The sequence below is a fragment of the Lepisma saccharinum genome, chromosome 2 (genome assembly GCF_977018435.1).
Source record: "Lepisma saccharinum chromosome 2, izLepSacc3.1, whole genome shotgun sequence".
Lineage (NCBI taxonomy): Eukaryota > Metazoa > Arthropoda > Insecta > Zygentoma > Lepismatidae > Lepisma > Lepisma saccharinum.
This window is the reverse complement of record NC_139230.1, coordinates 78,690,309-78,762,397: the sequence shown is the minus strand read 5'-3', so window position 1 is coordinate 78,762,397 and position 72,089 is coordinate 78,690,309. Positions and strand designations below refer to the sequence as shown.

At 38.0% G+C, this 72,089-nt stretch overlaps 1 protein-coding gene across 1 annotated transcript; it reads left to right on the top strand.

Annotated features, from left to right (window-relative positions):
- The first annotated feature begins 38,242 nt into the window (after nt 1-38,242).
- Nucleotides 38,243-55,133, top strand: LOC145984452 (uncharacterized). The gene is made up of 5 exons (XM_083118111.1): nt 38,243-38,375; nt 39,585-39,716; nt 43,487-43,600; nt 45,484-45,617; nt 54,680-55,133. Exons 1-5 carry the CDS (start codon nt 38,247-38,249, stop codon nt 54,714-54,716), a joined length of 546 nt encoding a protein of 181 aa, XP_082974237.1. The 5' UTR covers nt 38,243-38,246; the 3' UTR covers nt 54,717-55,133.
- Nucleotides 55,134-72,089: the final 16,956 nt, after the last annotated feature.

Below are 72,089 nucleotides of genomic sequence, written 5' to 3'. Positions count from 1 at the left end.
ACTGACCTTGCTCTACTGATTTTAAATTGCTTCCATCCGCTTTTTTTTTTCTGTGTTATTTCCGCATGCACGCAACATTCGCTTTCAATAGACAGAAGGAGTTTTAGTATAGCAGGCTCCGAGTTTTACAATTTATTAAATTAAACAATAATTTATGTAAGAATATACTTGTACTTACCGAACACAAAATAATAAAAAGCACATGTGAATATTTGCGTGTGTTCATGTTATATGACGGCTGAGTAAAAAATAATGTTGACGCCCCGAAAGATAAAAGTTCCTGGTTCGACATCAGATGCATGCAAATTTTATGTTTTGCTCTCCAAAATCTTGATTTTTATGTTTGTGCTATTTGTCATACAGCAGAGGAGAAGAGGGGAGAGGGGAGGGGAGGGGGGTACTATCAGCGCCATCTATTAGCAAACAATAGAAATAAAAAGTAGGGTCAAACTTTTTCAACACCCAAACATTTTAAACGTCTTCACGTAGTAATACGATCAGCAGAAGACGTTTAAAAGAGTACTCTTTGTCGAGAAAGCTAATTGCTAGGGCCCATATATTGCTAAAATGTTCTTTAATTTACATATTTCTCATACCGCCATATGTTGTTCTAGTTGACTTCTTCCAAAAAAATGCTAATTAGCGAGAGTTAATTAAGCCAGGCAAGTAAAAGAAGCAAATAGGACAATATGTGGCGGCGTGGAAATATGTAAAAATTCGACTCGATTCGAATTAAAATTGGGGGATATTTTGCATTTTTTCCTATAATGTACAAAAAATTTACCGTACATAATCTTTTCCATTTACAACAGTATAAAATAAGAGGAATGTGTGACAATATCCATATTAATTAGGAAGGTATGTCGTATGCTAGGTTAGCTAATTGTGTCTTCTACAGCTTCACTGTTTAGAGGAAAGATGGAAAAAGAGAGCTCTACGGAAACTAACGCTCTTAACAATATTGTACGCCCCGTGAAAATTACATATAAATAAGGCATAAGCGTATTATCTACTTTCATGTCAGATTTTCCCAACCTGTGAGCTGTAGTGTTTAGGTGACAACCGACCTGCTCAAATATAATACTGTTGACAATATTGAACGCCCCGTGAAAATTATATATAAATAAGGCATAAGCGTATTATCTACTTTCATGTCAGATTTTCCCAACCTGTGACCTGTAGTGTTTAGGTGACAACCGACCTGCTCAAATATAATAATGTTGACAATATTGAACGCCCCGTGAAAATTATATATAAATAAGGCATAAGCGTATTATCTACTTTCATGTCAGATTTTCCCAACCTGTGAGCTGTAGTGTTTAGGCGACAACCGACCTGCTCAAATATAATACTGTTGACAATATTGTACGCCCCGTGAAAATTATATATAAATAAGGCATAAGCGTATTATCTGCTTTCATGTCAGATTTTCCCGACCTGTGAGCTGTAGTGTTTAGGCGACAAGCGACCTGCTCAAATATAATACTGTTGACAATATTGTACGCCCCGTGAAAATTATATATAAATAAGGCATAAGCGTATTATCTGCTTTCATGTCAGATTTTCCCGACCTGTGAGCTGTAGTGTTTAGGTGACAAGCGACCTGCTGAAATATAATACTGTTGACAATATTGCACGCCCCGTGAAAATTATATATAAATAAGGCATAAGCGTATTATCTGCTTTCATGTCAGATTTTTCCGACCTGTGAGCTGTAGTGTTTAGGGGACAAGCGACCTGCTGAAATATAATACTGTTGACAATATTGTACGCCCCGTGAAAATTATATATAAATAAGGCATAAGCGTATTATCTGCTTTCATGTCAGATTTTCCCGACCTGTGAGCTGTAGTGTTTAGGTGACAAGCGACCTGCTGAAATATAATACTGTTGACAATATTGTACGCCCCGTGAAAATTATATATAAATAAGGCATAAGCGTATTATCTGCTTTCATGTCAGATTTTCCCGACCTGTGAGCTGTAGTGTTTAGGCGACAAGCGACCTGCTGAAATATAATACTGTTGACAATATTGTACGCCCCGTGAAAATTATATATAAATAAGGCATAAGCGTATTATCTGCTTTCATGTCAGATTTTCCCGACCTGTGAGCTGTAGTGTTTAGGGGACAAGCGACCTGCTGAAATATAATACTGTTGACAATATTGTACGCCCCGTGAAAATTATATATAAATAAGGCATAAACGTATTATCTGCTTTCATGTCAGATTTTCCCGACCTGTGAGCTGTAGTGTTTAGGTGACAAGCGACCTGCTGAAATATAATACTGTTGACAATATTGTACGCCCCGTGAAAATTATATATAAATAAGGCATAAGCGTATTATCTGCTTTCATGTCAGATTTTCCCGACCTGTGAGCTGTAGTGTTTAGGTGACAAGCGACCTGCTGAAATATAATACTGTTGACAATATTGTACGCCCCGTGAAAATTATATATAAATAAGGCATAAGCGTATTATCTGCTTTCATGTCAGATTTTCCCGACCTGTGAGCTGTAGTGTTTAGGCGACAAGCGACCTGCTGAAATATAATACTGTTGACAATATTGTACGTATATTGTATTGTATAGGAGACTAGAAGCATATAATTTGGCGAAAAAAAAAAACCCAAATAAGGTCATAGAAAATAGTTAAAAAAAAAGTGAGCAATTATATTTTGCATTGCACAGCATTTGGTATTAAATAACATACCCCCAAAAAATCTCTGCATTATGCGTTCTGAAAAAAATTGCCCTACGTGCCAAATTACTGTGTCAAGTAAACATTTTCAAAGGCACTGTCGTACTTGTGTGCCGGGAAAGCGAATATGTGCAACCAAACTGTGCTCTAAGTGTGGAAAAAATTTTTCTATTGACTACTTCAAGCGACACCAGCTTACTTGCAAGAGCACTGGAACATCTCTACCGCAACCTTCCAAGCGAAAGGTAGAAGTAACCTCCCTCGATGCATCGCCACCTACCAAACGCGTCAAGCTGACGAAGAAAGCAGACCGAATTGCGTTTGAGCATTTATTAGAAGACTTTAACATAACATCAGACAACTTCTGCGATGTGCGTAGTTTTCTGGAGAGCGAACGAGCTAAGATAATATCCATCCTCAACGATGCATTGGCTACATACTCCACTAAATTCTATGCTGTGCTATGCTGCAAGTATAAGAAACCGTCTGATGAAATATATAAATTCTTCCATGCGACAAAAGCAAAAACACTGCATCAGGCAGATATCACTGACCTCGACAGCATCTACGACAAGTTTGTCGAGGAGTTTGTGGCAAAGCACGAGGAGCATCAGGCTAAAGGCTCGGGCGGTTCGCTGTGTGGCGACCCCCACGAACTTTGTCTGACACTTAGCAAGTTCCTGCCACTGGCAGGGTCTAGCTATATTGCCCTGCCACCCGAGGTTGAAGCAAGAAAAGCTGTTCTCAATATTCAGAACAAAGACACCAAATGCTTCCTCTGGTCGGTGCTGGCAGCATTGCACCCTGTTCACTGGAAAAACAGTCCACGCCGTGTTAACCACTACACGCAGTATGAGTCGGAACTGGAGGATGCAATGGCCGGGATTGCCTACCCTGTAGAAGTCTCGCATATTCGCAAGTTTGAGGTTCGTGCTCGTGACTTGTTGGGCCTGCAATTAGCCATCAATGTTTACGGTCTCACCGAGAACGAAAATGAGGTCCACCCCATCCGGGTGAGCAACGTGAGCAACAACAACGAGGTACGAGAAATCAACCTCCTGCTCATCAAGGACGAGACCCATCACCATTACACCCTTATCCGTTCCCTCTCTCGGCTTGTTTCGAGCCAACGGAGCAAAGACAAAACCCACGTCGAGGTGTGTCGCAGGTGCTTGGCTATATTTTATAATCGAGAACAGCAAAATTACCGGTACATCAGAGGACCCAACATTGCTGCTGAGAAGCTAGCTCGCTACATGTTCTACTGTGGTACCAACGAGCCTGCACGAATTATCCTGCCCGAACCTGGTGCAGTAGAGTGCTTTCGCATGCACAGTGCTATGGTGAAGCATCCTGCCTATATTGTAGCAGACTTCGAGGCCTTTCTTCAACCTCTGTCTAACTGCGAGCCCAACCCCGAAACATCCTCTACCATTCCTTTCCAAATCCACGAGGCCTCGAGTTACTCCTATGTTGTGGTGTGGCGAGACCAACATATTGCCTCCGAGCCCTATGTGTATCGCGGTCCCGACCCGGTCAAACACTTCCTGGAGAGAATGCAACAGGAAGCCATCAAGATAGGGAAGGTGCTGTTGGCCCCCAAGCCCATGCTGCCTCTGTCTCCGGAAGACAAGCATCAGCACGAAATGGCTCTAAATTGTCCTGTTTGCAACTCGGTCTTCACTGACGATAACAAAAAGGTCCACCACCATGACCATTATGGGACCGGAAGCTACATTGGCCCGTGGTGCAACAGATGTAACTTGAGAGCCAGGGACCCGCGCTTCATACCGGTCTTTTTTCACAATGGCTCGGGATATGATTTCCATCACTTGGTTACACATCTAGGGTACGACAATGCGAGAATCAATGTCCTGGCGCAGAACGAGGAGCGTTATATTAGCATCAGCAAGTGGGTGCCGATCCCCAACTCAAGCAAGAGCATCGAGCTTCGGTTCCTCGACTCTCTGAGGTTCCTCCAGGCAAGCCTCGATGCTCTTGCTGGGAAGCTCAGAGACGACCAACTAGCCATTACCACATCAAGTTTCCCGAACTTAGATGTCGCACTCATCAGACGTAAAGGGGTCTACCCCTACGAATACGTCACAGACCCTTCCAAGTTCGAAGAAGAGTTGCTGCCTCCCCAGGATAAGTTCTACAGCCAGCTGAGAGGTTCAGGTATTACCGACGAGGAGTACAAGCATGCTCAGTCTATGTGGGTCGAGTTGGGTTGCCGAACTTTCGGTGATTACCACGATGCATACCTGAAGCTTGATGTGACGCTTCTTGCCGATGTGTTCCAGGCGTTTCGGGCGACTGCGATAAACATTTACAACCTGGACCCTGTATATTTTTACAGCCTTCCTGGACTGGCATGGTCGGCCATGCTCCTGCTGACTAAAGTTAAACTTTCACTTATCTCCGATAATGATATCATGCTTTTCATCGAGAGAGCTATCCGGGGCGGCATGGTCCAAGTGTCGCAACGCTTCGCACACGCCAACAATCACCACATGGCCACTGGTTACGACCCCTCCCAACCATCAAGCTACATCATGTACACTGACGTGAATAATCTTTACGGGCACTCCATGATGCAGCCACTCCCAACAGGACAGTTTAAGTGGGCTGACCCCTCCAACTTCGACATCGAAAAAGAGTGCGACGAGTTTGGGTTTTTTGCCGAGGTGGACCTTGACTTCCCCGAGAAGCTGCAGGATACATTCTGTGACCTTTCGCCTGCTCCGGAATTGAAGTGCCCACCTGGCTCGGATCAACCGAAGCTCGTCATGGACTTGGAGCCCAAAAAGCATTATGTGCTACACTACCGGAACCTCCAGTGGTTAATGCAGCAAGGGGTCTCGGTCAAAGCAGTTTACCACGTGCTCTTGTTCAGGCAGTCTCCATGGTTGAAGCCGTACATCGAACTGAACACCAACCATCGCACTGCTGCCACTTCGTAACTTGATCGCGATTTTTTCAAATTAATGAACAATGCGGTATTTGGGAAGACCATGGAGAATGTGCGAAATCGCGTTGATGTGAGGTTGGTGACGAAGAAAACACAGTGTCGTCGACTTGTTGCAAGCCCACTGTTCAGGTCTCGAACAATTTACAACGAACAGATGTCTCTGATTCACATGAACCGGGGCAAGGTGCTACTCAACAAGCCCATCTATGTGGGAGCTGCAGTTTTGGATCTGAGCAAGTTGTGCATGTTCGAGACATATTACGGCATACTACGTGCACACTACAACCACAATATCTCGCTCCTCTACACAGACACGGACAGCTTGGTATACCATGTTCGCACGGCCGATGCATATGGTGATATAGCCAAAGTTCCAGCTCTTGTCAAGCTCTTCGACACATCGGGCTATCCCCAGCTAAACCGGTATGGAATTCTGCCCCGGAACAAAAAAATACCCGGCAAACTCAAGGACGAGAAAGACGGGGATGTGATTGTGGAGTTTGCTGGACTTCGTGCCAAAGCCTATGCGATCCGGGCTGAGGGTTCTGTAACAAAAAAGGCAAAGGGTGTAAGCAGGCAAGTGGTTCGGGAGCACCTCAAGTTTGAGGATTACCTCGAGTGCCTCAGAACAAAATCGCCCATTCTACAAAAAGAGCATCGTATCCAAAGCGTCGATCATGTGCTTACAACTAATATTGTCAGGAAAGTTGCTCTGGATGCACACGACGACAAGAGGTGTATTCTTGAATGTGGGGTCCATACACTTCCGTGGGGCCACTATCGCCTCCAAACTAGTAAGGCCTGCCCAGAGTGCAACAAAAAGTAATAGGCAATGCGAAAAAAAAAACAATTTTAATTTACTTCCACTTCCTCGATTACATGCATGCATGGCACAGCAAAATTAAACTTCTGGAAACTGCTAATTACAATTTGTACTTATATATATAAAATTCCACATTTCTTATTGTGTGCTATTTTTTTTTTATTTATTTAAAACTGTTCAGTCACTCTTTCATTCTTGACGTCATACACAAATGTTTTCTCTGCAATAAGAATGACACTGCACAGAGTATCTGCAGGCAAGGCATCGTGAAACTCGCATACAATCTTGATGTTGGTACGATCGTTGACCACCACTTGCTTCCTCTTAGATGTGTTGATGACGGTCATGGGTCTCCGTGCTTTGAATTCGCTGGGCGCGTAGTACACGTCCACGCTTCCCTCGGTCACGCGTTTGTAAGCCGTGTAAGCTTCGTAAAGTTTGAGGTAATCGTCTTTGGTCATGTCGAGGTTGTAATTCTCGCGCGGGAACACTTCGTTTCTACCGTTCTTCAGATAAACGTTCTTGATCTTGCAGTCGTCGAACTTGCTGGAATCTTTTTCCTGATCGTTATCGCGTCCGGTCTGAAAAAGCACTACGACGAAATCTGGCATGTCGAACTGTATGTTGTTGAACTGCGTCGTCACGTCGAATTCCATGTGACTTCCCGACGCCATCTTCTGCACGCACTGGTAACCGTGAAAGTGAATCGGCACCTGCGGACTTTTCAAGATCTCCGCTTTGTACTTGAGGGCGTAGTTCGTTTCGTATTCCACCACCGGCATTCTCAATTCCATGCTCCGGATGACGCATTTCGCCGCTTCGGGTAAAGTGTTGGCTATCGGCGTGGTGCCGTCCGGACCCAAAGTAGCGTATCGCATCAGTGCGTCGTTGTCGTTGGCCGCTCTTCGAAACGTGATCCTCAGTCCTCCCTTCCACATGATCTCCTTGTAGTCCGAGAAGAAACCAGGCAGCAGACGCATGGGAAAGAGCACCGTGTGACTTTTCGTCGATATTTTGGTTCCGGCTTCGAATCCCCCGGCCTGGTAGTACGCTGCGTCCGTTTTGGATAATTTCAACGTTCCCACCGCCGTCGACGTGATGCCTGGATAATCTATTCTGTCGATGACGGTGTTGTGTTTCCTCACCTCCACCTGCGAGAACAGGTGAGGCACGAAGTTGTCCACGAGTATCAAGTTTGTTGCTGCAGGAAACGCGTCTCCGCTTTCCTTCTTCACCACGTCGAATTGAAGATAAAGGTCCGCTCTGTGAGGATGAATGAACCCGTCGCCTACGTCCACGTCGTATTCGATCTCCCTGTTCGCTTCGTTCAGATTGGCGAACGTGCGACGGTTGGGAGGGAAAGACTGCAATTCGTAACTTTCGATTTGCTCCATTTTACATGTATGGTTATTTATTATACGTTGATCTCCACGATGGCCGTCGTAGTGGCACCTGCGAAATCCACCACGTCTCCTTTCTCGTTCGTCACCACCAACTCTATGTCGTCTATGCGGTTGCGACATACTGGAAAATAGATCGGCGAAGAGGGCGTGTAGATGATCGGTTCCATGAACTCGGAACTTGGTTTGAAAGTGGCTATGATTCCCGTCTGCTTGTGACTTCCTAATAATCCGTCCGAAGATTTCGTGATCATGCCTTCCGCCACGTTGCAGTGTACGTTCAGAGTCTCTATGGCCAAGAATTTAGGAATGTTGGTTGCTACGTGCTTGATGCCAGCTTCGAGTTTGGTGTCGTTCTCGAAACCTAAAAGTTCTCCCATGGTGCCCAGGTCCACGGTCTCCGTCGCGGATAGGATTTCCACTCTGTGCGTGACCGAATTTTGAGAAAGGTATGTGCCTTTGGGTAATTGAGCTTGCAAAGTGGAAAGATTGTATTGTCCTGGCGTGACGACGATGTGTTCGCTTCCGACGCTAATTTTGTTGTTGTGCTGGGTGACGTTAGGTATGAGGTACATGCTGTAGAATGCACGCAGAGCCACGGATTTAGGATAGACGATGTCGTCGTGCAGCGTGAGTTTCAAGATTGAAGATTCGCTCGTGAGATGGAACACGCCCATCCTAGTGATGCTGTTTCAGGTTCCACAGTACTTTCTGGAAATCCTCGATCGTAGGGTTATTTATTTTAGAGAGAAACGCGAGCACAGAGAGGCAGAGATGACCGCAGTTCACGTCTCCGAAATTTTGAATGCGTTCGTCGTTGTAGTATATAGAGGTTTTGCTCGTTTTCAGATAATAAATTAAATTTGTAGGTGGAACACCTCCGAAAGAATCGAAAACAAATGCTTTATCATCATTTTTGTGGTAACATATCCAATGCGTGCCTGGATTTTCTTGACCGTCCAAGTTGACTACTCCGCATTCTCTTCTTTTGACGGTTGAAGGTAACGAGTCGGACATGAAAACTCCTCTGAAGTGTTTGATTCGTAACGGTTCGATCAGAGATTCAATGTCTCGGTTGGTGAGTGCTTCTGTTTCTTTTTTTTAAACTTTTTCATCACGCCCTTTCCTCCTTTCTTCTCCATGGCCAGGTTGTGACGTTTCTGTTCTTCCAATTCCGCCTTGTTCTTCTTCGAGTCGATGACGGTTTTCGCGATGGCGGCACTTCCACCGGCCAAACTTCCAACGGCCCCCAATGCTGCTAGGATGGCCGGGATGCTGAATATGAAACCTCCGACCTTTTGCTGTTTCCGCGAACGCTGCAATCTTTTCAATTGAGGTGTGCTGAGCAGCAATTTCATTCCGTGTCCTTTCGACAAGCAAGAACGTTTCTTCTCGCGTTGTTTCTTGGTGAGTAACCCATCGAGGGCACCTAGATTTTTCAGATTGGAGTATGGTATCTGGTACACGACACCCTTGGGCTTCATGTTGACGCTCTATGTGTTATTTTCACGGTATGTTATTTATATATATATTCTGAGATTTTTTTCTTGTGTAGTTTTTTTTACGGTATGTTATTTATATATTTTCAAGGCCTCGCAGTCGTTACACAAATTCTATTACGTGCTTCGTTTTCTTGCCAAGAAGTTCCTTTGTCCCCTTGTACACGATTCGAGTTTTGTTCTCGATTAAAATAGATAGCTTCTCGTCGGATAACATGTTAGCGTATCGATCTGGTAAAAATAGACTGTATTGTGCGTTGAGCAACAGGCGTACCTTGGGACCATACTGGGTAGAAACGATTGAACCGGAAGTTATCGTGTAAGGTTTGTCGACTTCCAATTCCTGAATTTTTACATACTCGACTGACAAATTTAGCATTTGTTTTAATGCTTGGAGATCGCTCATTTTTTCAGTTGTCAGAGTGTTAGAGAGAAATTTAATTGTTTTTTTTTTCACGATGTGTGTTATTTATATATACCGAAGATTATTTTTTTACGATGTGTGTTATTTATATATCAAGTTTTTTTTTACGGTATGTTATTTATATACCCCACCCCAATTTTTGTTTCGTGTTCATGGCGATGGTGGTACCCAGTGCGGCGACCCGTTCACCCAACGATGCGTCTCTGCTCACGAACCTTTCGAAAGCTGCATGCTCCAATTTTCTGTCTGCTTCGTGACGTGCGTCCAGATCCGTCTGCGTGGTGTTGTAGGCGATGTCGTGATCTTTGCATGCGGCGTCCAACAGATTCACACCCTTGTCTCCTCTCTCCAATCTTTTCTCGAGTTTGGTACCCGGTCCGCAGTACTGGTAGCCAGGTAAATGCATCTCGAAAGGTAACTTGTTGATGATGTCGTTCACGAGTCCCTTTCCTTCAGCCACGTTCCAGAATCTCGGAGGCAGCGTGTTGATGATTTTGATCAGGTAACCTATGCCCTTGTCGTCGTTCACGATGAAGTTGGAAAGTTTCGTGCTGATCATGTCCACGATGCCAACCTTCTCGTTGTAGAAATTACGGTTGCCTGCATTCTCTTCGCCGGCTATCACCAACAATCGGTCCACGAGTTTCCTAACGTCGTCCACCCAAACGAATTCTTTGGGTAACGTGTTGTAGCGTTTGACGCCGCTGCCTGTTTTGACCTGGTTCCAAATCGGTTTGATGAGATTCCTGTACTTCTCGCCGCTGCTCGATTTCACCCTATTCTGCGAGGCGTCGTTGTTCTGGTACAAGGCATCCGTCATGATCAGAATTTCCTTGTAACTTTGGTAATCTTCGTCGGTGTAATCTTTCGGCTGCTTTTTGGCGACGAGTTCCCACAGTCCCACCGTACCCGGATACCTGTTCCAACTATCCTTGTCGCCTAAATTAACTTTAATGTCGTTGCCTTCGAAGGTCACCTTCGATTTCCCAATCTTCCACACCACACCACCGCCTTCGCTGGTTTCCATGCTGGGATACAATCCGAACACTTCATCCTTATCGAATTTCCCCGTACTCAGGTAGTCTCGTGCCAAAGGTCCCAACTCGATTTTATCCGAAGACGACGTGCTGCCTATGGCTCGACGTCGTGCCGGTGCATCCTTCAGTTCGAACGGCGTCGAAGGAATGCTCGAAATAGGCGTGGGTACGGCGTAACTTTTAGCTGCGAGCGGTACGAGTTCATTAATCAAATTTTTATTTTGTTCCGTGACACTTTTAATTTCTTTACCTAGACTGCTGATGGCATCGATCACAGGTTGATCCTGACGTTTCTTCTCTTCGTAGAATCCGCGATTCTCGGATTTCCAACCTTTGAAGCGTTTCGCGAGGTAATCGTGAAGCTTGAGATTTTCGTTCTCGATTTTTCGTTTCGTCATGACGTTATTTATACACGTTGTTTCTCACAACGTTGCAACGTTTAGAAAGTCGTTGATTTTGTTTCTGTATTTTCCGTCGTTGGGTTTCCTCGTCATGTCGATCGTCGCGAATCCGAAATCGTCACCGTTCCAGCAAGTAGAGCAGCAGCGTTCCGAAAATTGATTGTAGTTCATGTCTCCGCCTACGTAGTCATCGTACGCGTGCTTGAGGTTGGTGTGATCTTGACGAAACAAACATATGAAATTAGCGTTGTCGCGCACTAACTGTTTTGGAATTTTGGAAAACGTTTGAGCTAGGTAAAAACAATCCATTCCTTTGTGACGACCTTGCGTGAAAAAGTTGCGAATTTCATTTTGATTTTCCAGGATGGCGTCGTCGAACACGACGACTGAATTTTCACGACAATCGTCGAGTGGTTTTATTTCCGAAGCGAACGTTGCAATGTCCAGACCATCGTACAGTTTCATCAGTTGCTGGTATTTGGATTGCTCCAAACTTTTCGAGAACACGTACAGGTGCCTGTTCTTCCAATCTAACCAATTCGGTGCGAGGAGAAAATTGTCCACGAGCAGTGTCGTTTTCCCACACCCCGATGGACCTACGATCAGACAGCGGATGCTGTCGGGAAGCAACTCGCCGTTCTTTTTCTTCGTTTGACTTTCCGGATCCGGTAGACGCTTCACCACGTTCCACGTACTCACAAGATCACTTCGTCCGCGTCGATCCAACTCTTTTCCGGAAGTCCCAGCCATTTGACAAACAGTTTGTCACCTTTCCTACGCAATACTTTCTCGATGAGGTACGTGTCGGGGTGTTTCGTTTTAGAGAGTTCCTCTTCGTAAAATCTCCCTTTCAAAATCTCGCCGCTACTATCTTTTATTATATACGTGTGTCGGTTTCCAGGTAAAACTCGAACCACCGTAAAGAGTTCCGTGCTCCAATTTTTTGTGAACCCCTTCTCGAAGGTGCGTTTGAATTTGCTGATCCTCACCCGGTCTCCAATTTTGTATTTAGCTTTTTTTGTCGTGGGTGTGTACTTTGGACAGTAAACGGTAGAAATTAAACGCTGCTCGTCGGACTTGGTAACGTCAGCTGGCTTCATGCCTATCGTTCTGTGTACCGTTTCATTATAGGTGTCGACGAGTTCCGGCAGGATGTCGACCCATTTGTAATTTCCCCGAAGCGTGAATCGTTTCCACATGTGTGTTTTCAAGGTTCGATTGAATCTTTCCACGATGCTGGCTTTGATGTGACTGAAGGTCGAATAATGTCGAATCTTGTGTTTTTGAATAAATTTTTGGAATACGGCGTTGTAAAATTCCTTACCCTTGTCTGTTTGCAGAAACCGTGGTCGTCTGCCGCCGCTTTCGCGAAAAATTAATTTGAATGCTTCCGTGACGCATGTTCCCGTTTTGGCTTTCAAAGGTAGAGCCCATACGAATTTCGAAAACGTGTCTATGACGGTGAGAAGATACTTGTTGCCCTTGTTCAATTTATGTACGTTTTTCAAATTGCCGCTGCTCATCTCCACGAGATCGCTTTGCCAGAGGTCGTCGATGCCCTTGGTTACCACAGCCAAACGTTCGTAGTTGCGGCGTGCAGGTTTATGCAATTCTTCGACGATGGCTTGCCTAGACATTTTTTGTTTAGAGATTACGTTTCAAGAGAAGCACAAGCGTGATGGGATTCAAAGAGGGCGGCACTTCGCTCGTGTTTTGAATGATCAGCTTATCGCCAGCACTCACGTCGAAAACGGTGAGATCTTCGTCTTCGTGTATTTCATATATGTTGCGCGTTTCGTTCCAACGTGCCAGAGGAATGTTTCCCGCTTTCTGGACACCACGATTCGATATCAAGGTCATGGTGGGAACGCTAGCTTTTCTGCCGTGAGACCAGTACGAAAATTCGTTTATCTGAATCGTGCCATCGAGGAGAAACTTGTAGTACGGATGATAAGGATGTAACATGTACAGTTTGTTACCTTCGACGAACGTGGAGATTCTCTGTTGATTGGGTACGCTGTTGATTTCGATGGCTTGCAGAGAATGCAGTTTAGCGAATTTAGTGTCGACGCCGAGCAGATTACTGTGAACTTGTCCGAGTTTATTTTCGATGGGCAGCAAATGCTCGACTATGGTATCCGTTACGGCAGAAAACGACGGTTTGATTTTCACTTCCACGTTCAACTGCTTGTAGTTTTCGTTGAGTTCTTGCAACTTGGCACCGAAAGAGGCCAGCGTCGATTCCTGCGTGGATTCCAGCACTCCGACTTGATCTCTGATGTTGACGACGATGTTCTGAAGGTTCTCGACTTGATTCAATTTCGAGCTCTTCTCGGTAAGATCGTTCACGATGCTTCGCATCTCTGTAAACTGCGTGTGAAGGTCGGCGACGCTCTGGGAAGTGGGCAGTAATTTCGTCTCGAATCTGTTCCACGTTCGCCGTTTCCGTTTCTAGTCGTTTCAGCATTCGAGATATGTTCCTTTTCAAAGCGTGCAATTCTTTGGAGGTGGGGAGATTGGCCACTTTACTCTCGAGATCGCTCAATGAACTTTTGATGTCGTTCGAATCGGATAGTGCCGTCACCGCCGTTTTCAATTTTTCCAAATCTTCGCTCGAAGGCACGCTCGTCCGTAACGATTCCAAGTCACCCTGTATGTTGTCGAGTACGTGATGAAAATGAGCGAGATTCGTTTCGACGTTCAAATTTTCTAAATATTCGATCTTCTGCTGAACCGTGCTCAACGTGTCTTGAATGCTCGTCAACGCTCTCGCTTCAGCGTGAATATTTTTAATTTCTTCGTTGATCAATTCCAAGGACGCCTGAAGCGTAGCGATGGTGGTTTGAATGTGTTCGAAATCTCGATACGCCTCCAATTGAATTTTTATGTTCGCGACGCTTTTACCGATGACCTGCAGTTCGTCCGACGATGGTAGGTTCGTCATTGTATCTTCCAAAGTCTGCAACTTGGATTTAATTTCTTCCAACGTGCTGGTGAATTCTTCTTGTAATTTGGAAACAACGACATGCAAGCGTTCTGCATCTATATCGTTCACCACGGTTTGAAGTTCGGAGAAATTCTTTTCTATTGCGGAAGTTCGTTCTTCGATTTCGAGTTTCAATTTTTCCAAATCTTCATTTTTCGATTGAAATTGCTGTAATTTGGCCAAATCATTTTGAAGCGAATCCACGCTCAACTGTATATTTTGAACGCTGTCGTAAGAAGGTACGTCGACATAATTTTTTATGAGCGTTTTCAGTTCGGAATCGATTTTCAGAATGGGGTCGAGACATTGCGTTTGGAGCGTAGCGATTTCCGACTCTAAACTTTTGTTTAAGGTTTCCTGCAAAGCGATCAAATCGGTCCTCAACTTCTTAACTCGAATGTCCAACATGAGAATCTCTTCTGCGTGGTCTACACGCTTGGTGTTGCCGAAAATGTCGTTAGGCATTTTTGGTTAACGGTTATTTATAATAGGATAGACGATTCGTAATTCTACGAAGAGAGGAATGAGTTTGTCGTAATCTCCGAGGAGTTCCATGTAAAAATAATCTCCTGCAGACACATCGTACGTAATGTTAGAAAGCATCTTGTCGTGCTTGATTCGAAAAATGTTCTTGCCGGTAGAAATTTTGATTTCGCCTGCGTTTTCCGGATTCACGGTGATTTGAAGTTTCCCGTCGATCGGAATTTCGTAGAAATGTAAATTGTTATTAAAAACATAAAACATCTTGCCCACATCGTCATTCAGTTTCGTCCAAATGCTGTTGAGGTGAATGATCAACAGACCGTTGAGTTTAGGTAACACGGAAGGTAAGAGGTTATTGGAATTTGGTGGTGCGGTCTCCATGTTGATCTGTTTGCGGAAGCCAAAAAGATTCATTGTCTTTGTTAGTTATTTAAGAATACGGTCAAAGTGTTTTTTGTAATGACACGCAAAGTTTTTTTTGTTTGCTTGCGTCACAATACAGGCACGCGCGCGCACGTGTGTATGTGCGACACATTGTTCCCGAAAGAGGTTTACAAAAGTCACAATTTATAAACATTTGGTCCCACAGTTGGAAAATTACGATAAGTTGCATTCAAAAGTTTCAAAATATCATATAGTAGAATTTTTGTAGAGTGGGTAGGCAACACCGACGAGCCTCAAATAATAATTCAAGACTCGTCGGTGTTGCCAACTCCTATTTGTAGGTTAGCTTAGCCAGTGAAAGATCATATAGTGGAATTTTCTTCGGATGGGTAGGTAACACCAACGAGCCTCAAACAAAACATCCAATAAAATTGCCAGATGTAAACAGAGGGCAATAGACCCCCTCATAAAAGGCTACAGTAAACCCACAGTGTCGCCAACACTAGGCCCCCAACAGTGTTGCCAGACATAAAAAATACATGGACCCCTCAGGTCCTTTAATCAAAATTTACAGTGAAAAAAAAACCCAGTAGGTTAACAACACTGTCAAACTACGGTAGTGTTGCCAGATGTAAACAAAAAGCAATAGACCCCCCTCATAAAAAGCTACAGTGCCCCCACAGTGTTGCCAACTCTACCCCTCAAAATGTACATCATAAAAAGCTACGACGAGCGTCATAATCTTGGTGATTTTTTCGGGTAAGGAGTTGGCAACACATGCCTTACGAGAGAAATCCATTAAGGCGATCGAGCCCCACTTCCGGTTTGTGAACTCTCAAGCAAAATTGTCAGTTCCTTGCTTTTTAGGTTAGGTTAGACCAAAAACCTTGGTGATTTTTTCGAGTAAACTGTTGTCAACACTGCGAGCCCCACCGAGCCCCAAATGTTGACTTGGTACCCGGACACTGGGTCTACTTACATGTGCCAGAAGCACTTACAGGCCAACTCTAACTAGACTTCGATTTATGTAAATGTAGCAAGAACTATATTTCTGAGGAAGCACGCAAAAGCAGATTACCAGATTAAAGTATCAGAAAAACAGATTTTTCTATGTAAGTATAATTTTATTGACTGGATTATTTAACAGATCAAACAGAAAGACTGCAAAATTCATTAAATGTAGGTCTATCGTATAGGTGGTTTCAGAGATATAAAAAGAACAAATATAAGATTTCGCTTTTTTTGCTTCTGAGGCTAATCGCGACGCTAAGGGTAAATGGCGAGGAAATGTAACGGAGGAGAAACAATCCCAAAAGTTATGGGCTGCATGTAAGTTAATACCACAGAGATAGTACAGTAGGTGGAGGTTCTTCCACCAGAACATTTCTATCATAATAATACTGGTTATGCTGTACTGTTAGCTAAAGATGCTGATATTTGAGAAACTTAAAAGCTTATTTGCAAAATTTTAGATAAATAATAATCTGTTAGACTGTAAACATATTTTATATCCATTCTGCAAAAGATCCGATGACAAAATTTAAAAATTGTAATCGCCCAGACAGGGACTCGAACCCTGGACAGATAGGTTAAAAGCCTAATGCTATACCAACTAAGCTATCTGGGCACAAGGTATTTTTTTCTTGAAAAGTTAGTTATGTTAAGAAATATATTGAAACATTTGAGAACACTTTTGGTCTGGTTCGACAGAGAAGGAGACAACATTTCCAAATTTTTACAGACTGGGTGTATTTTTCCACTATAGAGGCCTTCACTATATGTAATTCGAAACGCTAAAGTTCAGATAGCTTCCAAAATTGAGGTAAACATTGTGTTTGGCGAGATTAACAAGTTACAATTATATCCAGTTACGGACAAATAAAGCTAAAACTCTCAGATTTACTGTACTAGCCAAGTTTTAGTAACATTTTCTTCACTTTAGTACTAATACCAAAGAAATAGGTATATTTTATTTATAATTTGACAAAATGTACTAGTATTTAATTCACAAAGTTAGGTAAAAAGCAGTATTTTTTAAAAATATTGTTACTGCCTTCAAATTTTATGTTATTTAGCCACTAACAACTGATTTACACTGTTTGGCATCCTTTAAATAGGAAAAGAAGGAATTATTTGTTTATTATTTTTACTTTATATTTATATTTATTTAAGAAAACAATTCTACAGTTTAACTTAATTTTAACAAATTGTTACTAATTTATATATCAAAGTTATGTTATTTAGAGTGTATCAAGGCGTATAAAGTTAATATTTGTAGTTATCAGTTCAACTAACAATTATATTTTACACACAAAAGATGATGTTTACAGTTAAATTACTTGAATCAGAGAATAATATTTTACAGTAATTGATTCATTCAGCACTAGTCAGTACTTTTATGCTTCAGAAAGTTTTCTTAATTTTCTATTACGCATGCTATTTTGGGCTATTTTTAAAATGTATTTCTAAGGCAAACTGGTTTAATTTTCTGCTTATAATGCAAAGTTGACATAGTTTTCGCACAATGCTTTGTACATTTGTTATATTCTCTACTTACAATTCAAATATTATGCTTATTTAATGTATAACTAACTAACTCTCTAGCCTTTTTAAACCCGAAGGTTCATGGCTGCAGCAACACATGCCTTTCATCTGTCCCTGTCCTGAGCAAGATCTATATACTCCTTTCCTTCCCTACCAATTTCCTTTTGGTCCATCTCTACATTATCCCTCCATCTTTGTTTTGGTCTTTCTATTGGTCTTTTACCATCAGGTTTCCCAACAAGAATCCTGTATACTCTTCTTTCCTCTCCCATTTGTACCACAGGATCTACACACCTAAGTCTTTTTGATTTAATCATTCTAATAATATCTGGACATGAATACAAATTATGTACTTCCAAATTATGTAACCTTCTCCACTCATCTGTCTCCTCATCTGTTTTAGGTCCAAATATTTTCCTAAGGATTTTATTTTCAAATACTCTCAATTTATGTTCCTTTTTCAATGTAAGGGACCAAGTTTATTTACTGGATTTAACTTTTATTTTTTGTAATTAACAAAAATTAAAAGCTTATGCTGTAGTTATTATATCTTTTTCTATCAGCTTATTTTGAAATTAATATTATTAGGTATAGTCTTTGATTTATAACTATATTGCTTTTTTTATCAATTTATCTAAGAGTACACGCAGACAAACACATGTGTACACACTTTTATGTAAATAGTTATGCCTTTTTTCAATATTTTAGTATGAATATTGCACTTTAACTATTCAACTTAACAATCAATAGTCACACCCATAGCACAGTTTAAAAAAACTACATAGCTGAAACCTTAGAGAAACATAAAACTGCAAACACAATATATCTAGATTCTTCCAAGGCATAGGATAGAGTAAAAACATAGGAATAAGATAGACAAGCAATCTTATTTTCAGTACAAAATTCCAATTACTCAAATAAGCTACATCGTACGTAGTACATAAGAAGAGCAAATTAGCATCATCAGCAGTAAACCATCATGCAATTTCTACCTGCTGAAACAACTAAGTGAGTATAATTTATCAGAAAAATGCCTACATTACAAATGAATTACTACCAGAATACTAAGGCTTCAAAAGTGAACACTAAGAATAACGTTCAGACTAAAGTATAGGGCATCCTGCAAAGGATTATTACTTCCTACATCTACAAGTCAATAACAATTATTCTAAATACTACAAACTTGGACAAAATATAGTCAAATACACAACACAAGAAGGAAAATAATTACAAGTAAAACAGCAGACACTCAATATCTCAAAAGAATCCAGTGAAAATATTCTACAACAAACTGCCTCATAACATAAAACTGCTAAGTCCCCAAAACATATACAAATACAATCAATAAAAACTACTTGAAAAGGAAAAACTCTCTACAGTCTCACAGAGTTGATGTAAAATAACAGCAAAACTTAGAAGCATGCACAGTCAATAGTGCTCAATTTGCATACAGTTCACATGCAAACTCTCATGAAAAGGTTCAAAACAGTCTCCCAGCTCAGTTCTCATCTATACTTGGACAACAAAATCCTGCAACAAATTCTCAGAAATCCTACCTTTCCTACCCTTGCTTGAATAGTTAAAGTGCAATATTCATACTAAAATATTGAAAAAAGGCATAACTATTTACATAAAAGTGCGTACACATGTGTTTGTCTGCGTGTACTCTTAGATAAATTGATAAAAAAAGCAATATAGTTATAAATCAAAGACTATACCTAATAATATTAATTTCAAAATAAGCTGATAGAAAAAGATATAATAACTACAGCATAAGCTTTTAATTTTTGTTAATTACAAAAAATAAAAGTTAAATACAGTAAATAAACTTGGTCCCTTACATTGAAAAAGGAACATAAATTGAGAGTATTTGAAAATAAAATCCTTAGGAAAATATTTGGACCTAAAACAGATGAGGAGACAGATGAGTGGAGAAGGTTACATAATTTGGAAGTACATAATTTGTATTCATGTCCAGATATTATTAGAATGATTAAATCAAAAAGACTTAGGTGTGTAGATCCTGTGGTACAAATGGGAGAGGAAAGAAGAGTATACAGGATTCTTGTTGGGAAACCTGATGGTAAAAGACCAATAGAAAGACCAAAACAAAGATGGAGGGATAATGTAGAGATGGACCAAAAGGAAATTGGTAGGGAAGGAAAGGAGTATATAGATCTTGCTCAGGACAGGGACAGATGAAAGGCATGTGTTGCTGCAGCCATGAACCTTCGGGTTTAAAAAGGCTAGAGAGTTAGTTAGTTATACATTAAATAAGCATAATATTTGAATTGTAAGTAGAGAATATAACAAATGTACAAAGCATTGTGCGAAAACTATGTCAACTTTGCATTATAAGCAGAAAATTAAACCAGTTTGCCTTAGAAATACATTTTAAAAATAGCCCAAAATAGCATGCGTAATAGAAAATTAAGAAAACTTTCTGAAGCATAAAAGTACTGACTAGTGCTGAATGAATCAATTACTGTAAAATATTATTCTCTGATTCAAGTAATTTAACTGTAAACATCATCTTTTGTGTGTAAAATATAATTGTTAGTTGAACTGATAACTACAAATATTAACTTTATACGCCTTGATACACTCTAAATAACATAACTTTGATATATAAATTAGTAACAATTTGTTAAAATTAAGTTAAACTGTAGAATTGTTTTCTTAAATAAATATAAATATAAAGTAAAAATAATAAACAAATAATTCCTTCTTTTCCTATTTAAAGGATGCCAAACAGTGTAAATCAGTTGTTAGTGGCTAAATAACATAAAATTTGAAGGCAGTAACAATATTTTTAAAAAATACTGCTTTTTACCTAACTTTGTGAATTAAATACTAGTACATTTTGTCAAATTATAAATAAAATATACCTATTTCTTTGGTATTAGTACTAAAGTGAAGAAAATGTTACTAAAACTTGGCTAGTACAGTAAATCTGAGAGTTTTAGCTTTATTTGTCCGTAACTGGATATAATTGTAACTTGTTAATCTCGCCAAACACAATGTTTACCTCAATTTTGGAAGCTATCTGAACTTTAGCGTTTCGAATTACATATAGTGAAGGCCTCTATAGTGGAAAAATACACCCAGTCTGTAAAAATTTGGAAATGTTGTCTCCTTCTCTGTCGAACCAGACCAAAAGTGTTCTCAAATGTTTCAATATATTTCTTAACATAACTAACTTTTCAAGAAAAAAATACCTTGTGCCCAGATAGCTTAGTTGGTATAGCATTAGGCTTTTAACCTATCTGTCCAGGGTTCGAGTCCCTGTCTGGGCGATTACAATTTTTAAATTTTGTCATCGGATCTTTTGCAGAATGGATATAAAATATGTTTACAGTCTAACAGATTATTATTTATCTAAAATTTTGCAAATAAGCTTTTAAGTTTCTCAAATATCAGCATCTTTAGCTAACAGTACAGCATAACCAGTATTATTATGATAGAAATGTTCTGGTGGAAGAACCTCCACCTACTGTACTATCTCTGTGGTATTAACTTACATGCAGCCCATAACTTTTGGGATTGTTTCTCCTCCGTTACATTTCCTCGCCATTTACCCTTAGCGTCGCGATTAGCCTCAGAAGCAAAAAAAGCGAAATCTTATATTTGTTCTTTTTATATCTCTGAAACCACCTATACGATAGACCTACATTTAATGAATTTTGCAGTCTTTCTGTTTGATCTGTTAAATAATCCAGTCAATAAAATTATACTTACATAGAAAAATCTGTTTTTCTGATACTTTAATCTGGTAATCTGCTTTTGCGTGCTTCCTCAGAAATATAGTTCTTGCTACATTTACATAAATCGAAGTCTAGTTAGAGTTGGCCTGTAAGTGCTTCTGGCACATGTAGTTACTTGAAAAAGCAAATATTGGGTGTATAAAAAGATAGCATTCTTTTGAAACAGTAAAAAATCAACCTCATTTCCTCGTAATATTAGATGTAAATGCTTCTTGCAGGTTAACAAACCTCTGGCGTGTGGGCCTACATCACCTACAATCCTTTGTAAAGTTCGTGTTGTCCTATAAATTGTCGTTATACACATACTAAGTTCCTAGTTACAGCCTAAGGTTTTAGTTTCAATCAGAGGATTTTAGTCCTCATAGACATATAGTGATTGTAGCCTCGTATAATAAACCAAATGGAAATAACCCAAGTGTTGATGCACCCAAAAAACCCAGTAATACTTCAAAAATACCTTGAAAAAGGCTATAAGGCTAAATTATTCTTCTAGCATAGAAAAAAATTTAGCAAGTGGACCTATGGTCCATATAGTCAGTCGTCTGTGAACTTCGTCTTGTCCTGTGAATTGTCAATATATTGATAAATGGTTATATGTAAGGGGAAAAAACAATGTTCGTAAGCGTCCAAATATGGACCCATCGGGAAAGGGATTTCAGTCTTTATAGACACACAATAATTTTCGTTACACTAAAAAATTGCCCTCGTATAAAAGCAAATAGTTGAAATGATAAACATTTCGTGTACTTCATCCAGTAAGGCTTAGCTAGAAATACAATAACAGCGTTACAGACATAAAAATTAAGCAAGGTTTGATATTCTAGTGGCACATAATAAATATAAAATATCCTTTAAAATACTCTGACAAATAGTTGTGGGTTGTCTGAGATCAAAATTTTCAAGCCCTCTCTCCTGCATAAATAGGCTCTAGAATTCACTAAGCCTCAAAATAATATTGGGTACATAAAATAAAAAGCAGATGGAGAGTGGTGCTGATCGCATCATCTCCAAAATAGCAAAAACAAAAGTATATAGAGCTCTATCTGGTATATTTAGAAAACTTTTACCTAGTATAGCAGTAACAAAATACTCAGCAAACTCTAAAATAAACAAACTTTCCTACGTGGCAGGCGTAACCTGCCCTAAATAAATACATATAGAAATACAGAACCAAAAATAGCATAGTGGAAATCAGTAAACCCTAATAATAATAATAATAATATATTCTGTGGCTTACATTTTAGCTAAAAGTATTTTTTTTAGTGTTTTCGAAAAAAATTAAATAAATACTAAACTCTAAGTTAAAAATTTGTAAATGTATATATGATACAAAACAAAATAAATAAAAATTAATACATACCCTGCAAAAAATCAATAAAAAAGTTGAAAACCTCTCTTTGTGCATCCAAAATATAATAACAAATCCTTCCTGACTGGATTAAATTGTGTTATTTGAGTAATAATAAGCCTAAACTTGTAAAATAAAAGGGTAAAACTTGACGAAACACACTTCATGTGTACAAAATATAATAACAAATCCTTCCTGACTAAATTAAATTGTGTTATTTGAGTAATATTAAGCCTAAACTTGTGAAATAAACAGATAGAAGTTGAGAACACACACTTTGTGTGTCGAAAATATACCTAAAACTCTTTCCTGAATAGTATAAATAGTGTTATTTTGGTAAAAAATTAACATAAAGTTGTAAAACAATAAGTTAAAAGTTTAGAAAATGTCTTTTTGTGAGTCCAAAATGTAATAAAAAATGTTGCCTGAACAGCTGAAATTGTGTTATTTGAGTAATAATAAGCCTAATAAACAGATAGAAGTTGAGAACACACACTTAGTGTGTCGAAAATGTAACTAAAAGTCTTTCCTGAATAGTACAAATAGTGTTATTTTTGTAAAAAATGAACATAAAGTTGTAAAATAATAAGTTAAAAGTTGAAAAAATGTCTTTGTGAGTCCAAAATTAATGAAAAAATGTTGCCTGAATAGTATAAATAGTGTTATTTTGGTAAAAAATTAACATAAAGTTGTAAAATAATAAGTTAAAAAGTTGTAAAAATATCTTTGCGAGTCCAAAATTTAATACAAAATGTTGCCTGAATAGTACAAATAGTGTTATTTTTGTAAAAATAAGGATAAGCTGTGAAAATGTTTGACATAAAGTCAATGTTTGGTAAAAAATAAACTCAAAATTAAATTAAATAGCACACAGTAACATACATTTACTACCTAAATCAAGAATCAAAGGGTCCTAGGTTCGTTACCCCATGATAAAAGCAAATGGTGAAGACTGTAGGTCCCGTCCCTGATAGCTCTCCCTTCTTCATAGTACAGATAAAAAAAAACCCTGCGCTAAAGCGTCCTGTGCCTTGGGACAACCCTGAGCTGAATATTAATTGGCGGCGGAAACTGGTTCTACAAGCAATGCATAGCTTCAGAAATTTGACCGTTGCTGCACATTCTCAGACATCCTTTGTTGTCTGGTTGAATCCCTCCCCTGCCCTACGGCATTGCATACCTTTCTCCTGTTCTTGCGTACTGGTTAACCTTGGAAAAACCGGTTCTGATTGGTCAATCGGGTTCTGACGTTGTGACGTCATTTGACCTTGAACGCGCTTCCCCCAAATTCCTTTCTCGTCTACCTGCGCGGAATATTAATTCATTCTCTCTGTCTGGCATCAGAGCGGAGTCGAAATTCGGAGACAGTATTCTGTCTACCGTCTGAGACCATCGTGTTTCATACCATAATAACATACATTATTACATAGTACTAATTAATAATATTACATATCGCGGGTTCGAATACCAGGACCGTCCCCAATCGTAATTGGACCTGTACCTACACCCATTACCACCGTTCATAGCGGTTCATAAACCATAAAAACTTATTTTCAATATTATAAACATTAATATTAACATTTTATACATTACATACTTTGTAGTAATGGATATAAAACCATATGAATAGCATTTAATACCTCTAATTACCTTTTATATACATATTATTCATAAAATAAATAAATATATATTCATAAAAAGTTATAAACATGCAAATAAATAAATGTAAAGTACTCTAAGTACTTGCAAATAAATTAAAACCCGTGCAAATTAGTTCTAAGTACGTGCAAATTAATTAACACCCGTGCAAATGAATTGCGAATATTAAATAGCGACCGGCCTTATCTCAGATAACAACTACTGACAAGACCTATAACAGACGTCTGCCACGGTTTCGCCGTGAACAGCATGTCTCTCTCCATCCCATAGCACAGCGTTTTCATAGTTCGGAGTCATTCTCTTCGTATTCCAGGAGTTTTTATTATTATTATATAACTCAGAACACAACCATTTATCCACGATGGCATCCGAAGTTAAAGTTGAGAAAAGTAGATTTCATTTTGTTCTGAATTATATTTGATTATTACTACTTTTTGTCCATGCATTCCCAAAAGATAATACCTAGTGCCTGCCTACGTGGCGGAGTGGTCAGCATTAGCATAGCATGCTACAAGGGTGCCGTATTCGAATTTCAGCCTAAAGTCGCTCCGGCTAGAGTTTGGACTTGAGGAACCCCAGACTTTTCGTCTCCACTTGTGCTAGTGTAAAAGGGGGGAAAGCGGTGTTGCCAAACGTCTTTTTTTTGTCCAGTCGTACAGGATATCTCTTTCTGTCAACATGCACCCTTCGCTCGCTCGCGTTTCAGGCAGAGGCAGGGAGGCGGAGACCCACGCATTCGCTTGCTACACCGAGGCAACCGACTTCGCCGTGCTTGGCCTTTTTGGGGGTGGACTCTCTCTCGAGGGGGGGGGGGCGATGAGCCGAAAACTCGGAATTATTGCGGAGGGTTAGAATTCTTTCTAGGGTATTGTGGAGACTGTTCGTATGAACATCTGCACTGCAATCAAATTTTAGGGTCCAGTTACTTCTCGTGGCATATTTCGTTTTGTTCGCCAGTTAAAATGGCACGTCGAGTTCCGATTACTCAATATTATCCATCCTTTATAGTTTATATAAATTTCATTGTTGTCTACACATCGATATCAAATAGTGAATTGTAAATTGAGTGGAAGTGCACTTTTTTTTTACCAGTTATGTTAAATCAAATGTCAAATATCATATTAATCAACCGTTTCATGTACAAGGTACATTTTCTGAATGACTACAATTTGATCACATAATGAATAACCAAACATAATGTAAAGTCCCGTACTACACATGTATGTTTTATTAAGAAAAAAGCTTAATCCTAAGCTGTTTCTGGTAATGTAGTTTCGTGCATGAACATTGTAAAAGTATGCATATTTGTTTGTAAAACACACTACCACGCATTCGGAAATTATTCTTTGCACGGTACGTTCGTACAAGTGGTGAGGATACTGTCTAACGGTGTACTTGTCCTTTTTACCATTTATGATAAATCAAATATAAAATATCGTATTGTATTATATATATTTTTTCTTTGAAAAATATTTGTACGAAACAAAAACACAACCATTCAGAAACGTCAGAAACATATGCATGAACGGTAATCATACTGGTAAACATTTTACGTGCCTTCTTTTTTTGTCAGTGATTATTTCGAAATAGTAGATTTCTTGTTTGCAATGCCCCATTTACATCAATGCCAATAGAAGTGACTTGCAATATCTACATATTATTTAATTGCCATGGCACAGTAAGTTAAGTTATGCATGGTGTACATTTCGTGAAATGTTCTCTTTTGTTCAGGAAAATTATTATAGCAAACACACGTTCATTTCCACCTTTAGGCCTCTTTTGCAATGCCATTTTAATATAATTAAATTTATCAAACTTCAAACAGATTACCCTAACCTAGAACAGTAGTTTTTATTTATATATTTATGATCTTGTATTTTCAGTCGGTAGGCACTCATTTAAATCTAACTTACGAAATTACAATGTAACATAACATTTTCGGTGTGCGGACGTAAATACCTAACTAACATTCATTTCTGAAACATATATTTAGGTGTTACACATTACTTTATTTATTTTTGTTCCTGGGATTTCATACAAAAAAGCCCAAATCCGCTTACGCACAGTCTACTGTCCACGGTGCAACCGATGAAAACGTTGCATTTCTCGTATCAAAGTATGAGAAAAGCAAGGCATCAAAACAAAACGTCTCTAACATGTCGTTAGTTAACGGGCCTATAAAATCGCTTGAGCGAACATTAAAAGTTTAACAGGCTGCTAAGATTTTAGTGATGCGTTAACTATCAACTCGTTAAGAACGTTTTAAAGATGGTTGAGCGAACCGGGCATATGTGTTTTACTGATATCCTCACAAGAGTATCTACAGCATGTTTAGTAAGATCCTGAAATTTAGGTTGAATTCAGAATTTATGCGATATAGAATGGGTGGTTGGGTCGACGGGGGGACTCATGGGGCTGCAGTTCCCTTCCGAAATTTTGAGATATTCAAAAGTTTCAACTAAAAGTATATAAAAAAAATCAGGAAAACCAAATTGGTAACTGAAGAACCTCTTAAATCAACCTTCCAAATATCATTCTTGTCTTTAAACCACTTTTAACCGTGGTATCAGTATCGGAAGATATCCGTTGGATTATATTTACCGACACCGGCCGATACTTTTTCAACATTTTAATCTTTCGCGAGGCTTGCAAATATGCAGCAAGCACTTTCAGGGTGTCCTTGAATTTATGCATAATTCCAAGCTTCCGTTATTTTGAACCAGTGTTATATGGAAAAGTGTATTTTGTGATTACGTAATAGTATTTTCAGATTTTGATGTAATTGTTACGTTTAAAGCACAACCCTAATAAATTGATACACACACTTGGAAGTATTTACTTACACACTAATATTAGTCAATATTTTGAACAGCTTTTAATTAATACGCGTCATTTTTAAACAAGGGTATCGGTGAGATAGGTAAGAGAATCAGCATGGGTGTGGATATCCGTTCAACTCTAATAATTATGAAATGTTTTATTACTTATTCCGCCCCACGGGAAAAAAATGCAGCTTTGTAACATCCACATTTACAATTCCAACCCTCCGAAATAAAATCCTGCTTACTCCAGTGGTACTATAGCATGTTATGATGCGTCTGTCTCCATTAAGCGGGACTTTTCCTTCCCGATGGACATCACGGACGTTCTGATAATTCGCAGAGCAGCTGCTGTTCTCCCAATCACTTTTTTAAACGGAATCAAGGGGCCATTATTATCTCTTTCATTTTCAAAATAAACTCGCACTGCACATACTAATTCACGAGTCTGGCCACGCAGAGGAATACCACGACCGACAACTATTTTTTCTTCCGATTTCGCCGGTGTATTCGCGTTAGGCTCATCATCTTTCAGTATAAAAATCACAGATACGAAAAAACAGAGCACAAACAAACCGCACAATAACGCCGAACTTTTGCTGTCAGGCATACACTTGGCAACGCAGAATACCACGAGAAGTCCCCCTCACCACGGCAACTGGTCAAAGCCGATTGGTTCAGCGGTTCACGTGACCCTCCCTAACTTTCGACAGAAAATACAAAAATAGAATTTCCAAGTCCAAACTCTGAGCGGAAGAATTTTAGGCATGGTCGTTCTTTGTGAATTGCGTGGAGGGGGAAAAGTGACTTACGCAAGGAGCCATTTCCAGCAGCGGCTTCACTCGTCCCACTCGCATTCTCCTCTTATCTACGTTAATGTGAGACATTGTTTCAGAGATTCCCTGGATAGAGTTTAGTCATCACCTTCTGCTTTGTAAACAGTCTTAATCCGTAAAATTACAAATGACAGAAATGTAAAACTTCTACTTTTTCACTGTCCATGTTGAGCAATTAGCGAACTACACTGGTCTGTAGTTGGGAAATGATTTTATTCTTCGAACTATATGGGTAGTTACATGCCCCCTGGGAGATGGAAGGGTATTGGTGCCGTCATAAACTATACACACTTTTAGGACGAGTTTTAAAAATGTATAGTGCATGTTTTAAGTGCATGATCTACCTGTTTTGTTCCATATTTGCACGATTATTTTGGTCTTACCCGTAATATAATACGGCACTGTAAATACTATTTAGTGTTTTCGGTTGAAAATGGGTTTCGAGAAAGGGAGCAGGACCTCTTCGCTTCCCTCTTGGATCAAGAAAATGGAAGATGAAACTAAGGTAAAAAAACACATCTGCTTTCTCAGGGAGTTAAAGCCAGAACGCTTTTCAAAATTAGGTAGAGCTTAACGTTACTGTCGAAATTATATTATGTTAATTGTGAATGAGAATGGTTGGTGGGACATCTGCGACGACACCGGTGTCCAAAAATTGAGGATAATTCCTGATATGATATAAATGTTACACCTGATATAAATGTTACACCTACCAGTGGTATAATTATTTAAAAGCATTCCGTTTACTCTGGTCCGTTACTCTCAGTCGTCTGCAGAGCTTCGATCAGAGACGAACACGAGTGTCTTTTCTTCATTGTAGGAATGTAATCTTCTTTCTCCATGGCAAATAGTGGTGCTTCATGTATTTTGTCAACTGTATTTGTGTCAAGCGTTGCAAAGTTGAAACACAATATTTGAAAAAAGAAATGTAAGCAGAAGTCAGTTCAAGGCCACGGTTTTACCACTTATCTTCCGTACCCTGTAAGTGTTGCATACACTAAGCGGACGTTTCACTGGAACTATATAACCCGTACTCATGTATATGTGCTTGGCTTTATTTCTTAACCAAAAAAGAATTAAAAAATTTACTAAAACTTTTGTGGCAAAATGCGAAATGTAACGGATTCTAAAAGTCTCCCGTCACCCACTTCGTACACGTGTAAAATAAATGAATCATAGAGTAAAGTTTGCAACATTTGCAGACACCTACAGTAGTTGGGAAGGCAAAAGCGATTTCTTTGGCGCGTTTCGGGTCACACTTCCGTCGGCGGAAGTCTTGATATCTTCATATGCGATGTACGTATAGTCAGATTGATTATTTATTGTCAAATTCTAGTCGTCAAAGGGAGGGGAAACACCATCCTGTGCTCCTTGAATCCGATTGTGTAGAAACTTAAATAGAAAAGGCATAAAAAAAGACTTTATTAATAATTATTATTATAAATTATTATTAATAACCGAAATAGGCACTGACAGTACAAATTGGCAAATATTGGCACCATAGAATTTTCGTATAATATTTGTATTACTCTCAAACCTGCATCTGTACGAATTCGATTAACGGAACAAAATAGGCATTTAGGCCAATTTACGGGCTCTATTCATGAGACTAAGAATGCAAATATTTACAACTTCATAGCTTCCCACCCCGCAAATGAATGGTTCCGGGTTCGAATTCCGGCCTGGGCATGGATGTTCTTTGTGAATGTCCTTTCAGTCAATTTCATCATAACATCAGTCATCCTCATTTTCGCCATTAGCCAATTGTGCAGTATGTAGTCGTAAAAAGAAAATTGGTCACACTTTTATTATTAAATTGTACATACTTCGACGACGAGTTTAATCATGTTGAATTTTCTGTCTGTTCTAACTGACGTGCTTCAAACTGAACTGTACCTTTTTAAGCCACCAGTGATTCGTAAGTCATTATCCAGTCTCAAGCCTGAATCTGAGTCCATTTTAAATTGTCGTTAAAATGACTCGGGAAGTGTGAGAAGATCTTGCAGGTCCCAAGGTAGAAACATGAGTCCTCAATAAGGCATATCCCTCTCAGGTATTATTGTGTTATTCCAGTTCAGGTAGCAAGTGTTCGCAATTAGGAGTGTTCGAAAACAGGACTGGTGGCTCCTTGTGGAGCTACTAGTTAGCCCTTGCCCTTCACTTTCACTGGAGTATTGCCGACACTGCATTCATTCATTCATTCATTCATTGTTTTCTGCCTAATTGGCAGGTTTTTCACTGCAATCTCCAGCTTTCCCTGTTCTCTGCCTTACGCTTCGTAATAACATACGACCCAGTTAATTTAATATCATCCATAAGCTGATATCTCTTTCTTGTACGGACTTTTCTTCCTTCAACCATTCCCTCCAAGGCATCTCTTAGCAGGCAGTTTCTTCTTAGACAGTGTCCTAACCAGTTTCTTTTCCTCTTCTTGATGGTCTCCAGTATAGATCTTTTTTCACCAACTCTTTTCAGTACGGCTTCGTTTCTTACCTTGTCCGTCCATTTTACACGCTCCATTTTTCGCCATGTCCACATTTCAAAAGCTTCGAGTCGTTTCTCTTCATTTCTTCTCAACGTCCAGGTTTCTGCACCATATAGTGCTACACTCCACACAAAACATTTCACTAATCTCTTCCTTAGACCTATGTCCATGGGTCCACAAAAAACATTTTTTCTTCTATTGAAAGCTTCTTTTGCTATTGCGATTCTCATTTTCACTTCTTGCTTGCAGCTCATGTCACTGCTTATAGTGCATCCGAGGTACTTGAAGCTATCCACTTGCTGGATTCTTTCACTGTTTGCTCTCACATTAATATTCCTTGGTTTCCGTCCTATAACCATTGCCTTTGTCTTCTTTACATTAATCTTCATCCCATACTGCTCACAGCTGCTGTTTAACTCTTCTAATATACTATTTATGGTTATTTCATCCTCAGCGAATAATGCCATGTCATCAGCAAATCTTATGCGGTTTATTCTTCTTCCTCCTAATTTGACACCTCCTGTGCCCTGGAAACAAGTTTTCACTATATCTTCTAAATAAATATTAAACAAAGTAGGCGATAGGCAGCATCCTTGTCGTACTCCTCTTCCAATTTCACAGCCTTCTGTCATTTCGTCTCCTGTTCTCACTTTAACTCGTTGATTCATGTATAAGTTGCTTAGAAGTCTTCTCTCTTTCCAATCTACACCAATTTTCTTCAGAATTTCTAAAAGTTTAACCCAATTCACTCTATCAAAGGCTTTCTCCAGGTCTACAAATACTACAAACACCTCCTTTCCTTTCTCTAAATATCTTTCCCCAATGGTCCTCAGTAAACCAATTGCATCCCTTGTACCTCTTCCTTTCCTGAAACCAAACTGTTCTTCCTCTAACTCGCCACTGACCTTCGAGTATAGGCGTCTGTTCAGAATTCTTAGAAGAATTTTTGCCGAGTGAGATATCAAACTGATTGTCCTGTACTCAGAACATTTTCTGGCATTGCTTTTCTTCTGCAGAGGTACCAAAACAGTCTCCGTGAAATCTTGTGGCCAATCCCCTTTCTCATAGATTTCATTGCATAAGTGCAGTATTTCTCTTTTTCCATCTCCCAGGCATTTGATAAGTTCAACAGGAATTTCATCAGTGCCCGTTGCTTTCCCATTCCTCATTTCTTTGAGTGCTTGCTCAAATTCTTCATTCAGGATATAGTATCCTTTCTCATCGTCAGGCACGTCGTCTTCATTTTCTACATTCAGACTGTCTGGGCGATTCTCTTTCTGGTAGAGCTCTTCAACGTACTTTCCCCACACATTCGATATTCCTTTTTTGTCTGTGATTTCACATCCTTCCTCGTCTTCTATCATCCACATTGTTTTCCATTTCTTCTTTTGGAAGCCCAAGCAGTTTACTTCACGATACATCAAGTCATACCTTCCTCTTTTTTCCAGTTGTTCAATTTCTTCACATTTTTGTTTCATCCATTGTTCTTTTGCCCTGTCAGTTTCTCTTCTTAGCTGGTTATTCAGTATCTTGTAATTATGTCTTCCCTCTTCTGTATTTACATTCTTCCATTTTCTCCGTTCCTCCATTTTTTCCAGCATACTTTCAGTAATCCATGGTTTCTTTGCACTTTTCCTTTCCCTGTAGCCTATTGTTTCATCCACTGCCTTCTGTAAGCAGCTTTCTATTCCATCCCACATCTCATCCTTATTGTTACAACTAGCTTTAAACTTATTATAGTTTCCTTGGAAATGTTCTGCAAATTTTTGTCTTTCGTCTTCTTCCCTTAGCTTCTCTAAGTGGGGTTTCTTGCTCACCTGGTTTTGGGTTATCTTCTTCAATGTAAGATTGATTTCTCCTATTAGCAAGATGTGGTCTGAATTAATGTCAGCTCCTGGCAATGTCTTCGCATTTTTCAAACAATTTCGAAATCTTTCTTGTACCAGTATGTAATCTATCTGGTATCTTTTACAATCTCTTGGACATATCCAGGTGTACCTCCTTCTCTTATGTTGTTGGAACAGTGTGTTTCCAACAATTAGGGAGTTTCTTTTACAGAAATTTACCAGGCTTTCCCCTCTCTCATTTCTCTCGCCTAATCCATATCTTCCTACTGTACTTCCATCCTGCATTTCTCCTACTACAGCATTCCAATCACCCATTACGATAATGCACGAACCCTTTCTCTCTTTTTCCATCAATTCCTCTATCTTCTCATAGTTTTCCTCCACTTCTTCTTCTGACAACCTACTATGTGGCATATACACTTGAATTAACACTAAGTCTTTCTTCTTTCCTTGAAGTTTCACCATTATAATCCTGTCATCCACATAACGCACTGCTATAACTTTATGTTTCACACGTGGTCCTAGCACTATTCCCACACCACGGTTTCCTTGTTGATCACCTCCAGAATAAAACATCTTGAACTCATCACTCACTATTTCACCATTTTGTTCCCACCTCACTTCTGATATTCTCATAACATCTACTTTGTTTCTTCTCATTTCTGCCTTTAAGTTTTCTAGCTATCCCGACTGTAACAGGGTTCTGACATTCCACGTTCCAATCCTTAATCTTACCTTCTGTTTGCTTCTCTTTTCCCCATCAGTGTCCTTTGTCATAACGTGTCCTTCCCAGACATCCCCCTCCCGGACATCCGAATGGGGGGCTAGTTTACGTCCGGAATATTTTGCCTTGGAATGACTCATCATGATTGCAGTTTTTCTAGGGAAAAGATATATGCGGTAGCTTCCCGTTGCTTTCCGCACACCACTCTCTCTTTCGCATCTTGAAAGATCCCAGGGGGCCCCAACGAGGAGGTGAGGAGAGTGGATTTGACTAAATGAGCCCTCCGGACTTCACCGAAATTCACTGCACCAAACGTATGGTGTTTGGATATAGGTTGCATATCAGTTCCATCAGGGTTTTTGACTCAAGGTCGAGAAATCCCATTTAGCCTTTGCCCCCCGACATTGGAGGTCGCAATAACGCCAACGAAGTGGGAAAAAGATGTATTCTCATACAACACACAAAGATCCAAGGCACATTCTGATGGATGTTTATTGGATATTTGTGGTGAAGTTCTGGATATCCATCAGATATCCAGGACTGTCCAGTCGACATCTATTGGATATTCATATGTTAGTCCAGAAGACATCATGAAATAATGTTTTGTGAATATTCCGAGGCTCATTTTAAGATATATTTTGGATATCAATGCTACGTGGTTCACTTGAACGGTACGTCATCTGAATATTTGTATTGTTTGTCGTTAAGAAAATAATATGTTACAGACCGGAACTGGACCTAATCTGGACATTTATTAAACATCGTTTATAACATGTACAACAAACACACACTCCCTTCTCCCCTCTCTCACGCACACGCCTAGATTGATTGACTGAATTTAAAATTTTGAATCCGTCAGCATTTTGGGTATATTGCACCCGTCACATGATAAAACATAACTAACAACACAATTGTAATGACGAAGACTAAAATATTCTGACTTCAGTTAATAGCTGAGGCTGTAAAGGGGTACTCAGCACAAACAGGAAGACACAGGACACACACACGAAGTCCTACGAAGATTTTGCTGGCCGTAGGTTCAGACGCCAGAGTCTCATAGTCTGCAAAATGCAGTCCAGAGTGTAGTATACGTGGAAGTGAAGTTGACAATTGGGTGAACTACGTGGAAGGTCACCCCTTACACCCCGCACACGCCTAGAGATCTGAAAAATGCTTTATATCTACCCACATCACGATCACATGTAAAAATGCACTCACTGAACATATAGTAATGAGTAGAAAAATTAACCATTTCCTTGGTATTCAGTGTGGAAATGATATGTTGTTACATACCAGTAACATCCTTGAAAAGCAGAGTATAACAATTTGGAGTTTATTCTGTCTCGAGTAAACACTGCAAAGTCATTGAAACTGACTAAGTTACTAAGAATGTCACGGTCTTTCACCTATATAGATTAATTCCGTGACTCACTAGATCAAACAATGCGCCCACGCACGACGTCATGTATTCTGATGATGTTTTGCGACTCGTGATTTAAGACACTTTCCTAGCAGGATGAATATGATTTTTACTTTATTTCTAACTCGCTGATAACGTGATAAAAATATAAGATCTTTTTAGGATGTAAACATTTACTGAATATCAAACATTAGGTACGATAAAGTTCCTCGTGCATATTGCAACGTGTCATGAAGGCACATACATATTCCCTATCTAGACCATTTTGGAGGTGATGTGATCAGCACCACGCTCCGGCCGCCTTTACACCCCAGGGATGCCCCAGGTATCCATTGATTTGAGGCTGAGTGAGCCCCAGAGCCGTTTTTTGCGGTGACAAGGCCAAAAAAATTCCGACCTTTGATAACCCACTCGGGAATGGAACCCGGTTCTCCTGCGTGGCTCTCAGACAAGTTTTAGATATTCTTTTTAGACGTGCAAATGACGTTCTCTGGTCATCCAGAATAGGATATTCAAACTGTGTATCCAATGGGTATCCAAATCTGGATATCTAGTGAATATACAGAAAAGGATATCCAATTGAAATACAGAAATGAATATGCAAAACCGGATGTGTAATATACGTTCAATGGAGATCCATAATATGCATGGATGTGATTTGAACATTGTGGATATCGAAGGGATGTCCCTTGGAGATTTGACCTGTTTGAGATTACGTCGATTTAATATCCAGATGTGATAAAACATTGCAAATTAACTTTTGACGTACAGCCGTTCGCCTCTAAATGTTATTTGCTACTGGAATTTGCAGACGCTCTTATGGGGCTGTGCTTCTTTTTTACATCTACTAGGTGGTTCAATTCGCTCCAAGAGGAAGTGAGTAATCTTCTATGCTCGTTGATCAATTGCACTGGTCCAGCCATCCTAATAGAAAATATCTGAAAATATGGGTTAATGTACCAATTGACTAAAAAAATAAAATATTTCACCTCATCATACTTCTGCACTCGACTATCTTTAGGTACTGTTTTCCTGCGTCGTAGAAGGATCTTAAAATGATTGGATCGTTTGTCCTTCAGCATGAATAACGTCACTTGCAGCGTCTTGTGTGGTGTCAACCTTTAGTGCGAGAGACGTTCACCCGATTGCATATTTTTCATTATAGGTGTAATTTTATATTGTTTATTAGCAATGGTTGACATATTGCAATATTAATCACTTGGCATTGTTACAAACGCAACTCCACCCCTCCGCTCTCTCTGAATTTCCATTGCAATGGACTTGGATTGTTTGTCTTACAACATAAGTCATAAAGTGCATACAATTGGACTGGTTGAGGAATGGTAGGTGGCAGGCTGTGAGGAACAGAAAACGCCAGTCTCTTTCAGGGCGCAGGTGCCCTTTTTCCATGTCAGTCGCTCAAGAGCAGTAAGCTTCTGAAAATTATTGTTCGTGAACAAATTCACCATTAATTGATCTCGGTAAGCATTTTCCTTCTTTCTATTTCGGTTATTTTAAGTTGTTTTTCTACCTCTCGGGAGCCAGCGTAGTCTTATGGTTAGCGCTCTCACCTCTGGTGCGAGCGGTCTAGGGTTCGATCTAAAAAAATCTAATGCTGAACTGGCATCGTGGAAACAAATGAGGAGCTACTTGAAAGCGAAGTGATCCATTTTCGAGACCAAGAAAATTGTGACCATGCGACTTGACACTTTGACCAAGCGTCACCCATTCTATAGTCGCAGGTATGCCCAGACCATTAAAGGACCGAGTTTATAGTTTTTCTACCTCTCGGGTGTATCGCGAACATGTATTCCCGTTTCGCATATTTTCCAGTTTGCCTAATTTCAGCTGAAACGGAAGCATTTCAAATGGAAGTATCTTGTATCAGGCGGTCTCTTTTAACTATGATGATCAACGTGAACACATCCTTAATATGAACAGGAAATTGAAGATGAAATTTATGTGTGAGATTGAGAATACAAAGGGCAACGCCATGGTTTGAGAAATATGAGCCACATCAAAAATCATATCTCGTGTATCTTCAACCCTGATTTATATGAAGAAGAAAGGTGAACTCAACAAAATAATGTGCCTCACTCTTGTTCTAAATGGCTCATAGTTTCAGATGATCTCTAGTAGTTTTCTGACGTGAGTAATCGATGGGTACCGATTGGATTCGATTATTGACTAGAACATACAAACGGAGAGACCGATGGAAGATATGTATATCCTAATCAGCTTGGTACTTCATAGTTCTTTCAACTCGTTTGAATTTCATTTGTAGATTGAATAGTTTCGAAGATATCGGAACAATAAAAAAATGAACCGACTGAGGACGTTCGATCATCTTACTGCCATGTGTCGCGTTATACTACCATTTAGTAGGTCTTCAAATTTAGAAGAAATAAAATAGATCTTCATTTGTCATTTTCCAAGTCATCGACAGATCTCTTTGGAACGATTCTTGTCCTTCACGGCTGACTGCGAGTTAGTTTGTGTTTCTTTGAGCCCTATTTTGTATTTTGTAGGTCTGTCAATCGACCAAAATTCGTCATTATTGTTGGGTAGTTTCTGCGATAGTGATTCTTGGCACTGATGGACCGACGCGACCGTGCTCAAAAATGTTCCATAATTCCATATTTACAAAATGGAATGTGATATAGGTCTCGAAAGAAATAGGATATACCAAGAAATGAAACAGAAAACAAGAACCTTTACTTGAAAGCAAAGGCGAAATGTTCTACACGAAACAAGAGGAAGATCATACAGTAGCACTGTTAAAAAGCGAACCAAAACAACCGAGGTGCATAATGAGTGTCAGCATTCCCAACGACCATCGCTGATGCAGTCGTTCTCGATCTTCAGAAGCCAATGGGCCTTTCCCGAGCACTTGTCACCTAACAATTTAACTATATTTAAAGTATGATATGCGCTGTGAACTACAATGCGCTTGCGTACTGAATAGTCTTTCTTTGCCTTTCTTCTAAGCCCAGCTGCGTTTTTCTGTTGCACTTCTAAGTGACGTATTTTTTTAAAGTTAACGCCAGTTGCATGCTTGGCTGATAGTTGTCACCCACACGCCTAAATACTTAACAATCGAAGCAGTGTCATGTTCACACGTGATCACTTTCATGTTCACTCTCGTCACCTTCTTGTCGTCCTCTTCCTCACTAACCCACCACCGTGTAACATCTGGATTTGCCGTGCTCGCTGTCTATTGGTGTTTTGGTATGCTTCTTGTTACGTATTTAGACAAGGTTTGTGTTTTACTTTGCTTTTCTGCCACGTTTGGCTAATTGCGAAGTGGTGATATGATGAAGTTGATGAAGGGAACACCCATGCGCAGGCCGGGATTCGAACCCGGGAAGCCTGGCTTCGTAGCGACTGACGTTAATTTTTAATATTACGCCTCTTAGATGTTTTTGAAATCTCTCAATGAACACTTATTGGTGATACTAGTACCACACGCACTTCTGCAACGGCATCTATGATAAACATTTCTGACCTTTATAACTTTGAGTTTCAGACTAACTGGCAAGGTGCATGTCTAATCCTTCCTAGATGCACTTTAATAGTACATGTTTTCAGTGCACAGTCCGTGACTTCAGAGTCTTGGCAAAATAACTATACAGAACTGACCTTTGATTTTCCTTTCTTCTCTCTTTAAACATAGGAAGCAGAAGAATCGCAATGGCTACTCCAGTGCTCCGTTACTCTGCTCCTTCCGGCAGAAACTACATTAAATTTGTCAACAAGACTGTCATCAATGCTGAAATATTGTTTGACGATGATGTGGATGGTACGCTGAAGCGCTTTGTGGTAAGTTTTGTTACACAGACAGAAGGTATTGGAAGAAATATGTGGAAACAGTAGCTAACCTCAAAAGTTTTTTGACATTTTTGAATCCCCATACTGCATTTGTGTAACACTGCAAAATAATACACTTCTGTAATATATTTTGAAAAGCAAAATAAATTAATATTAAAATGTAATGCATTGTAGAAACTGTGAATAGCCGTCGTGGTCCAGTTGGTATGGTATCTGACTGCCCCGTCGCAGATCCATTCTCGGATTCCGGGGTGGGTGACTTCAGATGGAAATTGTCCCTTGAATATGTCAAATGGTAGAGGTGGTTCAGTGACATCTCCATTCATAGGTCTCTTAAATTCAAACAACTTTTGCAGGAAACGTTTTCGGTATGGGTCTGATTTGTTTGCATACGTAAATTAGAAAGGAAATATTATTCTGATTCACATGGATTTATTTTGTTATTTAACGTCGCTTTTCTTGCCACTTTTCGCTAATGTCGATGATGAGGATGAGTGAGGTTATGATGAATTGAAGAGCACTCTCAAGAAACATCCATGCTAAGGTAAGGATTTAGAAACTCAGCTGTGCTAACCACCCTGCCACGGAGGTCAACAATTATGTTTCCGAAAAGGAGAAAATGTAAAATTTCAAATATTTTGTATTTTCTAGTCCCAATTAATGTGCTTTTACAAGCATATAAAAATAATAACAAACAACAACAAAAATAATACCTTGATGTATGGTGCGTAATTTGAATAACCAGTAACAGTTTTTCGGCTTCCGTTCATATGTGATGGCTCATAGCAAGAAATTTATCTTACAAAATTTGCTTGAAATGAAGGAAATTTGTCCAACAAAATGTCACTAGACAATTTCTGTAGTTTGAATTTTTTGAGGCAATATCCAAGTACACCCATAGCGTACCCACTGCCTCCTGACTTTCCCCATAAGTTTATGTGAGGTAAAGTTGATAGTTACTTTTTTTTCACCCTATTATCATTTTGAAGCCATTAGTCTTACGAAGATACAAAATCTTTTATTGTGTTTGTTTTGTGTTTGTGTTGTGCGCGCACGCGAGATCGCGTGCCTGTGTGTTACTGTCCTCTTTTCTACTTTAAATTCACCATTGTTTAAAAAGTTTAATTACATTATTACTGTAACACAGTTAAAATAACAATAATACAATACAAATTCAATATATCACAACACTTTCCTCAGATACTAGGCCCTGAGGAATGTGCGTATGCAGCGACAAATCGTGCTTATCGATGGGCTATCCGGAATGCAGAAACGTATCAAAATCTGTACCCAGGTTCTGATGGAAGGATCGAGGATAACCAGCTAGTTGAGGTAAGGTAAAATTAAGATATGTGCTGTATTTATTAAAATTTGTCATCTTTCCTTACCAGTGTTCAGAAAGGGACTTTTTAAAAGTATCTGGGTTACAAATGCTTGGCTCCAAAAGTAACTCAGTTACAGTTGCAGTTTTAGAAACAATTTAGTTGCAGTTACTGGTATTTCAAAAGTAACCACTACAAGTTACTTTTTTCAGTAACTTTCTGTTGGAAATTTTCTTGCAAGTAAATTACACACAATCAATGTTTATTAGTTGAAATAAAATAAATACATGAAGACATGCATGTGTTTTGTGTTTTTGTTACATACTAAGTCTTAATATATTTATATTATTATAAAAATATGATAGAACTTTTCCCCAAACTGAACAAAGCAACCCCCCCTTCCCCACGTAAGGAATTTCCACAAAGAGCACTGAATATTTCATATTTTGCCCTTTAGTCATGAAAGGTCATTATCTTATCTTCTATTAAACAAACTTTCCGACGACTATGTTTGTCTACGCACCGGATACACATGTAATAGTTTACAACTGTGAACACGCTGCTGATTCATCATTAGGTTGTTCCTGTGGTTGTACGTGTTTTAGCCATAATGTAGCAAGGTGAACCTCGGATATATCCGTAATCAGCACCACAATACCACACTGTATGCATCAGGACGCAAGCATGTAGATATCAACCTTGCAACGAGATTTTCAAATATTTGACGTGTAGCTGGGCGGAAACAGCCACATGTAAGCTGTAAGTCCAATAAAATTTGTTGTTGATGATGATGATATTTGAGATGTAGGCTGAGACAAAATCCGATATTAACACTTAATTTTGAATACGTTGTTTTTCTAGCATTTTTTGCATAGTTGGTTCACTCCCCCTTCCCCCGGGCTTCTGGCTGGTAGGCCGTGTTACCCTAATATCGATATCGATAATATCGACGTCGAAATGTTTACAATATCGACGCTTCGATATTTTAAAAATATCGACTCTATATCGATATATCGAAATATCGCACAGCCCTACTTCTGAGATGTTTGTTTCAAGCGTGAACTTCACCTTACAATTGCTTGAGAACTGCTTGGCGTATAACAATGTAACAAACGCCATTCTTAACGAATTTCCCCCTACTTTCAATTACACTAAAAATAATATGGGATTTCCATAAACAAAACATAAGTTTGTGTTGAGAATCGTACTTCCTTATGTATGGTGTCCACTAATTTCATGAGGCTCTTTCATACCTTTATATCTGTTAAATAAGTTTTTCAATATTTTTTGTTGTTCACGAAATATTTCCGGTGGTAATTTTAGGTGACTCACTCTGTGTGTGTATATATATATATATATATATATATATATATATATATATATATATATATATATATATATATATTGCCTTAGAATACGCTGTTAGGAAGGTAAAACAAACTAACAAAGGACTAAAATTAAACGGTGTGACCTCAGCTGTTAGCATATGCAGATAGATGATGTAGACTTACTGGGAGATGATGTAAATACAATTAAGAATAATGCTAAAATATATTTCAAAGCAGCTAAAGAGATAGGTTTGGAAGTTAGCAAAGAGAAAACTAAATATATGCTTACAGGCCGAAACCAAGTGTTAGGTAATAATCAAAATCTAATTATTGATAACAACTCGTTTGAACCAGTTTCCAAATTCAAGTATTTAGGAGTAATACTACCGAATGAAAATGATATTTAAGAGGAAATAAAAAGCAGGCTTAATTCAGGAAATGCATGTTACTTTTCTCTTCATAAACTTTTGTCTTCTCGTTTAATATCTAAGAAACTAAAAGTTATAATATTCAAAACAGTAATTTTGCCTGTAGTATTATATGGATGCGAAACTTGGTCCCTTACATTGAAAGAGGAACATAAATTGAGAGTATTTGAAAATAAGATCCTTAGGAAAATCTTTGGACCTAAAAGGGATGAGGAGACAGGTGAGTGGAGAAGGTTACATAATTTAGAACTACATAATTTGTATTCATGTCCAGATATTATTAGAATAATTAAATCAAGAAGACTTAGGTGGGCAAGCCATGTGGCACGAATGGGAGAGGAAAGAAGAGTTTACAGGATTCCTGATGGTAAGAGACCAGTAGGAAGACCAAGACGAAGACGGAGGGATAATGTTGAGATGGACCTAGAGGAAATTGGTAGGGATGGAAAAGAGTATATAGATCTTGCTCAGGAGAGAGACAGATGGAAGGCCTGTGTTGCTGCAGCCATGAACCTTCTGGTTCAAGAATGCTAGAGAGTTATATATATATATATATATATATATATATATATATATATATATATATATATATATATATATATATATATATATACATACATATATACACAGGGTGTCACTCTCAGGAATCTAGCAGTGAAGCAATGTTCGACGAGGTTTTTCAGGATGTGGATAACCCTCCTTGACTCGGTGAAGAGGTAAGGAAAGCGGACGAGCAAAGCACACTCACCTAATTGGGCAGCGACTCTTCTAGCGTCTCGGACTCTGGTGACGACCACGGCACGAACGAGGCAGTCACCCCGGACATTAGGTGTTGGTTGTCAGCACCTGAACGGTGGCGTGCGTCGGTGTGTGTGTGTGTGTGTGTGTGTGTGTGGGGGGGTGTGTGTGTGTGTGTGTGGGGGTGTGTGTGTGTGTGTGTGTGTGTGTGTGTGTGTGTAACATTACATCTAAAAGTACAGTAATGTGATTTTCGGTACCTCCGGAGACCCTATATGCGCCCCTGTTTCGTACCTATCCATATCGATAAAACAGTAAGATGGAATGAGGTTTTTCTTCCCCCGACTGAACTTTCGTCCACCATAATAAGAGGGTCTGTGCACGCCTATGAAATATACCAAATCAAAAAAAAGAACAGTTTTATAATCTCAAAACCCCTGTGAATAACATAAAATGTCTTCATGGGTAGATACATTTTATTGGCGTTGGCAACAATAACACTGGTGCTCGCATCGAACTGAGGCAACTTATCGGGTTACAAGTGACTTGTTAGTTCTCCTGCAACTACTGGGTAAAGAGAAACATCAGATAGACCCCGAAGCCTGTGGATTCTCGTTCAAGGCAGCTCGCTTACGCAATGCCCAACGATTATGTGCGTGCATTTTAGGCACCACTATAGACAGGTTCCTTCGGACTCTGGTGCAGGTCTCTGCCGGCAACTCGTATACAGAGATTTGAAATAATTTTGATACTGCTGTAATGTAATAGTCCTGATGTTGAAGCGTGAGAATGAAATTCAACTTTTCTGAGAAACAACATTTTACAAAATTTTATCCACTTAACACGCATCCTAGCTAACATTATCGTTAAACCGATTGCGCAGCATTTATTTTTTGCATGCCCGTAAATTGGAGAAGACCATTTCATTTTAATATTAAGAATTCTTTTTCAAATACTTCCATGTACTAGACAACCTATTTTTAAGCAAATCTTGACCAAAGGACAGCCGGATCCTGTGGCCGACTGGTCGCCAAGGGTCCAAGGGTTTGAATCCCACTCGGGCTTGGTTGTTTGTGAATGTCCATTCATCTATTTCATCATTTCATCACTCATCCCCATCTTCGCAAATTAGCCAAGAGGCACAAAACGCGAAGTAAAATAAACTAAATCAATCAATAAATCAATGGACCAAAGGACAGCCATCAACCATCTCCCAGGACTCCCATTACACTCTTATGTAGTTCATCAATTTGAATAATACATGTGTAAATTTGTTTTCCTTGTAGATACCTTTGGATAGAACCGAGTGGTGTAACATTGTATACACAATTGTTGTTCCTGACAGCACAGAAGTCTCCATAACATTGCCTGTGTATCCTCTTGATGAATTGGCAAAGCAGGTAGGATGCTTAGTAATTTTCCTTACAGAAATCCTAAATAAGAAATAGGAACGCCATATTTAAAACACTGGACGTTCAAGGTTAAGAGTTCTGGGATAATTATGGTTGACACAAGTAGATTGGTGGATGGATACTATCACCTGTTACCCTACAAAGCATATTTTGTTGGCTTATATCGTCTATTTTCCTTTCCCGTAAACTATTTGCCCTTGTAACTACAATTGATATTTATGATTGCTTGTTTTCTGAGAAGAAAGGTTCCGGTATTATTCAGGTTGATTCGTTACTGTGTTCATCACAAGAACTGCTCAAAATATTGTGGTATGTTCAGGGTGGTATTTGTAGGGGGGCATGGGGGGATTTTCCTTCTCTGGGTAGTTGTGTCCCTCCCTCTGCTTGATAAATTTTATGCATGGGGGGGGGGGAATATTTTATGGCATAAGGTCATATCTCATGCTGTCCTTAGACAGTCAGTAGAAATTCTCCCGCACTGGAAATTTCTTAAATACCACACTGGGTATGTTCATATATGATCGTGAACATATACAATTTCTTTCATTAGTTTTCTCACCTATGAAAAGGGGCCGGTACGGAGTATCGTTCCGTAGGCTACCACCAGAAAAGAAAGAAAACGTACTGTGAATATAGTCCAGAAACTAATGAAAAGAGATAGCATTTTCACAAATTGTAATATATATGATTAACATTGACCTTATCCCATCTGTACATAGTAGTTTCATTTATGTTTTATTGCATACCTAGTCTTCCGCTCAATGTAATGTCACGCAATGTAGTCAACATTAAACAGTGGCGTATTCTCTATGTCACCGCGTTCACCGCCGGTAAACCATTTTTTTCATATATTATTATACGTTTAGCTTTAATTTATGGGTAATTGCTCATTATATATTACGCAAACTATTAAAACAAGCTTCTAAGCCAGATTTCAAGTAAACTATTTAGAACCTAAAGACTGGTTTATGCACAGACAAGGGTATACCCTTTTCTGTGGTTTATGTGTGCCACTGACCGTTCTCCATCAAACCCTTCTGAAGACCAGGTTTCCTCCCCGGTGTACGTGGGGAGGGCGAGGGAGCCCAAGCGATTGGCTATTTAAAAACACGCGGCCTGCAGGCGTCAGTTTCAAGCGTTGCTAAGAGAACACTGCTTGTTTCTTCCTGCTTTCTGTACCGTGCTTGGCAGAAGCAGTGTTGCTACATTAAGATAAATTTTGCTTGTCGCAGGGAAATCTAGATCCAATTTTAGGTAAAAAGGGAAATTTTATGAAAATTTTAGAAAATGCTGCAAATTTGAAGTTGTCGGACATCTGGTTTTTTTACTTGCATGCCTGCCTTGGTGTTTTGTTTCTATAACATCTACATCTAATTAATGAAGATGGGGTGTATAATAAATATATACAATAAATAAGGATTGTTGCTGTAAACCAGGTCAAATTTTCAGAATACGCCACTGATATAATTGGGAAGAATGCAATTCCAACCAGAAGAATGAAAAAATAAAATTACTGTGTTACAAAAAAAAATAATGTAATTTAAGGTGAAAATAGCATTTCTTGCAGGAAAATATTTCACAAAACTTGCACGTTTACAGTATTTCTTATAGTTATATTATCGTGGTTAATATTTTAGGGAATAAGCAAGTATGACTGCGGCCATGTTTGTTTGACCAGAATTGTGACATACTATGATCAGGTTTGTGGCACAGAAGTTTGTGTTGTCAAATGTATAATGTATAATTATATTATAGTAATTATTCTAACAACATGAAGTTCATAAATATATTTATTTTAGTCAATTGATTTGAAGTTTGTGTATAATTAATGTATTTATATCACCTTTTTTTTTTTAAAAAAAAAAAAACAGGTCATTTTAAGTTCTCTGAAGATACCAGATGATGTCGACAAGTTGCCCTTACCACCTGTTATGAAAGAGGAGTTGGTTGCAAAAATGCAGTGGATTGCTGAGAATAAGAGAGGAAACTTGAGCACTTTTGTGGAGTAAGTTTATATTTTCCAATTGTAATTCCATACTACACATTTCAAAATTACTACAATTACTATTGCTTAGGAATTCAGTGTGACTAAATACTTTTAATATTTCATGCGGATTTATAATTTAGAAATGAATTGTCTATTTTCTTGTGTTTCACGAGAATATCTTTCATTTTGACCTAATCACTTGTGGTTTACTGGCCACTTATCGACAAGGACGGCGCTACAAGGGGGACTAGAGGGGCTGAAGCCACCTTCAAAATTTATCTCAGCCCCCTTGTAGACCCCCAGATTTAATCGAAAATAAGAAAAACTACTAGTTTTCTTACTTAATATTTTCCATTATTAAACTTCCTTTTGGCCAATCATGAGTCGCCAAACTTGCTACTAAATTGACATGATACTCCGCTGCCCGCCTGGTAGATGGATGTATTAAGCGAATGTGAGATTGTTCTTTGGTTGCCATGGTTGGAAGTTCAAACGATGACGAAGAATATGTGCATATACTAAATGTGTATAATTATTAGCCTCTATATAAAAAAAATCGAATCAGTATTTTTAGAAATAGGTCTAAGAGGTGCAAAAAATGAATTTTTATAAGTAGAAGGACGTTCAACATCTAAAGAACAGTCAAGTTTCATTTCTGTTAGTTCGTCATTCGAATACCTGCAATATGAGTGTTAGCAATGTTCTTTCATTCGTATCATGATTATATACATCATTATCGTTGAAAATAACCGAGATGGAGAAATACGACGTTAAGGAATCAAGAAGTAGACAAACTATCTCTTTCTTAAATGCTAAGAATTAGAAATATTAAAGTTGAGTTCCCCACCCCTGTAGTCTAGCTGTAAAACTCCTGCCTTGTAACCTGGTTCCTGGTGGAGGCACATTTCATGTGGTTCGGATTCAACTATAAGCTGTAGCTCATTCCGATTATTCTCTGTGCATGTAGTGGATGTTAATACAAATACAACCAACCAAATTCTGCATTACGGTGCAAAAATCAGCACTCTTGAGCAATTTTAATGCTAGTATAGGCATTTTCTACAGTACTGTCAAAGTAGCCCATTTCGATTCCAGCATGTGAAAGCAAAAGAGCTACTGGCTACATGTGAAGAGAATACATAGAGTTAGGATCAATTTTCCAGTTCTTGATCACCTAATTTCTGAATTAAAGGAAAACTTTACTAAGGACAGTGATGTGTTAATTGGAGTTAGAAATTTCAATTCAGAAAGTGCCGATTTTCTGAAGTACGAAAAGTTTAAATCTTTCGCCGCCTACTACTGTTGTGATGTGGGCAGTTTAGAGTTCTAATTAAAGCTCATGTTTAAAGTTATGGCACGATACGAAACAGAAAGGAAACTCAAAATAAAAATCTTTCAATAGATTCTTGCAATGGTTGAAACGTTCTAAATTGCCTTACACGAACTTTATATTTATTTATAAGCTTTGTATATTTGTAATGTGCATACCCCCATCAACAGCTGGATGTGAAAGATGAACATTTTTCTTCTTTGCGGTAAACCAAGTGTTACCTTCGTAATCGGATTGGTAACTAGAGGTTGAGTACTCTATATATTCTCTGAAATGTAACAGTTATTTAGGAATATAGTCCTGGACACTATTTTTTTGGGATAGAAAACTTTTCCATTCTGCCCCCTCAAAGTTAGGTTCCAAGTTACGCCCATGTCAGCCACCGAGAATTAGCCCCCTCACTTATATCAGGCTGGCGCCGTCACTGCTTATCGAAATAAATCCTTTTCCGCTAGATCAGTGCTTTCCTTCTGCAAACCAAGTTTATTTCCCGAGATTTACATCTCAGTATTCCGAAATTAGCATATCTCTAAAAGAAATTCAATAAATTTCCATGTATAATTCACGGATCTGAACATTTTTAAATAATTAGGTAATTTCTGCACGTAAGATTCACTGCTTAGGACACAAAAACGGATTGATTGATTGATTTGGTTTACTTTACTTTGCTTTTCTGCCACTTTTGGCTAATCGCGAAGATGAGGGTGAGTGATGAAATTGGTGAAGAGATACTCGCAAAGAACACCCATGCCCAGGCCGGGATTCGAACCTGGCGTCATAGCACGCTGTGCCAATCCCCCCTTTTTTAAAGGATACCCCTAAGCGTGGTTTCCCCTGTCAATGTCTTTCAATTCTCTCATGTGTCAGTTTTACACAGTTCTCAATTTTTACATTCAGGACAATATAAACATCGGAGGTCGGCTACATAAAGATAGATCACATGTGAGCTTCCATTGCGTCTCTTATTTACATAATTTATTCCTTGTTTATTACATTTTCCGGTTTAGAAAGTTTGTAGGAGTTTACATATGATATATTCTTGATGTTGCCAAAAGTTGCATGTTAGTGTAATCTGCGGTTAGAGATAAGTAAATTCTGAACTTGTAAGTTTTATTCATAGTGTTTTACAGCAAAAGACATTCATACAAGCACACTAAGAAAACCTTTCTCTCAATTTATCATGAGACACTACTATACTATTTTAAATTTATCACACGTGGTGTGCATAAAAGGTAAGAACAAGTTTTATGGTAGAAGCAAAGAAAAAGGTATCAATTTTAACATTCAGCAGAAGATAAGGTGTTCCAGCTCGAATTGTGTGTCCTCCAACTCCATTTCATGTCGCAACAAAACAAAACAAAACAAAAATGTTCTATGTATACTCCTAGTAGCCTATTTAAGGTTAGAATGGTACGTACTCAACAGTGTATGGGTACGGTAGTGGCGTACGCAAGAGGGACTGATGCAGGTGAGAAATCATTGAAGATTGTGGAAGGGGGGGGGGGCGGTGTCGTAGTCTTCACGCACACAAAAAATCATACATATATATTCTAAATGTATATGAAAATTTTATAACACACATTTATAATGTTATTAAATATGAAAGTAGATTACTAAATATTTAAAAATACATTAGTATTAAATACATATAAAGGAAAGGAATTAAATTTATACTTTTACATATCAGATATTTATAATTCCTTTACTAACTGATTAAAGATGTCAATGAATTACGATAATAGTTGAAATAGTTTTATTATGTATAAGTTTTTGTTTAGTTTTGCTTCCTATTAATATAAATCAATATGATAGTTATTAATGCTAAAATATTTTTCAAAACTGCTAAAGAGATAGGTTTGGAAGTTAACAAAGAGAAAACTAAATATATGCTTACAGGCCGAAACCAAGTGTTAGGTAATAATCAAAATCTAATTATTGATAACAACTCGTTTGAACCAGTTTCCAAATTCAAATACTTAGGAGTAATATTAACAAATGAAAATTATATTAAAGAGGAAATAAAAAGTAGGCTGAATTCAGGAAATGCATGTTACTTCTCTCTTCATAAACTTTTGTCTTCTCGTTTGATATCTAAGAAACTAAAAGTTAAAATATACAAAACAGTAATTTTGCCTGTAGTATTATATGGATGTGAAACTTGGTCCCTTACATTGAAAGAGGAACATAAATTTAGAGTATTTGAAAATAAGATCCTTAGGAAAATCTTTGGACCTAAAAGGGATGAGGAGACAGGTGAGTGGAGAAGGTTACATAATTTAGAACTACATAATTTGTATTCATGTCCAGATATTATTAGAATAATTAAATCAAGAAGACTTAGGTGGGCAGGCCATGTTGCACGAATGGGAGAGGAAAGAAGAATTTGCAGGATTCTTGTTGGGAAACCTGATGGTAAGAGACCTGTAGGAAGGCCAATACGAAGATGGAGGGACAACGTTGAGATGGACCTAAGGGAAATCGGTAGGGATGGAAAAGAGTATATAGAACTTGCTCAAGATAGGGAAAGATGGAAGGCCTGTGTTGCTGCAGCCATGAACCTTCGGGTTTAAGAAGGCTAGGGAGTTAGTTAGTTAGTTAGTCAATATGATAGTTATATTTGCAGTGCACTCTCGTTTCGCTTTTACTGTGTATGCGAGTATTTCTCTTGAATAAGGGAGAGAGAGAGAAAATAATCATTCAAAACTCACAATCACACTCTTCGTGTGTGTTTTCGATATTAACCTTAGTAAAGCATACTTGATGTCAAAATTAATTGCGTATGTTTTGTTGTTATATCTAGGGTGTAGATTTTTGCCTATTTGCCTTTTTGAATCCTTTGCAGTAAAACATAGGCTTTAATGTTTAAAGTTCGTTTCATGGCATTTTCATAGTGCCTATAAATGCTTATTTTGAGGGTTAGTGCCTATTTTGCTTAATCGTGCATAAAAATGCCTATTCTACAATTTTTTGTTACTTCAGCTCTTTTACGCGACTTTGGTTCTCCCAATAATGTAAGCCTTTGTTTATGTTGAACTGATTGAAATCTGGTATTCGCCAGATTTGAGGGTCTCAAGGGATGTGAGATCTTTAGAAATACCAAATGTCGCTTATTAATCAGGATAAGAAAACTGGACAACCTGCTGGTGACCCATACTTGAACTCCAAACGTGTGTGTGTGTAAAGAAGTATGTAGTTATCTGTGGAGATATTGTGTTCATGTGTTTAAAAATGCGAAAGCACAAAGCGGCCAGAAGTGTATTAATTAAAAAAAATAGATTGCTGCAGAAGCTCGTTTTACCACGGATTTGATTTGATGTTTTGTTATTTATCGTCCCTTTTCTCCTCTTTTGGCTAATCGCAACTATCAGAATAAGTGATATGATGAAATTGATGAAGGGATGGGCACTCGCAAAGAACAACCATACGCAGGTCGGGATTCGAACACGGGACCTCTGGGGTCGTAGCTATACTGTTCTAACCACTCCGCCACGTAGGTCGGCCCCACTGAGAAAAACGCAATATTATGTCAATCTTGTATGAAGTAGACTGTTACGGTTAACTGTTAAATTGCTTTGCAAAGAAATATTTATTTCCCACATGGGAAATTTATATACACATATAGTTTCTGTTCAAAATTCTCAGTTGCTGACGTGATTTCAGACTCTTCTGAAAATGATTTTCTACCTCTCATGTTATTTGGAAACAAGGGAAAGTGGTGAACAATGCACACTTTGACGAGCCATCATCTTACATTACCTTAATTCTGAATAAAACAATGCTAAGTTATGTGAAAACCTTAGTTTGGTGGGTTTGTGTTGCATGTAGAGAATTAACGCTTGAAGTTGAAAATGTTAACTGGGGGATATTTGGTCGAGCCTTGGGGTTACCTGGGAAGATTTTTCTATGGTTTAACGTGATGAAAACGAGAGAGCGGCGAGGATGCCACACAAATAAAAGGGAGCTCATATAGGTGGGTTAGATGTGACGTCAGGATGCGCAGATACGCCATGTTTGCGGCCAATTTTGTTTGTCGTGTGCAAGGAAATCTCGTGAAATAACGTGAGCTTCTGTTTGAAACACCGAATACTGCACAATATACTATCGTAAACAAGATTCAAATCTCTCCCCTGCCTGCTTGAATTTCGTGTTTACAAGAACTGGCTTCCACCATGGCTTCTTGAAGCCACAATTAGAGCAGTTTGTGACGAAGGCGAAACACACACCTCATGCAAAAAAAAAAAATGTAAGTGATTTAAATTAACAGGTTGTGTTAACCTAGCTTCCCTGCAAATGTACAATGAGTAACACAAGTTCATTTCTTCAGGGAAATTTTAATTGAAACGTCGTTTAAAATAGTTTTTTCGGTTAAAATAGTAAATAGTTGCTAAGATGAAACAGAGATGGCAGCACAAGGTGTGCAAGACAGAAGATTACTGTAATATACTGTACATAAATGGCAGTGTAAATAAGCGCCAAAGTAAATTAGGAAGATGAAAAATAATAGTATAAGATATAATAAGATAATAAAGAAAAGATATAAAGATAATAAATTAATAAAAATACTTGTGAAATGAAACATGTACTCATATGTAAATAGATAAGAAATTTAAAGGAGTGAAAACACTGATACAAATTTGTGGCTGCAAACAGATTTCTAATCTGTTAGCTTGTTTACGATCCCCATTGTGGAAATTTTTGATACACCATTGGCGGCGCGTTCTAGTCGTAACCCACAGCACTTTTTGGTTGCGCGTTTTCAATCGTTGCACCGAGTCTACACTTTTGGTCGCAATTAGTAGTGGCGACGTTTTCCAATCGACGCCCCAAGGTGGGTTACTAGATAGGACTTGTTTATTGGAAGTATAAAAGTACAAATAAGATAATCTTTCTGGGACATGGTAAAAAGTCGGCACTTATGTACGAGGATAGGACAATTAGTAAAGCTAAAGATCCTCGATCAATGGACATATGAGAAGACAAATCCAGAAGGAAGTCCCGATCCAGAAGGAAGTCCTCATCTAGAAGGAAGTCCTAGTCCAGGAGGAAGTCCATATCAAGAAGGAAGTCCAAATCCAGGAGGAATCCCACACAAGTGTATAAAGGAAGAATAAGCGATCAATTGTGTATGTGAAAGCGACGACAAACTAATAACAACTGGAATTTGAATCAAGAATAGAGCAATTGAAATTTATGTAAAAGTCCGATTACTTCTATATGAATATCTCATGTGTTCTCAACTATAATCTTCATGTAAAAGGAAATATGTAATACAATTTATTTAACTGTCTTTATTGGAAGGTTCACTGTCTGGTTAACTTTCTAACAGGAACCCTACCCCCTGAAGATAACCAACCGTGGTATAAAGATTTGGCACCCAAAGGGAGGTTGCATATTTATATAGTGGCACTCCTAACGTGTGGCATACACGAATGCACGTGCACGCAACGTTATATACCTGCATATATCTTTTACGCAATATATTTATCTCAGTATTAACTTGATACTACTTGTTGTTGAACACATGTTTTATACTGATGCATGTACGCATCTAGCCAAGAAACTCTGTGAGAATTGTAAGAGTAATTGTTGCAATAATTGTTGTTGTTTACAAGTTTATACAAAAATAAACTATTGTTAGAAACTGAAATTCTCGACAAAAAGTTTTTCTACCCTGTTTTACAATCTAAGGAATACAGCAAAGGATTACGTAAATTTTGGGTGCATTGCATATTCGGGTACACATGATAAAAGTGAAGGTGTACTTAGTTTGGTAGATGCATGTTGAGTGCTGGTTTATTGTTCTCATAAGATGCTTTGAAGTGCAATTTTGAATACCATTTGGCCTAGTATTTTTATTGAAGCTGAAATTAAAAAAAAGGATTGTTTTGAACACAACCATTTTTGTGTGTTCTGCATTTTGCTTAATTAAACATCCCCGGTACACTCGAGCCATTCCAGTCCGCCTAAGCAGAACGTTACAACTGGAAGAAGAAAATTTAAATAAGTTTATGTTCATTGCCTATTTTAATGTCTTTTTATGTTTTAGGGTGCCTTTTAAGTGCCTATTTTAGTGCCTTTTCTCAGTTTATAGTGCCTTTTCTCAGTTCATAGTGCCTTTTTAAGTGTCTATTTCTATCATTTTGGTGCCCATTTGCCTGACTATTTGAGAGGTTTTTAGTGCCTATAAATTCGCACCCTAGTTATAACAACCCCCCGGAAATATTTTGTGGGGGAATTTTTTAGACCAAGATTGTTGGTGGAGGGGAACCCCCCCGTTTCTCCCAGGATTTCGAACCCTGGGCTGATGGGGCTACAGCACCTCCCGAAATCTTGAGAAAATTACCTTTTTCAAATGAAAGCAGTAAAGAACTCGGCAATACCAAAGTAGTTTGAGATAACCATAGATTACCATTTATGTCTCAGAACAACTTTTAAAATGAAGTTTAAAAATGGCAATTACGAAATATATTGTAGTGCATTCTGCATCTACCTAGAACGCTGCAAACTACAAGTAATATCCAATTTTACAACTCCAGTCCCTTCCGAAAAAATATCCTGCGTACGTTGGTGGTCATGGGCTGTTTCTTGATTGCGAAATTTGTTTGTGAGGGAAAGCTACGAGAAACAATCGTCTTCAAAACTTAACCACTAACGAACTTTGTATAATGGCATCATCTTCCATCGTGTTTGTCGTTTCCGTAGAACTCTCGGGCAAGGTCTATGGACGGTGCTCTTAGCCTTCATTGTGCATTGGTTTGTGTCTCATCCCGAGGAAGATCACCATCCAATTGAGTGGCTAACGTAATTCTCTGACCTCAACCCAATGAAGCATGGTTAAGATACTTTGGGAAAATGTATAGCTTAGAGGGCCCCTTCATCGTGAACGATTCCTGAGCAAATAAGAGAACTTCTGTAGGTGTAACAGGCTTTGCTAAAGGAAATGATTACAAAAAAAAAAAAAAAAAAAAATCTTCAGTAAATGTCAAATCGGTATCAATCATGCATATTTGTTTGAGAAGACTACATGGGCGTCGGGGAGGCTGGGGGATCGAAAGGGCCCGCCAACACCCTTACAAATTGACAACGTTCATTTCAAGTTACAAAGAGCAGAAATTTGTTATTTTTATTGTTACTTACATACACAAAGTCCATTTAGCTAGTACTCGAAGTAATTAGCAAGAATAAAATTTAGTGCAAGATACAGGAACCAGGTTATAGTTTCATATTCTGCCATCCATAATATATCTCAAAGAATAAGCGATTCAAGAGTATCGAAAATTCCAAAAATAGCAAAGCCTTCCCATCAATAATAAAAAAGAAGGTAAAGTCCCCCTTGCATATACTAGTACCATTCCATGAAGAAACATTCAGGGAGGCACATTCTCAATATCGGCCGTTTTGGAAGTGATGTGATCAGCGTCACGCTCCGGTCGCCTTTACCCCCAAGGTTGCCCCCAAGGTACCCATTGATTTGATGCTTGGTGAACCTCAGAGCCGATTTATGCAGGGTCAAGGCCGGAAAAGTCCTACCTTAGATCACGCACCCCGGAAATCGAATCCGGATCTCCAGCGTGGCAGTCAGACGCCCTACCGACTTGACCACCCCAAATAATAATAACAATAGTAAATTGGGAATAAAATTGGTTTATTTTTATTTTGTTATAGTGGTTATTATGGTATTATTATTATAACAATGGTAATAACTAATACAATGGTATTAACTAAGAACCTTTTCATTTTCTGGCCACAGGTACATACATGGAAAATGCCCACCGTTGAATCTTTGAGATGTGATGTAAGTGCCTATTTTGACGAAGCAGCAGAGGTGTTTATGAATATTTTGTGCACAATCATTAACTGAAAAGTTTGTAAATAATTTACAGAAGTAGACCCTGGATATATTTATGTTAATAACACTTTTTATGGCAGCTTAATTTATTTGTATATGAGACGTAAGAGTTTACGTTTAATATTTACCTGAAAGGTGTATTTTATTTCAAGAACAAAGGAAAGAGAACGTTACCAAGGAAGAACTGCTAATTCATGAAATTAATAACGTGAAAGAACACAAGTTAAAATTATTTTTTATAAACCTTTCCTTGTGCTTTGGAACTCTGCATAATTGCAAACACTCTGTAAATAATTGACAAATGCTCTACACAAATGAAACTGTGATATATTGGTTCTTTGTAACATTTGCAGCCTCTCCATGTTAAGATAATGATTTTGAGTTCTTTCAAAGGAATTTGTAAAGAAATATGTTGTCGTTTCTTAAAAGTCAATCTAATGTTATGAAGAAAGAACGGTTATTGTACGATATTCAGGAAGTGGAATAATAACATCTGAAATTGTAATACATTTTTAAAGGTAAATCGCAACGATTGATAGGAAATATTATTTTTCAGTTTTGTACTTTATCTTGTATTTGAATGAAATATTAATAAACTTGCATTTTGTGAAACAGTAATTTATGATTAGTAATTATGTAACTATAAAATACAACTACGATTGGTACACAGAATTGAAATGAGACACCTACATTCTGAGATTTTTGCTTCCCCCCATGGCGTTCTGTGTACGCTCCGATATAAGAGGGGCTACAGCCCCAGTCTCCACCTGTGTAGAGGGAGACAGAAGAAAATGCTTTGAAAAAGACTCCAAAACAAAAACAAAATTAAATAATATTTATGAAATGTGGTGAAATATAACTATCTGACACAATTTGGCAGAAATATATAACTAGAATCAATGGGGAGGAAGAGGATGTTGAAGGATACGACGTTGGCTAACTCAGGACCGCTACATTAGTAGAGGAAATATACGGATTCACCCGGAATAGAGATCTGCACAAGACCCGGAAAAAACCCGTCTGCGAGGAGGCGCGCCTACAATAATATGAAACACGCACGTCAAACCCAGGTGTTCGACATCGCGCAAGCGAGCTTCACGTCACAGTTGTGTACAGGCATCGATGCCTGCCAGGCTTTTCTATTACCCGGGTCTTAAGAAGACCCGTGAGACTCGATGTAGTTCTTGCAAGTAGACGCGAGCACTGCTGTCAGTATTGCCAACGGCCATTATATTTCAATACGCATGGAAATATTTGAATTTTTGCTAGCCGCAGGTGCCTTGAGGTTGTATAACCATTGGCGTAGCAAAGGGTGGGCGAAGTGGGCGACCACCCTGGGCCTCGTGCATGTAGGGGTCTCGCGTCCCATGAGGTTGATACGAAAAACGTAATAAATGGAAGTGAGAAAGAAAGGCTAATTTTTGTGGGCAATAAAATTCAAACATTTTTTTATCTGGCTTTAAATTCTAGTTTAACGTTATAATTTGAATGAATACGTCAAATCAGAGGCGGCCGGGAGCTCTAAGCCTAAGGGGCTCCAAAAAGTCAAAACAATTCTCATTTCTCATGTGAAACATTAACGCAAAAATTGCTTGGACAATTTTATCCAATTATTATTTTCTTGAATAAAATGCGCTTTGTCTTGGCTTTTCTTCTGTCTCGTGACCTTGCATAGCCTACACGATTTTAATATGTTAAGGATAAAGCACCTCAAACTGCCACGGAGCAAAGTATGGGGCCAAAGTGGTTCCTAAATACAAAATAATTAATATCTCAAGAACTAATTGACATAGAGCTATGCAGTTTGTTTGTCTGCACTGAACCCAACTGATATTTTTTATTAAGCATAGAATTTTGATTTGAATCCCAAGAAATTTTATATAAGTACCAAAGCCAAAAAATATTAACACACATACACACACACACACACTAAATATACAAAACACACTGCTGAACCCAACTGATATTTTTTTATTAAGCATAGAATTTTGATTTGAACCCCAAGAAATTTTATATAATAAACATAACAAAATTTTAATATTTATTTTTGTTTAATAGATACAACAGGTTTTGAGCACATAAGCAGTTTCTGAGGAATACAAGGCAGCAGCAGCAGCAAGCAAATAACTTATAGAAGGCAGTGTGTATCATATCTAATTGCATGGATAATCTTGACACAGGATTTTTTGAGAGAAGATGTATTTCAAAATACATATAATCTAAGTCACTTGTTGATGATTTAAAGCTTAGATTCATTGGCCTGTCCGAGTATGACCTGTTTGCTGTGCAGAATGAAACTGAAATGCAGTGGGTGCTTGCCAGTAACAGGCCATTCCAATGCCTGTATCTCAACTTTATCAGTGAGTTTGAGAGGCGTGTATACAACAAAAACAAGAGAATTGTTGGATCTTTTGTTAATTTTTATACAGACAGGTGCCATTATAATTTAAGGTTGAAATTGTTTGACAATTATTGGTTCAACAATGCTCATAGCAATTGTTTAGAATATAGGATGTGCATGATTGCATCTCAGAGTTTAAATTGGAGACATTATAAATATTCAAATAAAATTATTAACAAGATATCTAAATATACGAATATTGAATTTGTTACAACTGATAATGGGAATTTGTACAGTGGAGAAGATTTCAATCCAGAGTTTGTATCTTATTCCGACTATATATATTTGAATGAGCTTGTCATGTATTTTATAAGGCAAAAATTTAGAGATTGCACTTATGATTGTATTGTTGAGGCACTGGGGCAGAATAATTTGCATGGCATATGCAACTGTGGGAGAGTTTTGTCCAGACTCTCAGTGTGATTTCAGGCACAGGAATCTGGCAGTTGGGCATCAACCCCTCCATATCCATAACAGCTCTGTGTTTATAATAGATAGGAATATTGAGTGCATCTAACAATTCCTGCCCATAACAGTTCCATGTTGTAGAAATATCAGCAAGGCTCTGTGTCTGTGAGATTTGAAACCTTGTTCCCAATCAGTTCCAAGCTGTACAGCTCTGTGTCTGTGAGATTTGAAACCTGTTCCTGTACAGCTCTGTGAGAATTTTCATAGTGTCTAATAATATCAGCACAGCTCAGTTAGGATCGCATCTAACAAATATCAAGGATTTGTACCTAATTACAGTGGCACAGGGATAGGGATAAAAAGTATAGACTATTGATATAGAAATTATTTTATTTTTCAATCTTATTCATAACAGTTCTATGCTCCTATGTGTCTGAGCAACATCAGTACAGCACAGCTCTGTTAATTAATATCTATTGAAACATGTGTCTGTGCGGGGATTTGTACCTAAGTATAGCTATTATTGAGTATAGAATTATTATATCTAGATCCATTTTCTGTGTCTGTGCAGGGATTTGTACTTAATAACATCAGTGCAGCATTGCTCTGTTAGAGTATAGATTTATATTATTATTGAAACATCTCTTCACAAACAATCTCATCTAACAATTCTATAACAGTTCCGCTCAGCTCTGTGTCTGTGCGGGGATAAACATCAGTACAGCACAGCTCTGTTGCTCATCTTTTCAGCTCTGTGTCTGTGCAGGGATTTGTACCTAATAACATCAGTACAGCACAGCTCTTTTAGAGTATAGATTTAATTATATTATTATTGAAACATCTAGAAATTATTCTTCAAACAAATATCATCTAACAATTCCATAACAATTCCATGCTCAGCTCTGTTGCTCATTTTTTCAGCTCTGTGTCTGTGCAGGGATTTGTACCTAATAACATCAGTACAGCACAGCTCTGTTAGAGATAGGGATATTGAGTATAGATTTAATTATTGAAACATCTAGAAATTATTCTTCAAACAAATATCATCTAACAATTCCATAACAATTCCATGCTCAGCTCTGTGTCTGTGCGGGGATTTGTACCTAATAACATCAGTACAGCACAGCTCTGTTAGAGATAGGGATATTGAGTATAGATTTAATTATTGAAACATCTAGAAATTATTCTTCAAACAAATATCATCTAACAATTCCATAACAATTCCATGCTCAGCTCTGTGTCTGTGCGGGGATTTGTACCTAATAACATCAGTACAGCACAGCTCTGTTAGAGACATTTAATTCTTCACATTTATATCCATAACATCTCTGTGTCTGTGTGTCAGTACAGCACAGCTCTGTTAGAGATATGGATATTGAGTATAGATTTAATTATTGAAACATCTAGAAATTATTTCATTCTTCACAAACAAATCTCATCTAACAATTCCATGCTCAGCTCTGTGTCTGTGCGAGGATTTGTACCTAATAACATCAGTACAGCATAGCTCTGTTAGAGACATTTAATTCTTCACATTTATATCCATAACAGCTCTGTGTCTGTGTGAGGCAAGCACAGCTCTGTTAGAGATAGGGATATTGAGTATTGAAACATCTAGAAATTATTTCATTCTTCACAAACAAATCTCATCTAACAGTTCCATGCTCAGCTCTGTGTCTGTGTGGGGATTTGTACCTAATAACATCAAAACAACACAGCTCTGTTAGAGATAGGTATATTATATAAATTTAAAAATTATTTCATTCTTCACAAACAAATCTCATCTAACAATTCCATGCTCAGCTCTGTGTCTGTGTGGGGATTTGTACCTAATAACATCAAAACAACACAGCTCTGTTAGAGATAGGTATATTATATAAATTTAAAAATTATTTCATTCTTCACAAACAAATCTCATCTAACAATTCCATGCTCAGCTCTGTGTCTGTGCGAGGATTTGTACCTAATAACATCAGTACAGCATAGCACTGTTAGAGACATTTAATTCTTCACATTTATATCCATAACAGCTCTGTGTCTGTGTGAGGCAAGCACAGCTCTGTTAGAGATAGGGATATTGAGTATTGAAACATCTAGAAATTATTTCATTCTTCACAAACAAATCTCATCTAACAATTCCATGCTCAGCTCTGTGTCTGTGTGGGGATTTGTACCTAATAACATCAAAACAACACAGCTCTGTTAGAGATAGGTATATTATATAAATTTAAAAATTATTTCATTCTTCACAAACAAATCTCATCTAACAATTCCATGCTCAGCTCTGTGTCTGTGCGAGGATTTGTACCTAATAACATCAGTACAGCATAGCTCTGTTAGAGACATTTAATTCTTCATATTTATATCCATAACAGCTCTGTGTCTGTGTGAGGCAAGCACATCTCTGTTAGAAATAGGGATATTGAGTATTGAAACATCTAGAAATTATTTCATTCTTCACAAACAAATCTCATCTAACAATTCCATGCTCAGCTCTGTGTCTGTGTGGGGATTTGTACCTAATAACATCAAAACAACACAGCTCTGTTAGAGACAGAATATTCAATTCTTCACAATTCCATAACAGTTCCATGCTCAGCTCTGTGTCTATGTAGAGCAAAACAGCACAGCTCTGTTAGAGATAGGGATATTAAGTATAAATTTAAAAATTATTTCTTTCTTCACAAACAAATCTCATCTAACAATTCCATAACAGTTCCATGCTCAGCTCTGTGTCTGTGTGAGGCAAGCACAGCTCTGTTAAAGATCTTTACAAACAAATCTCATCTAACAATTCCATAACAGTTCCATGCTCAGCTCTGTGTCTGTGTGGGGATTTGTACCTAATAACATCAAAACAACACAGCTCTGTTAGAGACAGAATATTCAATTCTTCACATCCATATCCATAACATCTCTGTGTAATTCCATAACAGTTCCATGCTCAGCTCTGTGTCTGTGTGAGGCAAGCACAGCTCTGTTAAAGATCTTCACAAACAAATCTCATCTAACAATTCCATAACAGTTCCATGCTCAGCTCTGTGTCTGTGTGGGGATTTATACCTAATAACATCAAAACAACACAGCTCTATTAGAGACAGAATATTCAATTCTTCACATCCATATCCATAACATCTCTGTATAATTCCATAACAATTACATGCTCAGCTCTATATCTGTGTGAGGCAAGCACAGCTTTGTTATATGATAGGAATATTAAGTATAGATTTAAATTTCATTCTTCACAAACAAATCTCATCTAACAATTCCATAACAGTTCCATGCTCAGCTCTGTGTCTGTGTGAGGCAAGCACAGCTTTCATTCTTCACAAACAAATCTCATTTAACAATTCCATAATAGTTCCATGCTTAGCTCTGTGTCTGTGTGGGATTTGTACAGCAACATAGCTTTGTTAGAGACAGAGTAGATGGGTATAAATATTATCTCATTCAATTCTTCACCTCCATATCCATAACAGCTCTGTGAAATTTATTCTTCACATCTAACAATTCCCATAACAGTTTCATGCTCAGCAAGGCTCTGTGTCTGTGTAGATAGGGATATTAATATTTCATTCCTTCATAACAGTTCCTGTGTCTGTGTGGGATTTGTACAGAGCACAGCTCTAAGATAGGGATTAATAGTTAGGGTATAATTAATTCTTCACATCTATTGAGTGTCTAGATGTTATTTCATCCCTATGCCATGACAGTTTCAACTCTGTATTTGTATGGAATTTAAAACTTGTCTGAAAAGTGGCAATCAATGCCCTTTGTTTCTATATAAACGTTTCAACATATGTTCAACATATGCAGTAGACGTTATTTCTTGTGAATCCTTATATATAGGGACATTGAATTTTCGCGATACGCGAAATTGCGAAATGTGGAAAAAAGATGCAATTTTGAACATTCTGCACGTAACTACACCCCCAATGATGAAATGTGCATGAGTTTTATTCGCGAAGTAACTTTTGCTTAAAGTTTCCTACCACTTGCAGCTGAAGAACGTTTTATCTTCGATCACATCAGGAAGACGCTGCAAATTGGGATTTCCCATGCACATAATCCAATCGTGTCATTTGTGTTCAGTCATGAATGAATTTTGTTTGTCATCATGTGATTTTCAACATGTGTTTGTGTATGTGCAGTAGTGATTATTTTATTTGTTGGACAACAAGGATATCCTTTAAATACATACAATGAATAAAACACTTGAGATATGCAATTAAGAAATGAAGTGATTTTGTGTTGATGTTTTCTTTTTGGTTGAACAGCTAAGTACTTGTGTATGTGTACAGTATATAAAAATGAAGTAGTTTATCAATTTATAGCTCTTTTGTATGTTTCCTCTCATGATGAAAAAGTGTGTGCTAATTTTTTTTTCACCGCTGGTATATACCGCTGATCTAACATTTTATTTACCGCTCTCCTCAGTTTTTATTTACCATAAATTTGTCTCCCTACTTATATATGACTAATACACATGATTGTATACACACAATAACAAATACAACTAAATTGTGTTCGCGCAACACACATGCACGTCTTAGTTGAATGTTTGACTGCAGCCGAATGAGAGTCTTGAGGCAGCGTTGCCAACTGTACACGCTGCTTCACTGGCATGCTGTAAGTCTCACTAAAACCTGAACAGCATAAAAACACAATATCATCATCATGGCAAGAAATACACTAAAATGAAAGTAATACTTTTGATTGATTGATTTAGTTTATTTTACTTGGCGTTTCGTGCCTCTTGGCTAATTTGCAAAGATGGGGATGAGTGATGAAATTGATGAATGGACATTCACAAACAACCAAGCCCGAGCGGGATTCGAACCCGGGACCCTTTGCGTCGCAGTGCGATGTGATAACCACTCGGATACAGGGTCCGGTAGTAATACTTTTGGTAATGCTTATGCACAATAATAAAAACATCTCTAATAGAGTGAGCATGTTTCGGTGTTGAGGGCCTACATCCTTGTCTGGGTGATTACTACAATGCAAAAATGTAATATAAGAATATACATTGATTAAATGTAAGCTTAATGGATATGGATTGAATATAAAAATATAAATTCCATTTAAATCTTTGTCTACAATAACAGAAGAAAGGGATTAGCTTCTACAAATGTCGAGAAAGCCCTCAACACAAACTGAGTCTCATTTAATTTTATACAAAAAAGAATCTAAATGACCTGCCATTACTTTGCCCATCCTCACATAAAAAAATCCTTCCATATTTACTTAAAAAGCGCCATCAACAGATGAAATATCAGAGCACTTTTGACATATTTTTCACACATCAAAGGTGGATGACATTGGTTAGAAATTGCCATCACACCATGCCTTGAGATCTTTTTCAAATTCTTCAAGACCCAAATTCGGCTTCACTTTTGAAACCACTACCACCATCCAAGCGAAAGTCCTTCATTCTACTTTTACATTGTTGGGAATTGTAGATCTTTACTTTAAACTGTCTGCTACAAAGAAACATGTCTGAGTGTTCTTTCATTATTTTTAATATCCTTGCAGGCAGCTTTAACAGAGAATTTAGAGCCATATAGAAATACAGCTTGCAACAAATATGGAAGGGAGACATCAATTTGATTAAACATAAAGACTTCCAGAAATAACAGAAGGAAGCAAGAAATGTTACACAGAAAAGGAAGACAGGATAAAGAAACACAAGAAAAGCAAATACTGCATATAGCCACAGGAATAATTGACCAAAAAACACTACTAATAACAGATCTTCACCTTTGTTAATACTATATATGGGATACATATATGAAGAGATGAAATAGCTCCCCCAACCGGGGAGAGAAAAACAGGGGAATCTAATATCCAGTAAAGCACAATCCAATAAGTATATACACTTACATGCAATAATAACATAAAAGTACACTCATGGAAACATATTACTTAACCCTACACCTTGTAGCTGGCCAGCAAATAATTATTACAATATACAAAAACCAGTAATGGTCAATCCGACCACTACAGCTTCCAACGTTTCAAACGTATACATTGCTCTCATCATCAGGGAATATATAATTATTTTCGTGTAGTTTACGGTTATTACAAGCATAAGAAAACATCTTTTCTTTGCGACGTTTCAGGAGAACACATGCTCCTTTCATCAGACATTTATTTTCATTTTGAAAATATAATAAGGGAATATAGAAATGGAGGCCAGTGTAGGGTAATCCAAGAACACTTGTTTGAATCACATCGCCAGGAAAGCTACAATTCCTAGATATCCACATCAATGCCAAAGCTCTTACTGATTTCCAAGATACCAATGCTTCAAAATTGTATCAATTAATGGCTGTTCAAAATGTTGATCAATATTAGTGGGTTTAGTTCTCCACTCCAATTACAAGCACCAGTTTATCAGAGTTTTGTCTAAAATTATTGAAGAATTACATCAGGCTTTCAAGTAATCACAAAGTACAGTTTTCACACAGACTATTGGTGCAGATTAAAGTTCATAATTTTCAAGATAATGCCATAAGTGTTACATGGCATTCTTGCAGAAAACCATGCAAGACCAAATGTTGGAAAAGTATCGGCCAGTATTAGTGAATAAAATACTTTATGATACTGATACCACTGGTATCAGTCGATACCAATACATTAGCATTGGGATTGGCTCAGCCTTACTTATTACTTAGCTATAGTTGTTTAGATTGGTGACACTGGTAAAAAGGTAGGCTCCATCCGGATATCCTCCACCCTCGATTTCTACCACATTTCAAATATTTTCGTCCAAAATGAAGTTTCTTAAGAAGGGGTGTTTTTAACTAACACGGAAGGAAATTTTTAGAGATCTACGTGCTACGAAACTTACATTTTCTTAAATATTAAAATTCCTTACCTACGTAACGTCATTACGGTTTTTCAGGGCTTCCATCATGTATTCAGTCACAGGCGCACGTCTACACATTTTCTTTTTCTTCCTATGACTGACTTGTGGAATGGGATAATATGCGATATTTATTTTTTTGGTACCTTGAGTGAATTGTCGAAAAATAGTGTTGGGCAGGTTCTAACACGCCTTTAAAGGGACATTATAGAAAAAGGTGGGGCCGCGGAAGTAGTAGGGGGTGGTAGGTCTATTACCCCAGGGGCGGAGCCCGGAATCGGTGGTCAATTTTTATGATTTAGGCTTGAAAAAGCGACTGTTATATATCCATCGGTACGGGTGCCTGCTAAAAATTCACTACTGAAATCGAAGGTGAAGGATTTCCGGATGGACCCAAAAGGTATGTATGGAGTAAAATAATATGGAATACTGTTGACTTTTGGTCACACATGCAACTACTATGGAAGTTGTGCAAAGTGATCTGAATATGAAGAGCAGAAAATTCAATAAAATATATAAAATTCAAACTATGGATGTTGAGACTTACCATATGAGTTTATTCTTGACACACGATAATGTTCTGTGAAGATGGAAATACCTTATTCGAACTTAAAGTTGTCTACTGCATGCGGGAGAACACCTGTAAATTATGAAATTTGCATAAACATTGGTGACAGATTTATTCAAGTGGTAAGACATACACATTTGTATGACAATTTTCATCCATCTTGGCAAACTTTGTATGTGTAATAAACAAAAGATGAAAATTTAACAATCGTGGCAAAAATTATTCCTACATACAAAATAAATGATGGATTACACACTAACAGCATTTCATGAAGAAAAACTCATAATGCAGACAATTGTAAAATTCTGGAAAATATTACGTAATTTATTGCTTTATTGGGATTTAGAAAAATTTCTTCACATGTCATAATTTGCAATAGGAACTACGTACATCTCATTGCACAATTAAAAAAAAAATCCTCATTTCCATAAAGTTGAACCTTGTACTTACAGCCATTGTACATTCACAAACTGACAATGGTTCATATAGTGCCTAGAAGAATAAATACTCAAAGCAAATTCTACATAATTGAAAAAGATAAGTACATTAGTTTATACAAAATGTATTTTCCGAACTGTCATATAGGGCCTCCCCAATGGCACAGTGGTAGCGTCGTCGCTTTGTAATCAAAGGGTTCGATACCTGGTGGAGGCACATAGTGGTTCGGATCCCACTTTAAACTGTAGGTCAAGTCCCGATTAGCCTTACTGTACTTAAAATGGACTAAAAACACCAAATCAATCAATCAAACTGCCATATAAGGCAACAGATCACTATTTCAAAGCATTTACCTGAATCAGTTAATTGTTATACTATTGATTCTGACAACTAGACTAAATATGGGACAAAATAAAATTTGAAGGAACATAGAAACAAGCAATCAAAGCTTTAACTAATTTCTCTCTCAACAATAACAACCAAGACAAACTCCCCTTTAGTGAGACTGACATTAACTCTAAAATCCTCCATGAGACAGTTTTGAATTATATTAATGATTAATTAAAAGTTTAGTAGAAATTATTGAAGATGAGAATTGTGCACACACAATTCACAGAAAATAATGCTGAACAATTCTATATTGAGCACCCAGCTGTGTTTAAATTCACTTATTTCCTCCTCCCAGAAATTTTACTCACGGGCAAGTCGAGGCCTATACTTTCTGTATAGTTTAGTCTTGCAGTTGTTATCATGGCTACAGAATTGAGTGAAGCAAATTGTCTATTAAGCAGATGATAAAAATGTTCAACATCGGTAAAACTCAAGTGTACAATACAAGAAAACTTACATTATGAAGCTGTGGGAAAACTGTGCTAATGGAAAATTAAAAATAAAACCTAAGAAAAAAAGATGAACGTAATGAAATAGTGTGAGAGTGGTTTGTCTCTGCCAGAGGAAAAAAATCACCACATACTGGGTCCCATGTTACAGTAATATGCTAAAAATGCCACTCAAAAAATGGGTAAGACTGAATTCAAAGCATGTAATGGAGGGTTGGACATGTTTTGCAAAAAACAGACCATTATTGAACAGCATTAATTTGCCTTACAGCAGAATTATTCGGATATGCTCAGTGTGGTTTCTCAGGCTAAAAGCATTTGCGGAAAGTCAAGCAGCTAAGAATCTAAACTGTGTGCAGAAAATCCTGTTTCGCTACTGGTAAAAAAAATTGTTGTGTCCTATTCAGTGCAATGTTAGCATATGCGAATAAATACTGCATGGGAGTACAGCACTTATTTAATGTAATTTCAGTTTTTATACATAAGTATACTGGTCCCTTCTGATTCAGTTTAAGGTGTGTTCCACTGTATTTTCAATAAGTAAGGCTTAAGGTAGGCAAACACAAAGAATAGTTTCACCACTATATTTTCATAAAACACCAACACATATGAAGTCCAAATATACATGAAATTGCAACTGCCATCAAGCTGAAACCACAATATGAAATAAAAAGTTAAAAATTACAAACCCCATGAAATCAAATTAATTTGCACACATAAAATATCTAAGAACATAAAACTATTAGATGTCATGGTAAAAATCATTCCTAAAAATAAAATCTGACAGTACTTCAGGGTCTTGAGAGGTTCATTAGGTCCAGTTGATTTGCTTTACTTTACTTCATCTTGTGTCACTTGTGAAGATGGGGATGAGTGATGATTTGATGAATGGACACTGACAAACATCCATGCCTAGGCCAGGATTCGAACCCGGGATCCCTGGCATCGTAGCGCGATGTGCTAACCACTCAGCCATGAGGGCCGGTCCATTAGATTTATAAATTTAATTTCTCTGTGCTATTACTCTCCATGATTATACCATGATTTATTTATTAATATTCAATTTGAAAGGTGCATATCAATTACAGCAAAATAAATATATTTTTCAGGTGTTTTTGGTATTTTCACGAGGTGGTAAAAGCTAGCTTTTGACCTATTTTCACCAGATTTTAAACAGCATGTGCATGATCTGCAACCTGGCCTAGCCTGCTGCACGTATGTGTGTATTTTTTAGTTGTTGTGTGTGAAATATACGGCCTTGTGTATTTATTTTCGTGCAGGAGACACGTACTTTTTTTCTGCATGCCATAGAGTTGGAAAACTACCATAAGGTGTTCTCATGTGGACTGGTGGTGCTAATATGTCACATGACATAAGTATGAAAGGGTATGATGTTCTTAATGCTTTCATGGGGCCTCCCCGATGGCGCAGTGGTAGCGTCTTCACCTTGTAATCAAGGGGTCCCGAGATCGATACCCGGTGGAGGCACAAGTGGTTCGGATCCCACTTTAAAACTGTAGGTCCAGTCCCGATTAACCTTACTGTGCATAAAGTGGACTTAAAACAACAAATCAAATCAAATCAAAAATTAATGCTTTCATTGCTAAGTTAGACAGGTTAGGTTTATGGCTATTAGCATTACAATTATTTTGGTAAATACTTCCAAACACCTAATCATGTAATTTCTGATCTTCAGCACTTTCTGCTATTCTCACTACCTGGTGACAGTAGTAGTCACTCCCATTTTTAATTTCAAATAACTTCTTAGCAGTAAGTTCATCAACACTGGCAATGAATTATAATAAAATAAGATGAAAGACAATGATTCAGGTTATTACTTAATTTTCCTGATGAAAATAGCCACATAAGCTGTTCTCAGCACCTGGTGAAATAAGTCCTACATGCTATTCTCACCACCTGGCGAACATACTTGTGGAAAAAATATATGAGGCTGTGTGTCAACCTCAAGTGGTCTAGGGTTCGAGGTAAGTGGGTCATACTCTCAGTAGCTTCTTATCTCCTTCTGCCCTCCACAGTTCCGCAGGTGATATTTGGTTTGTGTTTATGTGTCCGCAGGAAAGGTTGTACTTGTGTCACTGTTACCCACCGCAACAATTTACGTTTGTGCAAGCATACAGTGCTGGATATATGGGAATTAATTAATTATCACCTATTTCATACAAAAGTGCACTATATTTCTTTCATTATTATATTACTATTCAAAAAACTCTCATTCTTTGTTTGGCTAGACTCTACTTTACGTCCTTATTGCCTTTTGGTGGTAACCAATGGGAGTTAACAACACTGCAGGCTCGTCTTTGTGTCCACGTTGTGAATGCGTGTGCTTTGCTCGTTTGCGTTCTCCGTGTGTATGGTGTATGAACAGGTTCCAAAAACTTGTAGATAGTGTGAAATACGTTTATCCCCAGTAATAATTTAGTGCATCGTTCAAAACCGTGCTTACTCTTCGGGTAAATACCTTTTTCTTTTTACACTTTCTGTTCACGATAGCCCCACTAACCATTCACGGGTAGCCCCACGAACCATTCACGGGTAGCCCCACAAACCATTCACAGGTAGCCCCACAAACCATTCACGTTAGCCTCAAAAACCATGCACGGGTAGCTCCACAAGGTACCAGTTAGATATAGTGAAAACCCATGTAGCACACATTGTTGGGCCAACGTTGGGTGATTGTCGGCATGGTTGGGAAGTGGTTGGTAGTTCTAGCCAACGAATATCTTACGTTGGGCCAATGATTCACATTGTTGGCAGACATGGTTGTCAATTACGCCCATATTGTAGGTTGGCCCAACATTGCATTCAAGGTTTGGTACAGTGGCCAGTGACGTTATGCCAAACGAGAAAGAGGGAGTAAAATTCCCCCTGTCGATCAGCAAGACCCTACAGTGAGAAATAAATTCTGTTTAACGTTAAAAAATGTGCAAAAGCAATCACTTAAAGTGAAAATGACGTGTAGAATTAGATATTTCCAGAGCTTGAACATTTTCCGTCCCGAAAATTTCCCGTCGAGAATGTCGGAATTTAAAAAATTTCCGACCCCGTCCCGACCCAAAAAATGCTGTCCCGCACACACCTCTAAAAACAATCACTGGAAATAGCGTGTAAAATTTGAGTTTTATGAAGTGCCGGGAAAAATAAAATTTTTCTCGTCCCGAAAATTTTCCGATTTACTAGGAAAATGGTGAATTTTACCCATCCCGACCAGAAATTTTCTGTCCCGCACTTACCTAATGTGAACGAATAGTGCGAATTCAATTTCTATTGCGCTACAATGTAAAGCTTAGGGCAACCAAATGAAGAACGAAATTCTTTCAGGACAAAACGAACCTCGGGTTGTTGCCGGAAAGTATAGCAAAGAACATTCTCAATGAATTTAGTTAAATATAGACGTAAAAACGATGGTGTGCTCTTTGATTTGTTCATCCTCCGGAGAATTTTTTTAAAATAATAATTTCACATAACGATTTATATCGAAATACATATAATCGATGTGTGTTTGAAAGTCGATTGTGACTTTGTGATGGCGGCCAAAGTGGATAAGGATATGTGACGACTGACGAGTTAAATGTTTTTTTTTTACTGAAGACGACGTTGAGAAAGGTAAGTGACACACTGATTTAGTTCGATAATAGTACAGAGAATGAAAAATAATGTTATAATTTACTTACAGAGTTATTCATATTTACATAGTTATAAAAGTTATGCATTCCGAGGCAGTTTTTGGTAACGGTTAGATTTTTAAGAATTTACAAAATAGCATTGTATGTATCAACATTTTCTCCCGGATTTCATTATTAAACATGTCTAGGAACCTACGACCAAAAATTGGTGAGAGTATCACCATGAAATCGGGATGTAATAGATCGAACATGTGCCAGTTTTCTTTTCTTGGGGACCAAAAATTCAATTTTTGTGGGTCTCTGAATCACACAACCTCAACGAAGAATGTTGAAAGGGTATTTTTCGTATCTTTCCAGTTGCCAGTTGCTCAAGTTCCTTTTGTTTTATTGTGATTTCATCATGTTATGAATGCAATTTTTACATGGTTTGATTTCGATTTACTTCTGCTAACACCTATTATTGCTGATGTATGATGTAGACTTACTGGGGGATGATATAAATACGATTAAGAATAATGCTAAAATATTTTTCAAAACTGTTAAAGAGATAGGTTTGGAAGTTAACAAAGAGAAAACTAAATATATGCTTACAGGCCGAAACCAAGTGTTAGGTAATAATCAAAATCTAATTATTGATAACAACTCGTTTGAACCAGTTTCCAAATTCAAATACTTAGGAGTAATATTAACAAATGAAAATTATATTAAAGAGGAAATAAAAAGTAGGCTTAATTCAGGAAATGCATGTTACTTCTCTCTTCATAAACTTTTGTCTTCTCGTTTAATATCTAAGAAACTAAAAGTTAAAATATACAAAACAGTAATTTTGCCTGTAGTATTATATGGATGTGAAACTTGGTCCCTTACATTAAAAGAGGAACATAAATTGAGAGTATTTGAAAATAAGATCCTTAGGAAAATCCTTGGACCTAAAAGGGATGAGGAGACAGGTGAGTGGAGAAGGTTACATAATTTAGAACTACATAATTTGTATTCATGTCCAGATATTATTAGAATAATTAAATCAAGAAGACTTAGGTGGGCAGGCCATGTGGCACGAATGGGGGTGGAAAGAGGAGTTTACAGGATTCTTGTTGGGAAACCAGATGGTAAGAGACCTGTAGGAAGGCCAAGACGAAGATGGAGGGACAACGTCGAGATGGACCTAAAGGAAATCGGTAGGGATGGAAAAGAGTATATAGATCTTGCTCAAGATAGGGACAGATGGAAGACCTGTATTGCTGCAGCCATGAACCTTCGGGTTTAAGAAGGCTAGAGAGTTAGTTAGTTAGTTAGTTAACACCTATTATTGCAGAGTTGGGTAAATGTTTATTATCCTTCGGACACACATAACTTCTGAGTTTCGTCAATTATTGACATTTCTACTTACCTATCTGCTTCGCGAATCATTTTTTAACGTGTATTCACGTTTTTTTGATCATTTTTTTTTAAAAAAAAGTGTTTTTGTAACTGAAGAACGTACGTTTCCGCAAATGGTTTGTGGGGCTATGCGGGAATGGTGTGTGGGGCTATGCGAGAATGTTGTGTGGGGCTACGCATATTTTTTTCGAAACCAATTTGTAACTATTGTAACCTATTGTGACTCTACCTAACCTAACCTTACCGGAAATGGTTCGTGGGGCTAGGCATCAATAGTTGAATTTCCGCTATGAAACATTCCCACATCACACAAAACACCTTCCAGATGTTAGACAATACTACAGGAACTTATTACGGTAAGTAGTTTCTTCTGTAGAAATGAAGAAATCTGTCCGAAGGATAGTAAACTAGTACCGGAAGATACACTAACATGTTTGTAACTGTACAACGACACACTGTAGCTATTTTCCTGTTTCAATTTGTAATATGTATATTGTACTGATTGCAAGAGATTGATCTTTTACTTTTACTGGCATCTTCATTCTAGGTGAAGGCAAAGCAACTTCGGCTCTACAATCTACATCTGGGTCAGACGAGAATTGCAAATTGCCAGTTTCATGGGAGTAGTTTATCTGTTATTTCACGTCATCGGGCAAAAATTGAGAATAGACTGTTAGAAATACATGAAAATCAGAAGCTTATTTTGGAAAATTTGAATGCAACATTGATATCCTCAAATCAGCCCTTGCCTGAAAATCTAAAGCT

Bases quoted from the DNA above. Each gene is read 5' to 3' on its own strand.
- LOC145984452 (XM_083118111.1), top strand. From the start codon at position 38,247: ATGGCTACTCCAGTGCTCCGTTACTCTGCTCCTTCCGGCAGAAACTAC. The intron at 38,376-39,584 runs GTAAGTTTTGTT...CACTTTCCTCAG, and splicing joins GTACGCTGAAGCGCTTTGTG to ATACTAGGCCCTGAGGAATG. The intron at 43,601-45,483 runs GTAGGATGCTTA...AAAAAAAAACAG, and splicing joins TTGATGAATTGGCAAAGCAG to GTCATTTTAAGTTCTCTGAA.